General features: G+C 25.4%; 1 protein-coding gene across 1 annotated transcript; it reads right to left on the reverse strand.

Annotated features, from left to right (window-relative positions):
- Positions 1-257: 257 nt before the first annotated feature.
- LOC132924257 (long-chain fatty acid transport protein 4-like) lies at positions 258-48,709 on the reverse strand. Its single transcript, XM_060988454.1, has 12 exons — positions 48,425-48,709; positions 22,120-22,523; positions 12,986-13,139; positions 9,847-10,084; positions 6,741-6,966; positions 6,089-6,290; positions 5,217-5,409; positions 3,518-3,661; positions 2,543-2,747; positions 1,161-1,251; positions 933-1,086; positions 258-864 (listed from the first exon to the last, which is right to left on the reverse strand). Exons 1-12 carry the CDS (start codon positions 48,449-48,451, stop codon positions 710-712), a joined length of 2,193 nt encoding a protein of 730 aa, XP_060844437.1. The 5' UTR covers positions 48,452-48,709; the 3' UTR covers positions 258-709.
- Positions 48,710-64,910: the final 16,201 nt, after the last annotated feature.

Below are 64,910 nucleotides of genomic sequence, written 5' to 3' on the forward strand. Positions count from 1 at the left end.
TGATTAGTTACTATTACATTTTATTTTAATTATGTGATCTTTTGTATTATCAACATTTATTAGGTATCCATTTTGTAATATTTAAATACGATTTACAACATTTTAACACTAAGGTACTCTTGGTAATCGATATTTATACATTTCTAATTAGTATTAGTATTAGTATTAACGTAGTAATATACTCAACAAAACCATTGATCTTTTATTTAAGAACTTTATGCCTCCAAAAAAATGTAAATAATAGGTATATTAAAATGTATGGTAATCGCATAGATTTTATTCTGTTTAAGGCAATCAATTAATTCACGTAAATGAGTATTGTGACATATAGATAATAAATGTACTCTTATAATATAGTAAAATTGTATGAATTAAAAGGCACCTACACAAAATAAAATATAATAATAATAACAAATGATAAATAATAAATAGTTATGTTATACTTAAAAATAATAATACAAAGTTAAAAACATAAATAATATTTTAAGTAACGACATTTTGAGCAAAACTAAATTGCAAAATTAAATTAATATATCTGTCTAAAACATAAAATATTGCGATAGTTTACATTATGTATAAACAATTGTATAAGCTATTTGTGTAATTATAACATAGTTTAATTGGCAAGACAATAACATATAATAAAATGATAAATATGTTTTTTTTTTTTTAAAACAACCTATATTTATCTACTAATCTTACAATTTTATTACAACCTAATTTTTCCTGATAAAATATCTGAATAAGTTTCACTAGTCAATTCTTGGTAAATACCCTTGTTGTTACAGTAGTAAAGTTGATCCTTAATCCGTCCAATATCATATCCATCTCTTTGTAAGTCTATTTTTTTCAATTTATATGTACCTGAAACAGAAATATATAAATTTAGTAATTTTTTTGGTCAATTGATGTTGGAAAAAACAATAATTTACCGGTCATTTCAACTTCATTGAGTTTTCTTATGAACAACGGTCGTGCATAGCTTGGCAGAGCTTTCTGTAATCCAGTTGACAACGTGGATACATCTAAAGTATTATCCTTGTCTACAATAGCGGCCATACCAGCACGTCCTTCAGAATTCGGCACCTGGATAAAAAATAAAATTAAAATAACAATTTCATAATGGTTAGTAATTAGTATTAAACATGTAAAATGCCTACCTCTACTCCATAGACAACACAATCACGATAACCAGCAATATTACTAACAACTCCTTCGACTTCAGCTGTAGAAACATTTTCACCTTTCCATCTGCAACAATCAACAAATAAAATGTTTTATTTCATTTTTTTTTCTCAACGAATCACCTTAGATTAGTTAGTTAGGTATAAAATTATAACTATTATAAGTTATTCAATTTTAGTTAAATGAAAAAAAACTGCCAAAAATGTTGAATGCTTTTAATGGCACTTCAAATAACTGCAATAGTTTAAGAAAATTGATGCGGATAGTTATTTTTATTATTATTATCTACGAGTATCATTTTCTCAAACTTTAATACTACAATTTTTTCAGCACTAACATATAGCACCTATATCAGTTACCCAATTATTCGTTCTAAATCTGATGCATATAGATCTTTAGATACTAATACATTTTAGTGCATTATAACAACAAAAAAACAGTCATGATTATAAATTATAATAATTGTCTATTTATATTAATACTATCAGGGCGATTACACGTTGGAAGTCGGAAAGATCCTATTTGAGCTAGTTTTATCAAAACATATAACGTCTTATATTATAAATAAAATATATTGCGACCCATTTAACTGGGTTGGAATGGTAAAAAATACTATTAAAAATATTTATGTTCATATTATATTAATTATTTACATATTTTTACTATATATTATTTCACATTGTTAAATTTTGATTTCATAATATTAACAAAATCATTTTTGTTTTTACTTATTATGTATTATGATACAACAATTATTGTACTAGTAATTGTATTTTATGTTTTTTTGACAATTGATAAAGTTTAATTTAGTAATATTTCTCTCATTAGTCATTTTTAATTTTTATATTTTTCAATGCCATATAGTCTTCACAAAAACTGAATCTAGATATTTGTTGAGTTAGATATATTTTTATATTGTCCTCAGTTAATTTACATTTTTTTTTTTGTTGATCGATACATTTTTTTATTTTATTTTTTAATATTTCTAAGAAAATATATAGTATGTTTAAATGAGTTGTATATAAACACGAATACATTTTAAATGGAAGCTCTCGCACGCATTTGTGGTTGGTCCATTACTACTGCTCATTTCTGCCCATGTATAATGACTGGGAAGGGAAGTACGACTATTAATATTATGGGTATCATTATAGTAGGTATATTATCAGAAATAACATTACTGCAGGCGCGCTTGGATATACCAAAATTATTAGCGGTACTATCGCAGACATACTTGGCCATTAAAAGGGTACGATATATATAACCGGACGCACTCGAGCGACACTTGTCCATCCTCATATTTTATACTTCCTTGTGAAAATGATTATCTATGCCTGTATCGGATGTACGTGTTTACCTGAATGTGTCTCCGGTTCTGTCTTTGAAGTAAAGGTAGCCCCATTCGTCAGCTACGAGTAAATCGCCGGACAGGAAGGCGGCGTCTCCCTTGTCAAACACGTCACGCACAACTTTCTTCTCCGATTCTTCGTTGTTAACGTAACCCAAGAACTGTCTGGACGGGTTGGTTGAGATGATTTTGCCAACAATCACACCCGGTTCACCTGAAAGAATTTCGATGCTATCAACGATGATCTTACATTATACATAACAGTGTAATTTTTTGGACAAATCATTTTTTCATTCGTATTTGGTCAATTAATGTGTTTTCAAATAACACGGCCAGAGCCATTATTATACAACTGTAGGTAAATTTTTGAAATAAAAACATTTATTATCACAATGGTGATTATAGGTGATTGTTTTGTAATAAAATGTTAGCCCTTATTTGTAATTCCATAATATGAATGAAACGAATACGTATTAGGTTAAAGTATCGAATTTTTAACATATTTATTTATTCTAAGTATATAAGTATTTTAGGTTTGGATAAGCGTAGACACGTACTACTGAACTAAAAAATAAAAATACCATTGAGTATTCCTCCAATCTAAACATTTAGGGCTTATTCATGATGATAAAAATGTCATTCAACATTTATATACATCGGCGTTTTTAAAAACGTATTATGTATTTTTGTTATAGATTATGCTGCGGAATAAAAAATTATAGGATTTCGGGAAGTATATGGGTATCTACCTATTTTAAAGTCCGAACTTTGTGAAAATATATTTTTGAAAAACATCACACTTCACTGAGACTAAGAGTGATTTTCTAACGTCCACATATTTTGTAAATATATAGTAAGTAGTTTAATGTGGTTTAGTATTTAATACTGGTATGTTATAAAAACATAAATTAAAATACATGAGTAGTGAGTACGATAGCGGATGAGCTGGTACTCGAGCTCGAGTTGCTGCTAATTCGTTCATACCTGGGTTGCATCTTGTGCAAAGTCCTTCAGCGTTTCTAATGGGTTCGCACGTCTCTGGGTTTACCCGTATAATCGATATCGGGTATATGCTGGGTATCAGTCTAGACACGAAGCCAATGGCTCCGAATGTGTTATCCGTATTTGCTGCAAAGAAAGAAAATAATAAACATTATAATATAATTAATATACATAAATACAACTGTAACATTGGTAGTGGTGTTATTATGATGGGAAGGGAGGTTGAAGTGAAAGGTTCAAATAAATGGTTTGAAACTACTAACGTGACTGGTTTAAAATTAAACAAAACTTAAAATAAATATGTTATGTTCATTATGCATACATACTCGTACAGCCTCTGAGGCTGTGTATATGAATAATGCTGAGCCTCATATGATAATAAACTAATACCTAATCTATATATACAATCGACTATAGAGTAGAGGTATTCGTACCAGTTGATAATTTCGTGAATTTTGAAAATTAATATAATATATTAATCTATTTTTAGTCAATATTTTAAAAGTAAAATCGGCAATCACTGTAGTTTCAATTCAGATAGAAGACGAGTATTCAGGCTGCAGAGTATTGTTAAGCTCAAGGGTGTAGAGCTTATAGTCAAATTTGTTTTAATAATTGAAAAAGTTAAAATGTGAATCGTTGCTAGTTTCAAATGTTCATATGAGCACTTACATAGAGAAAGGATATTACGTACATTAAATATTTATCTTAAAATTAAACTTTATTTTACAAAACCAAAAAGTTGTAATTAATTAATGTGTATAAACCTCAAGACCACCATTTTAAAAGTCAAATTATAATAATGATCATCGTGGTAGTTACCAAATGTTTCCAATTTTATGGACAAACCAATTATTTAACAACCAATGACCTTTTTAAGGTTTTTATTAATTTATTATACATAGCATGTAATGAGAACATTTCATTTTAATGTAAATATAATCAATTATAATTTTTCATAGTGAAACAAGGAATGTAGTGATTTTATATCGACGTATATGTGTGTGTGTGTGTGTGTGTGTTTTTTTGTATACGATTTGATTCAATATTCAAAATTGAGGTTTTTATTAGCACATTTTCAACAAAATACATTTTGTTTTTATTTTAATTCAGGAAGGAACTACTGTAGAGACTTGAAATGTTGAAATGTTCATCAAATGTTTTTATTAGCATTTTGTAGATATTAAATAATATAAAAAATATTTTGGTTATTTCTTTTTTTTGCTATTTACTCATAATCATTAAACATTTTAAGTTTATTTTTAATTAATGTCGATACAACTTATTGTACTAGTAAAAAGCTTTACAGTTGTGTACAAAACTTCTTAAAATTGTTTTCAAAGCAGAAAAAATATCGAAAAAATCTAGTCAATATTTCTATTTATGTTTTTAAAGTTTAGACTTTAAACATTAAAATTAAACTTTTGATAAAATTGGATATATTTAAATTTATATTTCAACAATATTTAGTTGCGATTCAATAAATAATAATCGTAGAGACTTCAGCATTCTATCCATCTATTATCATTTTATATAATATTAGAGTGCAATTTTCAAAGTATGTTTGATAAGTTACTTATTATTTTATTTTTTAGTACCCAATAAATTTTTTTGTGATACATAGTAAAAGTTTTCACAAAGTTTGTTTTCGTGGAGGATAAAATTTATTGAACGAGCTTACCTATGTTTGCGTTTCCCTCCGTTGATCCATAAAACTCAGCGACCCGTGGTACGTTGAATCTGGACACGAATTCTTTCCAAATCTGAGGTTTCAGTCCGTTTCCAAATATGATTCTCAATTTATGGTTGGTGTCGTCAGCTTTGGGTGGAGTGGCTAAAATGTAACGACACATTTCACCGATGTACTGACCCGCCTGTAGTATACGGACATAGTTAAAATAAATGCATCGATTATACAAATCTGACATAATAAGATAGCGATATTGGTTCAGAACCGTTGTCAAAACATATTTGTAAGGGGTCGTGAATAATGACATTTTAGACTTAAATTTCAACTAAAAATTTGATATCGCTGCGCTCGAAATTTATAATTTAATTTACAAAAATTCTATATTAAATGTATGTAAAAATGTGTTTCATTTTGTAAAGAGCCGTTTAGACCCTTCTTCCGGCCCTCAGTGTGGATAAAACTTTAGCATTACATATCCACCTTTAAGAATTATCTTCCTATTCATAATAAACAACGACAAATTAGAAATTAAACTTTTAAAATATTTACATAATATAATTAGCACATATTATATACAATAATAATTATATATATTATATACAATATATAATATTATATATAATTAGCACTTAGTGTTTCAGGTTTTTAGAATACCTACATATATTTTTGTTTCGAAATTAAATATTATAAACCAACAAAAGTTATATGAGTTATAAAAATTGTTGCAGTAAGAAGATAATAATTTAAAAAAATGTAATTTAAAACATATACATTAATCGGAAAAAAAATAATTAGCAAGGATAAACATGGCGTTACCTTATATATAATAATTTATTTATATACAATAGAAAACAATAACTTACGGTACAGTTGTATTTGGAAATATCTTGGAAGTATCCGGAAGCGGAAAACTTTTTCCGTATGACTGTGGTACAGCCATAAAGTAGCGATTGGCCGATACACATTATGCCAGCGGCTGTGTGGTACAATGGCAATGGCGTGTAGAACCGATCGCTGTATTTGAGGCCCACTTGATACGCATAAGCACCAGCGATGAAAATATACCTAAAACAACGAGTACAAAAATGATTGATTTAAAATACCATTGTGTATTTGATTTTCAATCGATTTAATGGAGGTATTACACCATTACATATAACTTCGTGAAAAATTCACGTGGCGTGTGCGAGGATAGTTCTACGAGTCTTGAAACTTAGCTTTTTTTTTTTTTTTTAGATGGGTGGATTTTAGATAGGATGAGCTACTGACTAAGTATACTTAAGGTAGATGTGTTGACTTAAGCTTAAATATTTGTAAAAACTAGCTTTGTTTAATTAAAAAAATGTAATATATAAAAAATATGTATGAAAAAGGGAATTTTTATTAATAAATTGGTGGATTGGTGGCTCAAATAATTGTTTGTTGTCTTGTACAACAAATTCGCGTCGCCACTGAGTGAATTCATACAGACACTGCCTGTCAAAATCATCGCAAAAATGTCAATTTTCGTTATACCTGACGTTGGTAATGATGGCTGCTTTCGGATAACCCGTAGTACCGGATGTGTAAATGTAAAGCAATTTGTCGTTGTAACCGGGTTTTTCTGGCGGGTTGGGAGCGGACGGCGATGATTTGTCCAGAATGTGGTTCAAGTAAGTACCGTCGTTAGTGGGCGGCGGAGTACTCGACCATCTAAACAGTTTTATATCTTTATCCAGATCATTTTTGATATCTTCGATGTCTGAAAAAAGTTTTTATTCCATTTATCTTAATTAGTATTAAAAAAAAAAAAAAATACTTGTTAAGAAGTTATTATATGATGACTATATCACAGAGGCAATTATAATAAATATTGTGTAATATAATTTAATTAAGGCTAAGATTTATATACTCAATAAAATAATAAAATACTAAAATATACATTTAATTTTGTTAAAATATGTAATAAAATATACAAACAATTTTCTAATATTTTTCAAGACCCTAATTTAACGAAAGATAAGATTCTTGTAATTAAAAATAAATTGAAAAAGTTTCTTTTTATAAAATCTAAGGTTTATTTTTGTAAGTTTTACTTTACATAAATTCAAAACATTTTTAATAAATGTTAGATTTTGAACAGAACGATGAATATATTCATTTCAAAATAATAATTTTTTTTTATGTCTGTATACACAATAAGAAGTCGTAAAAATGGTTAGATTTTCAAATTTAAAGGTGGTATTGGATAGTAAATTGGATCTAATCTGTACTCTAAAGAGGTCAAAATAAAAAAATTTCCAATATTTTATAAATTAATTGAGAAAAACAAGAAAAAACAGGAATTTTTACGCAGTTTTATCAATCTTCGATAAAATTTATTTCTTTATTTTATTATAATTCAAAAGCAAATAACCGTAGAAACTTAAAATTTTTACTAACTATTTATATGATAATTTTGTATGCATGAAATATTTTTGAAAACATCTATGAATCGGTAAAAATTTAATATAAGGTTCGTATTAAAATGTTAATTTTCTAATTAAAAACTTCTACAATTTAATTACTATTTTATAAGTATTTAAAGTAAAAATTTTAATAATATTATTTGTCAAAATCTTGAAAATTATTACAAATTATTTTGTAGTTAGAAATTCATAATAACCTTTCTGTTCATAACTAAGATGTGAAAATTTAATACAAGGTTCTTACTTTATAAGTTTTTCAACCCGTATTAAAAATGTCTATCAGAAAGTTAATAATTTTTTTATGACCGTTTATAGTTAAAATGTTTACGACATTATTTACGATACTTACCTATATGATAACTACAAGTATTCTCTACGAAAGATTTTTATTTTTTGTTGTAATTCAAAAACGAATAATCGTAGATACTTTTAAAAGTTACATAGAATACTACACATATACCTACTTTATATAGTTTTTAATTTTATACTTTATACATGCAAAAATATAGACATGATACATTTTTGATTTTACTTAGTATTTTTTCTATAGAAGTCAATAAAAAACTATTAGCTTGGGTCAAAATTATTGAAAATTAAATACAAGACTCCACAATAGTTATTCTTATATTTAAATAAAATTATTAAAATACATAAACCACTTTTGTTTAATATTCATTTAAAATTTAAATTTTTACACAATCTCTGTGTATCTATTATTATAAGTTTCGATCTGAAATCGGTATATAACATATAAAAAGTTATAAGAATCGTGAATAATCAGGTTTGTTATTATTTTTAAATAAGGTTTTTTTCATTTAATATTTAAAATTAAGAATTCAATGAAAATTATTAACCTGCAGTATTATTTGCAACTACTGTTTCATTTAATACGTTTACGTCGTAACGTCAGGGCTTAAAGTTACACGAACTGGTAAAAGGTAGTAAGCATATTATTGTAATATTATACTATATTGAGCGTTCCACACGTGTAAACTTAAATAATTCTTATTACAGAAGTTGAACTAAATATCCAATATAATAAAATGTTTATCAAATTGAAAATATTTTGTAAACAACTTTGTACGACTAAAATGATTACATTTCGAAAATAAGTAAATAACTAGATATTTTTAACGAAGAAAATTATTTTTATTTTTATTAAAAGTTGAAGATAATCTTTAGAAGAAAATGTTAAAGAGAATGGGTTTAAATGCATTCAAGAATAGGATTTTAATACCGGAAGTGATGTTAAAACGGTTTTATATCCACGGGTGCTTTCCGCTTCCCTACTTAAGGGTTAAATTTCATTTTTATACCAGTAAAATACGGCTACAACTCGTTTGCGTACATTTACCTTTTTTACAACTCGTTTGCGCAAAAATACACAACTCGATTGCGCACATATATTTTGGTTACCTGTGACAAAAATCACTATTGTCAGAACTCGTTTGCGCACACATTTCCTTCTCACTTTAACAAGCTTAGGACTGTCTGTTTCAAACTTAAATTTATTTGTTATTAATTTGTTTGGTTTTATATACAAATCGTTTTCTGCACATGTTTAACAGTACTTCTGATTATTTCTCTCGTGATTGTTCGATTATTATACTCTTCATGATTACGGGAGTTAGTAACTTTTATTATTTTATTTAATTTATTAACAATAACACTCGCAGAACATTTTTTATTAGTACATCTAAAATTAAAATTTCCATTCATTAAAAATTTAAAACACGATACTCACTAAATTTATAATTGTCAATATTAAAACATCGTTTTCCTCGCCGAGTTTCAAAAATATTAGAAATTTCTACGTCCATATTAAATAGTTTACGTCGTCCAACATACTAGCCACAAATGTACTGAAACTGAACCATACCTACTAAAACTATCCTAAAAGTAGTTTAGAAAATCCAAAATGATATGATCTACACAATCACAATGATATAATCTACACTTATAATATAATATTGCTATAAAATATTTGATAATTTGTACTGCAGCACATGTGTGTGAATGTGTTGTAGTTGTGCGCAAACGAGTCATCGATTTTCAGGTAAAAAATTTTGAATGTGCGCAAACGAGTTGCAGCGGTAAAATACAATTATCTGTATATTTAAAACCGTTTTAACGTCACCATGTAAACTTATGATAACTATAGCCTATATTCTTACCCGTTGTCAATTCGGATCCGTAAATCAAACCCATACAGTTGGCCACTTTGATGGAATGGACCAACGACACCAGCCTCTGGTTGTAATTGATTAGCGCGCTTACAATGCCCACTTTGGACATGCCTAACCAGGTGGCTACAAACTCAGGTCGGTTTTCCATCAGTAGCCCGACCACGTCGCCCTTCTTGAAACCTTTCTCCAACATGGCATTAGCCACTTTGTTACTGTATTCTTCAACCTGTTAGAACATGTTTCAATAATGTTAACACAACGTAAATATATGAACAATACTACAACTAGACGAAAAAAGTTGCAGAAACGCAATCTTTTAAGGTTTCAAAGTATGGGTCTCAATTAAAAATGTCGTATATATTAGGCAATACATTTAGATCATAAATAAAAATAAAACATTCTTAAGTGTTCTAATTCGTACGGTATAATTTAATTATATATATATATTATATATACCTATATATTATTTACAGTGGTAACTAGATAAAAAAAAATGTTTTGTATATATACATATGTATTATTAAAATGTATAACACAAACAAATCGTAAAAAAATATTACGACAATACTTACATTTGTGGATTTTTTTAAGACATTTAACTTTTCTGTAAAATTTGATAAAATGTAATTCTTAAACATTTCAGTGGCACCCATATAAATCATTATGTGATTAAAGAGAATGATAAGTAATGAGCAAAAGTTTAATTGTTAAAACGTGTAACCGTAGCTCATCGATGTACCTATACGATTTGTAAGTTGTAAGATAATACATTTATTTGTATTAAAAAGAGTTGCCGTATATCTATTATCTATATATGTTTTTTAGACCACTTTTCGTTTATTTATTTAAAGTTATAATTGTTATACATATACCTACAGATAATGTTTTATATATTATGTCATTATGTATATGATATATTATACAGGCTGTTCTTTTATTTTCATGTTAAACATATAAAAAACTTCAAGTATAGTAAGTATCATCTTATATATTCGATGAGTCATGGATATAATTAGATATAATATAAGAAAACATGTTATACAAAATCGATTTAACTAGGTCCTGTTAAAGCTCCAAAGAGGCTAAACCGGGTTTGAATTATCGAGTAACCATGAAAAATAAAACCAAGGTTCAGTACTAAACCTACCACTAAATATAAAAACGGGTTTTTATTCTTAAGCAGCAGCCTTTAAATCGTTATTATTTTATTTGTATTTGAATAACATAATAATATGATTAATGTATTTCTGATACTCAATCATAAGTATTAATTTTGAAAATTACACCACAAACAAGTTTTTTTTTTAATTTAATTGTTTTACTTCCTTTAATATATCATAACAGCCATCAACATACTGACATTTATTAAACGACTTAATTTTTAAGGACATTCAATTTTAAGATCGAAACTATTTTTCTGTAAAAATGAATACCTCCCTCCTACCTATTATATTAATAATTGATTTTTAAAATAGTAAAAGGTATACATAATTATTAGTCAATTTTAATTGTCAAATTAATATTAGGATAATGTGAGTAAATAAAATAAAATAAAATAAAATAAATTTTAATTAGTATAGTACAATTTAATAAACACTACCTTCACATCTATATAATAATAATAACTCAATAAATTTGTATACAAAAATAAAAGTTGAACTTTATCACATTAAAAATCTGTTAATCTTGTAATTGTATTCATTCTATATGTTTAAACAATTCAAATAGAAATTCAATTTATTTTTACTTTTATTTTATTTAAAGCTTACTAATCCCAATAAAAAAGTTTTGATTAAAAAATTAAAGTAAAAAATAAACTTTTAAATCATAAATAATACTGCTTTTAATGTTATAATTTTTAATATCAATAATAAAAGCCAGCAAAAATGCAAAATACAATATTATAGAACCTTGATTTTTATAGATTAATAACTTGACCTACGGGCGTCGAGTTTTATAGTTTTGTGGGATGTCTGAGTTTCAAGTATTACAAAACCCGGCGCCCATGATTTGATCAACAAACTTAGCGTGATAATTCAAACATAAACGAACACAGTTTTCATTCAAACCTGCGCCGAATACAAGTTGTAACTTGTTTAATAGATATATACGAATTCAAGTGATTTAATAAATTTTTACTTTTATAATACGTTTTTAATAAGATTTATGATTAAATTATTAAATGTTAAGAATTGGGTAATAGCGTTGATAAAAAACAAATTTATAGCAGTTAAACACGAATCTACTTATTCGTCTGTACTCTGTAGTTAGTTCTTTGATCTTTTAATTTTACCATCATCCACAACGATAAACTACAAATTATTAGAATAACATAAAACTACATAAGACTCCTTTTGAGGATTTTATTGATTTGAAAAAAATTTAAACTTTTACATTTCACAGATAGCTTTTGATTAGCTTTTATTTGATAATATATACATTTATTTATTTTGTGTTTGAATCTTTGAATATTATACAAGTTAAATAGTTGGTACAAATGTATAATATCAAAATAATAAAATAAATGCATTGATCTAACCAGCCACATTAAAATTGCATGGAGACTCATAAGAAAAGTGTGAATTATTTATCAGGCCCTTATGCATCAATGATCACTATTTTTAAATGGGTGGTGTAACATTAATATTAATTATCTAATTCGAAGAAAAATCGAACCAAAAGGGCTAAATGATGTTAACCAATCGCATCTTATTAATTATTTTGCTCTTAAAATCTGCAGGACTATAATAACTAAATAATATATAACATATGTCACTAAATTAATTTTCATTTTTATATTGTTTTGCATGTTCTATAAAATTGGTATTAATTAAAACTGTCTGTGATGTACTGATGTATATATTATTGAAAAACGGAACAACGTAATTATAATTAAATTAAAATATTCAATCAATTATAATGGAATAAATTGCAATATTTTTTATAGTGTATAAACTTAGAAAACCTTTTTTTTAATGTAATATTATATGCTTGACAAGTGTTTTATTCTATGATAGTCGGAGTCTTTTTACAATTTATCGGAGACGATACTTTCAGAGCCTATAAAATTACTGCCTCTTTTCAGGGACGTATTATATCTATATAGAAGGCGATATTTTTCACAAACCTGCAGCGCAGTCCATTCTTTGTCTTCGAATACGAACAACACTTTGTGCGGAGTATTCTTTACAACTTTGTGTTTGAATACATCTGCAACCGTCCAATTTTTCTTGCCCAATTTCTTCGCAGTGTACAAAAAGTAATAAAAACGACATAGCGCTCTGAAAAAAAAAATTATTATAATAATACAAACTTTATCACTAAAATATATAGGTACTGTACAATCACAATGCTAAAAAGTCTTCGTTTTATACCAAAATAAAACGTTTGGCATGACTAAAATATTATTTTACGGGTGTATATATTATTATATAATATGATAATGTGATACTGTATTTTTGAGTTCCCACTATTTTTGAAACTTCCGAAAAGCATATAGTATTTTGCAATTTTATTGGCATAATTATCAATTGATATTTCAAGATCAATTAGTTTTTAAACTTTTTAATATAATAGCTGGTGTGTAAATTTTATCTATAATCTTGATCGAGTTATAATTGATCATAATTATACCTGGTTATGTAAATATTATATATTACATTTAAAAATCAATAATTGAAAAAAATTTTTCCGGATGTAGACAGGCATGTCTCTTAGTGGTTAAACGCTCTGGTTACGGCACTAAGATTAGGGCAGAAACCAATCAAAAAAAGGTAGGCAAGTGGATACCGCTCTGCGGTGCATTAGATGTCGAGTCGGTTATTGTTATGGATGTGTTAAATTTGAATGCAATGATAGGTATCATTGTATACGAAAACCGATTCGTTCAGATGATTTATCAGTCTAAGATATATTATATATTACTTATATATTTAAATTGTAATATATATTTTTTTCATACATGTAATTTATTTTTCAAGTAGGATTTAGGATAGGTTTTGTATACTTCCATATGGCAAGATTAAAACAAATATTTCAAACGCCTATAACTAGCATAAAACTTAGTGAAATACTTTAAAAAGAAAATTACGAGAAGAAAATGCCAATCTCAACTGCTGGTGAAAGTTTCAAGTTTCTACGACATACTTTTTGAATAACAATAAATATCTTAAATCATTTTAGGATATATCGTTATTTTATGCTATTTTGTAAAAATTTAAACTTCATACGCTCATAAAATTTTTACTATATTGACGCTGGAGATTTTTACAGCAATTTGAAGAAAAACTTATGTAGAACTTTGTATTGGGTTAAACCTTAGGTATAAATCACCAACATTTTATGAATTTTTAACTTTAAAATGCCATGCAAATTTTCGCGATTTTGATATATTTCGTAAACGATAAGTATCTAAAGCTTATAATAAACTTTGTATTAAATTTTTAAGATTTTTTGGAATACCAAATCGGCATTTCAAAAAAAAAATACTTAGAAAAATCGAAAATTTAAATTGTCTAAAAATAGCTTTAAAAAAGTCATAATATTTTAAAAATTTAATTGTAAATAGAAAACGCTAATATAAACATTTGGTGAAAATTTCAAGTATGTACAATGATTCATTTTTGAATTACAGCAAAATAAAAAAATCGATTTTGTCAAAAACTGGTTATGCGTAAGAATTCCCGTTTTTTCGTTACTTTTTTAGTGTTTTTCCTGACGCTTTTGAAAACTATTGGAAATTTTTACATTTGACCCCACAAATTTATCAACTAGATTCCATTTTCTTTTAGAAACGGTGCTGGAGTGAAAAATCAAAGTACTATTACTACTCCAAAACGTGATGACAGACATAAAAATAATAAAATAAAAAAACACACATCATTGTAAAATCAATACATTGACTCCGTTCAGTTTGTAGACAAAATGTGATTTATTACCATAAACGTTACAAAAACATATTTAGTATACTTTTATATGATAAGCATTAAGTATACTGTATACCTAATATTATATTGGTATCGATAAATATTAAGTGTTTTATTATATTTTTTTATTCTATTAATTTTATACCATAGATTTTGCTCATTTAAAACCACATAATATTTTGATGTATTTTATAGAACGATATAAATAATAATGACTTATAATATGATTTATAATATGTTAGAATCGAACAGTCAAAGATTCCCTTCAACTTAAAACGAAAGATGTAGTTAGTGTATAAACGCATAGTATGTATTATTATTTTAGGTTTATTCAAAATGATTTATCTGTTGCTTAGCACTCGGCAGTCTAGGTCAACTGATTTTACAACGTGTGACTTCTCCTTTTGTGGTTATGTTAAATATAATGTCTACCCACGTGATACCATCATTACCATCAACCATACAGGAACAACAAAAATCGATAAAGTCAATTACAATAGACATGCTGGAACAAGTAGGTATAGTATGAATTTAACTATCCATTATTAGATGTTGTTCATATGACGAAAGTAAGTCATATAGAACTTATAAATATAAATTCCATACACAAAATTTTAAACATTATTATATATTATTGAGAGGGTCTCGTGTACAAATGTGTTGTCTCCGTCTTACAAATGTAAAACATAGCAAATTTACGTCCAGCTGAATCAATTTTATGCTATTAACTTTAATATTAGACTATTAAAGTTAATGTTAATTTACCGATTATCAAACTTAAAGGTATTAATATCGCATAGGTATTTATTGATATTTTAATTATTAAGTGAGTTATAGTTATGTAAAATATTAAAACTTTAAAACGCTTGTAACTCACTTAAGAATTAAAATGTCAATAAAAGTCTATGTGATGTCATAGATAATGTTATTATCTTTAAGTTTGATAATAGGTAAATTGGCTCTAATATTAAAGATAATAGTATACAATTGATTCCGCTGAACGAAAATTTGCTATGCTTTACGTTATCATAATAAGACGGAGACAACATAATATACGGATATAACATCCTTTTAGTTAATGAATCAATTATCATTCTAAACCTAAAAACTTGAAATGTATAAGCATTTGAAACTGGATGAATCATTTTGAATAATTCTATACTTTTATACTACACAAAAGTGCAATCTAAATGCATTTTTAACAGTCATATAAATCATAAGTTTGGCTTACAAAAATTATGTTAAATTAAAACTTTCCCGCACCGAACATGATTAGCGTTAGGTACACTCCTTTATTGAATACCACGAATTCAAGAACTAAAATAAGAGTAAACATTAATTTTTTCATTCATTATAATTTTGAATCATAGATGTCTTTATACAATAATCTCAATTTTATGTGGAACTTAGACACTTGAATGACAAAAAACAAGTGGTTTTTTCATAAGTGTATAGATATTGGACAGATCGTTTTTCGATGATGTTTTAACTCTTTATAACTTTATTTATTGTTCTATATAGCATTATACGTTATGTTCAAGTATTTAAAATATAACTTCAAGTACAAGATTTCTCTACCTGTGAAAGCAGAAATATAATGTCAAACTTTACCCAATAATAATTAATATTTATACTTGTAATTGTATACAATTATTGTTACTGTGCATTATGGCATAAAGATTTCAAAGTGCTGTTGTTAGTTACAGCAGGTAATAAAAAAAACTTATTTTGTACAAAGTTTAATTAATTTAAAATAATTAAATTTATTAAATTTACAACTTGATCAATTAAAATGGAAAATAAATATGTACTTAACATTTATAAATAATCAACACTTCAATCAAATTCTAAAATTTCAATTAATTTCAAAAACAATACTAATAATAAGCAATTTGGTTTCAACACTTGAGATATATTTAATAAAATGTTAAGATATACTTTTAACAGTAGTAATGAGTGAATAAATTAACAGCAACAAATTAAAATAAATATAAATTAGTAGGTGTATTTGCATACACATTTGTTTGAATAACTATTTCATTGCTTTAAATAACCGATAGGTATAAATTATTTTATTCTAAACGTGAAATGATTTTAGGGATAAACTAAAATAAAACATATCAAAGTCTGAAAATAAGTATGTAAGTATTGAATTCCAAGTATAAAATAAATGATTTACTAAAAAAATAGAAAAACGAACAACTAATATTTAAATGGCAATGTTTACGAATTAGATTTATCAAAATACAATAATGTAATCGACGCGAAAAACGTACAAAAATCACGTACAGGATGAGCTTTTTGGAGAAATTAAATTACTGAAAGCTGTATGAACAATAAATTCACTTGGAATACAAATTAGTTTATAAATGAGATTGGAGATTCAGATAGTTTAGGTTCATAGTATTGACGACAATGTTCGATGAGTTATTACATTTTTTTATTCAAGAAACTATGTGTAATAAAAGCGATAAGACATGTCACATGTAGTAAATAACTAAATAATAATTTAAAAAAAGTTAAAACTGTAGCTTAATGAGCTGTAACTTAAATTTCATAGTTTTGGTTATTTTATTTAATTATTGAAGAAATTATTTATTTCTATGTAAGAAACCATATTCTTGTCTTGAAAAGGTATTACATCATCATTGAAATAACATTTTGATCAATATATAGGTACTAATTTCACGATTCAGACATTTGACAACAGTTCAAAACATTTTTTTTTATTTATTTATTACAATAGCGATTTTAAAAACTCAAATTTTATCTTCTTACAGTTTTGTAAATTAAATTTAAATTTAATATGTTGAATAATGTTTTTGTTTAGGTATATATTCTGATGATCTATTTCACCTGTTATCCATTATAGGTTTATTAAAATCAAATAATTTTTATGAAATTCTACTCATTCTTAGTTACACCTGAATAGAAATATAGAAATATCTCGTATATGCATTCCAGCAGTATATAAGAGTACATTTTCGAAACATAATATTTCTAGCGAATCAAATTAAGAGGTATATTAATTAAATAATAAATTATGTATATATGAATTAAATTAGCATAATACATACATTTTGTTCACAAGTGCGTGTGTAAAAAAAAGGCCATATCAAAAAATGTTTAAAAATAAAATCAATAGAACATTAGGGATGCGACACACGGTAAATATTTATACCTAACATTTTTATGAACAAACATATGATGCGGATCGACAAATATGGCTTATTGAAATACATTTATTAAGCGTATTGACCGTTGTATTTAAAGGTTGAGTTTACACGCTCAAATTGTATGAATATGAAATCATGTTACGGTTGAATTAATTTAATAGTTAAAAGGTTTTGGTTTATAGGAAATCGTATAAAAGCTTTATACAATTCAGTAATTTATTAAAAAGTTTTATTGGTCAACGATAAAACAATATATTAATACATCTAGTTTATATATATATATATAGTATATGTACTTAGTACAGATAGTGCGCACAACAAGTTTATTATTCAAATGATAATTTCGAGTTAATTTTTTCCGGCGTCGGTTCAACTGATTTCATTTGTATATACATTATACAAGTAGAAATATGACAGTAATTTATCGTATGAATATCGGAGTTCATAAATGATGTGTAATGCTCATAATATGTTAATAATACATATTATTATACTCTGCTCGTTTTATGTATAAAACTAGCAGTTGTGATTTCACGCATAGGCGATTTTTATAGTTAACACGTAATCTCCAAAATTCTGATTAAACGTGCCCGAATTATATGATATGGATTTTAAAAACTTACTAGGTATACAGGCCAATACATTTTATTCAATTCTGAAATTTAAAAAACTGTAATCGGAACTGCAGTGATGTAAAATAAGGAAACAAATAAAACAGTTTAATATCTTCATATATTATACGTATATTATTATTTATTATTATAACGCTTCTTACTATATTTCACTCGTGACCGACTTAACAATATTATCTTGTAATACTAGATAAACCAGTTTCAATAAAAAAAGCGTGTATCGAGAGTCGTTCTGTAGGCTAACTAGTACATCAGGAAGGACTTAGGTCGATGAAAATCGCGGTAAATACGTTTCGTTATTATTTTTTAGTTTCACAGCCACACAAAATACATTTCGAGTCAGTAATTATTATTAATGTTTATTGTAGAAGATATCATTCGTCAAACCTCGTAATGAGAAAATTATTCCTATACCTAAAACGTTTTAAATCTAAAATGTTAGTTTGATGTTATAATACACTTTTATTGCGTTTAATATAATATTTCCATTACTTCAGCTTTGCAGTTCAACGAACTATTATGCATTATTTATTACGTATTTACAAAAATAATTGTTGTATGATCTTATTGTTATTTTATTTTTGTTGACAAATTATTTAAGCTAACTTGCCGTTTATTCTACTATGTGAATAGGAAATATGATTTTTTCATAATACAAAATTTTCAATAATGAACGCTAATGTATTCAACTATGTAGTAGAATAGTCGTTCTGAAAAGTTCAGTAAATATGATAAGTTTTTTTAAATCGTCTGCTTAATGTTGACGAATTTATTTAAAGTTTAAATGTTATAAAAAATGAGGTGTAATCAATTAAAAACGAATTTGCAATCAACATTGATTTTATGATATGAATAAAATATTAACAACAGCGAAAACAAAAATATAGGATTTTCATTATAATTTTTTCCATTATAATCACTTATACCTACTGTTATTTAGAATAAAAACACAGTACATAATTAAAAGTTTACTTTATATATACTTTTTATATATAATCAATATATAACTTAAGCTTACAAACAAAACTATACTGACTGTATAGTAGTTATAAATACAACAAAACGATTAATACTCGTGTATAGTTAGGTATCAGTTATCTTAAAAAAATAATACTTTTAGATGTGTTATATATAACTTAATGTAATAAGGTTAGGAAGCATACACCCGCGAAATATAGTTTTAGGCCGACAACCGGTATATTTGGATATGTGACTTCGAGTGAAACCAAGTTAACCTTAGTCAACAGTTGTATAGTCGTAATAAAACTTGTTTGATTTGTTTGAAATCCAACGTGTATTTGTACATGGCCATAAGTATACAGTGTATCATGTACAATCCAACATATAGGTGTATTCGTTTTTATATAAGCATACAATATCAATTAAACTCTAGGACGAATGTGTCATAAGAGTAGAAACTTGGAAACTCACAACCCAAAAGAGAAAATGTCGTGTTTACTAAAAATATCAAACTCGAATTAATTATACCAATATGACCAATATGGGTTACTTACACTAACGCATCGAAGGTTTGGTACTATACAATGTAATACATACACACTTAATTGAATTGCGACTAGACGAAATATTATATCAATATGAGTTTACTATACTGCACTACATATTATACATATTGACGAATAACCAAGTGTGTTACTATTTGTGTTACCTAATAGGAAAACGTAAGAGGATTATTTTGAAAAACTATATTGTATTGATTCTAGGAGAATTCCATTGCGTATTTACTCTATGACGATGACTGTAAATCTAATATGAAATGTGCATTCAATAAACAGAAAAAGAAAGGCGAGAACTTGGTCAGGCTGATCTTATAGTTACGCGGATTAAAAACGTGGCATAGAAAAAAAACTGACATGTGAAAAATTGTTTAACTTATATAAATTATAATATACTACTCTACGATAAAAAAGAAATACGTTGATGAAGTACGTTTAAGATACAAGGACGTCATATTATTATACTACAGGTGTACTACAGGTAGTAATGACACGATTGCTTGGAAATCCACTTAATAAATACCTCATTAGCCTGCACAATCCATTACCCACGTGTATATTTTTATATTGCCATCAACACATTAAAAACTAACGTACTAACACTAATAAATTATGGTTTTCAAATAATTTCAAGACTTCATGGATTTCGATTGAGAAATGGGTGCTACAATACATCACGAACGACATTTGAACTACGTACACGTATATAGTTATTACAAAAACATACTATATACGTGTAAAAAATACAGTCGTCGTTTGTTAGTAAATTGTTATCTTACAGGAAAGTCGGTTATTATTGCAGTAACTGCAGTGTTATTCGATATAATATTAATTATCATATTACATCGTATTATTATCAGAGGCATCCCGAGAAGGGTGGACTTCGGGTCCGGGTCCAGGCCTAGGAACGGGTCAATTGTAAAATTAATCAAAAATCGACATTTTAAATTACTTTTTTTTTTAATTGAAAAGATAGTTGTAAAGTTAGTGCGATAATTTGCGTATAGCTAACTATCGGTTGTTAGTAGGTATTTATCTGATTTTGGTGGACTCTATGATTGGTTTTTCCACTATAATAGCACATACAAATTTTCTACACGAATAAATAATATGATGTTATTTACGTTTTATTATTATTTATTACTATTACACGCTATCGGCGGGCTTCACGCGAATGCGTTAGATACGCCGGTGCGAATTCCGAACAAAAACATTTTAGGAAAACTACTTGTCGCGAAAACACGACAGTAGTCGTCAGGAATGTATTGAAATGACACACGTCCCGCGATATACGACTCCGGTCTCCGACGATAATAAATAATAAATAACAATAAATCTAATCGTCTTGAATGCGCGCCATAATTATTATTATAATCGTAATAACAATCTACTCGCGGCGGCGGCGTTTTCGGTCGCGATAATATTATTGTTCCGTGTGCCCTCATTAATGCACTGTGATGCTGTTATGTATAATATATTATGTTTATTATACTAACGCGTTTGTTTTAATACCATAGGCGTAACTCGAGGGGGAACTTAAAAACTGTTTGAAGCCAACTGAGAATTTTTTGGTAAGCGTGTCTACGCGTAACATTGTGATCATTATACTTTTCTCGTTCGATTTAATTAAAAATATACCTGTTATACATTTGCACGTTGCAAAAAAAAAGAAAAAATATATTTAAATTGAGTTTTAAGTACGCGAGGCTGACAATCTGACACAATGTCGTATTTTTTTGTTTTTTAAAAAAAAAAAGTCAGGACCTCAGTCTCATCCGCTCTCCGTCGTCACGACCGATAAATTAAAGCCCTATACGTCATATAGTTACGCCTATGGCCGGTAACAATAATACAATTAATCATCATGATAATATATACATACGATATAATAGATATATATATATATAATATAGAAAAATAGTAAATATATATTGTAATAACTATGTATTATATAACATTATCGTCGTTGTGTACCACGCGCAGATGTCGCGGACGACGTTTTAGAACTGACCTGAGGTCTCTGGGAGCGGTGCGGTACACCAGGTAGACGAGTTTGTAGCCGCCACTGGCGACGAACGCGATGATCGCGACCGCGACGACTTGCAACAGGAACGGCAGGCCCATAGTGTACCATACGAACGCGCACGTCACAGTGAACGCCGCTGCGGCGACGATGACTTTTACCGCGACGCACACCGCCCCGCGTGCCCTGCCGCCACCGCCGCCACCACCGGTACTTTTACTGTTGCCGCCGCCGTCGAGTCGCTGCTTGCCGTGAACGCCGTCGTCGTCGGTGCTGTCGCAACAATTGTTGTTTTGGGCGTTCGGGCTGCCGCTGCTGCTGCTACCGCCGTGGCCGTCGTCGCCGAGACCTGCAGCGACTCCTCTCGGCAAACCTTTTTCAACGTCCCACTCCTGTCGAACAACACGATAATGATAATAATAATATTATGACATTATAATTTCTACAACACGTACACTTAATGACGCGAAATTATGTACGCATAGGAATAGAATATTATTTTATTCAATACAGAACTTTTCTACGAAAACCCAAAGATTAAATTCATTTTAAAAATTGTTCGCGCTCAGTGGTTATGTTAGGCAGGGTGTTAGGTAAAAATTAAATCGATGAAAAAATTTCAAACTTTAATTTTCCATATTTCTATGGAATTACAAGTACAATTTTTTTGAAATAAAAGATTTCGAATTTTATACCGTATAAAATGTGTATAATATAACAATTAATTATACTAAAGTATATATATATAATTCGACAATTTTAAATTTTAAATACATATTTTGTATTATTTTACTAAGTATAAAATGGTATATAAAAAAAAATATACTGTATTTTTATATTACTACGTACCTACACTAATGGCCCGATTATATTATTATCGGTAAATATAAGTGTCTCAAATATTATTTCTAATTTTTTTTCTTAAACGACAACATAATATATTATAAAATGTATAATATAATATTTCGAAGCGGAATGTTTTTCTAACGATTTCTTTGATGTTCAAAAATCGAATATCGACTCAGTATTAAAGCCATTAAAGGAGGTACATGCATATATTAGGTTTATATACCTATAAATACATAAAATAACAAGTGTTTAAAAAATTAGAAATATTATGGAAATATGCAAGGGAAAACTATTCAAAATATGTAGTACATTAAATATTTCAGACTTCATAATAAACTTGATAAAAAATGTTATTTTAACAACATAAAACTTTTTAATATTTACAAGAAAAACTCAAATAATTAAATTTAAAAACATATTTTTAATAGATTCAAACTTCAAACACCAAAATACTTAACACTGTCATTTCCACTAATAATCACAATAACAATGTCAACTGATTTTTTCTCCAATAAAATAGATTTATCATAAGAAGGATGTCAACACACTTTCTGGCCCGCACGTTACTTAAAGTTAACAATATTTCTGTACTAGTAAATTGGTTTTTTTACATTGTAATATTCTACATACTTAATATAACTTGAATAAACATTATTTAAATACCGTAAAATATCCAACATGCAAATATGTTGCAATACTATTCATTTTAAGTTTAGTTATAACTCAAATAGTTAATACATTCTAATATTAAAGATATCATCACACGATTGGTTCTGCTGAATGCAAATTCGCTATGTTGCGCGTGTGTCAAAAAAAAGAAAACAAATGATGCGAAAATATCCTTTTAAATTGAACTATAGTTGATTTATTACACGTTAAATATACATATTACCTATAATATGTATTTATGAACCAATAGGCTAATAATAATAATAATAATAATAATCGTCAAAATATGTAAAACAAAATTTAGATTGATATAAAACATTCGATATTTTGAATCGCGTGCATACAGTACTATAACTCAACATGCAAATACGTATAATTCCGAGAGTACCTATCCAGTAAACTGTTAGTGCATTAGCATTGCTCTATCCAATTAAGTAATATAAGTTATTACAAAGGTTATTAGTTTATTACTAATAATAACTATTTATAAAACATTAGATTATATACTATGATAGTAGATAAATTATGTAATAGATTAAAATCATAAATTATAATATACTTGATCAATTTTATCGCAATTATAATTTTCAAACTTAGAAAATTGAAAAATAAATAAATAATACTCGTGATATTTTTGATAATACAAATAGATTTTACAAAGTTTAATATAATATAATTAAGTCAACGTCATTTACAATTACTAATTTCATTCATTTTAGATTAAAGCGGTCCTTGTTTGAGCGGTACTCTAAATTATTTATAAGATTCATCAGTCATCTTAAAGTTAACATTTATTAACCAATTAGGAAACATTTATAAAAATTAATTATATACAACAGTACCTAAGTATTATTTTTTTACATAGATGACGTTCATGTTTGTGCTATAATTTATATATACGTATCACTTAAATTTTAAAGTTTTTTATATTCATTACATTAATTAAGGTGCTAAAAACTATCGACTTAGTAATTATTAGTTAGTACCAATTAGACATTAATAATAGCTATATTATATTATGTAACGTTAATTAACACTTATTGAAATCAAATTCAATGTAAAAATATCAATATTCTTAAAAACAACCAATTAATTAAAATAAAATGGAAACGCTTAAGAAAAAATGACTTTGATTTAATTTTATATACACATTATTTGTCAGTTATGTGTTGTGTAAGTTAAAAATACATGAAAATATTTTTTGTGTGCGAATGTTTCAAAAATATCGTGAACCAATTTTTTTAGATTGGAAATGTTTAAAAGTAGTTATTTAAGAGTGATAATTTTCATAAGCAATGCAGTTTTCCTAAATAGCTAAATATAGAGAAAAACATTAAAAAAAATAGTAAGAATTTTATAATACACCAGTTTTAACAAAATCAATTTTATTTATTTTGTTGTAATATAATTGTACCTTGAATAGATCTATTGATAGAAGAAGAACTTATAGAGAACCTTGTATTACAATTTCAAGATTTTCGAAAAAAAAATATTCAAGAACATTAATGTGTAAAAAAATATTTAAATATATATGCCCCCTCAGGCCTCAAGTAAAGAGTCACTAGTGGGTGACATCTTAATCACGCATACCATGTTTTTTCTATCTTCTCTGTTCACATATACTTATTATAATAAGTGGTGTAGATTGTATATTTATTATAAAAATAATAATAATAATAATAATACAAAATTTATTTATATATATATATATATACAACTATACAGTGTACTTTAAAAAATAGTGAATAATTTCTACGAGTTATTTTTTTTTTTTTAATTACAAAAAATTTTAAACTGTTATCGTACGTTTGAATTTTGTCAACATTTAAATTTCAAACTTTATAAAAAAAACAAATGTGTCATAAATGCTACTAATAATAAAATACAAGTGATGAACTGATGAAGAACTTTCTATTACATTTTTAAGTCTTCGATATTATAATTGAAACTTAATATCATTTATAACAACAGAATAAATTTGAAAATTGTCGTGACTTGCCGAATATTTTTAAAAATCGAACTTTATAAACTTTATGAAAATAAATCATGATGTTATATTTTAAATGTGTTTTAATAACTAACAGGATATAAATTATGAAGAACCTCATTTTAAATTCCTAAGTTTTTATATATTTATAGGTACTTACATAAAAAGTGCCAAAATATCTTTAAAATTATATGGAATGATGATTTCAAGGTTATCTACTTATTTCAATTAATGGTAATTTATTTTAGTATTTTAAAATATTACAACAAAAAATAAAATCGATATGTAGTCAAAAACTGGTGTTGCGTACATAATTTCATTTATTTTTTAGTTTTTCTCAATTATTTTAAAAAGCATTGTGAATTTTTTACTTTTAATTAAATTTTCTACCAAAACCCACTCTCATAGTTAAAGATTGAAAGTTTATTCTGCTTCTAAATGTTACATATAAACACATAAAAAAAAAAACACATCGTTGTAAAAAAAATAGGTACGTACCACGGTATATTATAATCAGGGCAGGGACTTAAAATCATTAAAATAAGCGCTTAAAAACATCATTATAAGCAGTCAAATAAGCATTTAAAAAACTTAAATTTGAGCAAAAATATTTAATAAAAAAAAAAACTTTTAACTGTGCTAAATATAATATAACTAAATATTACAGAAAATATTAAAACAAAATGATTAGAAAAGTTTCTAACTAAAAATTAAAAAAAAAAAAATCTTTATATTATAAAAAAATTTAAACTTCACTTTCGAGACATTTTGCCTTACTGTTTATAGATTTTCCGAGGGATTTTCTGAAAAAACTAAAAAAAGTAGAAAAACTGGTAAAAAAGCAAAAATAATCAAAAAAACTGGAAATAAGCATCTTTTTAAATAATCGTTGAAAAAAGCTAAATAAAGCACTTTCAAATTTCATAATTGAACGTGTTGTATCATGACATACACTTCCATAGGTAGCACTCTACTTCATTTTAAGTCAATCCATAAAAATAAATAAATGCTTTAAGTCCCGAGTCCTGATTATAATATACCGTGGTAAGTACATTCATCGATCCGCGGTCCGTCTAGAAGTAATATATATGTATGTATAACACCTATATCGCTAATACCTAATACCTTATTGTTTTTTTTTTAATTTTAAAAGATGTCAATTATACAGTAAAATTTTTAGTCAGTTTATCAAATATAAGCAAGAAGATTTGAAAGGTTTTATACGTGCAATTTAAATTCTTATAACTATATTGTTAACCGACCTTCACTCGAAACTCGATGACTTATTATATTGTTTCAAAATGGAGGTATTCTAGATACAGGTAATACAGCACCAAGGTGAGACATGAATAGAATAGAGAACCTAACATCCGTGGTCATTATATTATGAATAGTTTGCAATCCCATTTTAAAATCATCAAAATTGAATTGCTAATTAAAAAAAATTAATGAAAAACTACATTAAACATATTTTTGAAAATTCGATTCTCTATAATAGAATAATGATATTGCTTATGGAATTATTCGATTATCTTGTTAAAACACGATAAAATAAATCAAAATCCATTAAGTTAAAAACGGAGATTCACGGTTTTTAGAAAACTAAAGCGGCCAAGTCCAAAAATGTACTTTATAACAGTGTTAAGCATCGTAACGATGACGATTGCATTGTTTATATTTTAAAAATTGTATTTTTTACTATAATATGTGAATTGAGTGTGGCTCATCCACATGCATATTATCGATAATAGATATAGTGACACGATACACGAATCGTTTAAATATTGTTGAAACGAAATGTAATAATATAGTGTGTAATAAAATATATACAATGCAATAACGGTATGTCGGTATCTGTCTACACCTTATATCTATATTGTACCTACTTATATTTTCACAGTTGCATAGTATATAGGACATAAGGTCCGGCTTCGATATAATAATATTAATATCATCGACAGTGGATATATATAAAAATATAAGTTAGCACTGTGAAACATAATAATATATTAGTAATATATAAAAATACATTTTTAGGCGTACACACACGCAAACATACACTCCAAAGTGACTGTTGGTTTGCGGGTGTACGTTACGCGCGGCGCCATTATAATACTGCCGCAGGTCGTTCGTCGTTGCTCTTTTTGTTAATTACTAATTACTAATTTGGTTTAATTATTGGTGTACTTCTTAATACATATCACATTAATGATCCCCCCGGTACTACTCATAGACCAACGTTACCAGCTAGTGAATTTGGATGTTTTACTCGTTTGTATAGACACTCTGCGGGTATTCTAAATGATATAACCGAATTATTACCAATACAGAAAAATAAGTAAAAAGCATTTATTCCCATTCACCGCTACCACTACCACAAATACTTGAGTAAACCACAGCCGAAGTGTATTGCATCGACGAAAAGAGCTTTTTGGAGTGTATGATATTTGCATATTATTCGACTTTAGTCTTTACGAAAGTAAACAATGGCAAACATCAATCTAAAAAAACAGCCACCATGTATGATGTATCTATGGTGTAAATTGTGCATAAACGGGGACTGTATTTTCTCGAGACTCCGTTAGATTATAATTATTTGTATGGAACTTGAGCGAGAAAAAAATTAAAATATCTCTGAGAAATAATAATCGAGAATTTAAACATTTCAAACATAAATGATTAGACTAATTTTTTAAGTATGTAGTTCTTTTTGAAAAAAATATATTTTTCAGAGTTTTAATACCTATTTATATCAAATCACAATCGTTATCAATAATATAGATTTTATTATTGGAACACATTTACAAATGTGACTTAAAATTTGAAGCTAAATATTTCGAATAATGTTAGCTAATGGCCGGTATAAATAATTTTAGCTGATAGTAGGTACTTATGGTTATATAACAGCGTTTTCTAAATAAACAATAATATAAGGATGCAATTGTATAAAAAAATAGCATATTATGTGTACTATTTAGGTATAGAAATAACGTTTGAGCATAAGGTATATTGAACAGTTTTTAGTCACGAAAATCGTATTTTAAATTCGTAATCGTATTAGTATAGATTACCGCAATCGTATAACTGTGTTAATTGACAGACGTGTTTTACTCCACTTTTACCTTAATACAATGCGTTTCGTTTTTACAATCGTTATACTGTTATACTTAAAAAGTTTTTCGTTGCCGCGTTTCTTTTGTTTACCTAAATTGCTTTTATCTCGTCAGCTCATAATGCTCATACAATCGATAACATAAAGCATGCATGCCGAAGGGATTTTTATATTGAAACCCGAACAGAGATGGGTACAGTATTCAATACGCCTCGGGATATTCTATAAAGGACATTATTTTATAGACAACTCCTTAGCCTTTATGCATTCGGCCGTTTAGTAGCAAATAATCATTAGCAGCAATATTATAGCGAGAGAATGTATGCCATAGGATTCCTATAAAAGACCTGACCTGGACATTAATTAATAATTGAAAGTTGAATGAATTTTATTTTTTATTTATTCATTTTAAATTACCTTTTTTTTTACTAGGAAAAACCTCCTTTTTTTGTAATTTTTTTTTAAAAAATAATAATTTTAATTACCTTTTGTAGAATTAATGTTAGCAGTGAATTGTGGATGTCTACCTTATTTATATTTTATATAGTCAAAATAAAAATGTATGTTTATTGTAAATTATCAATTTTGATAGTTCACTGTCTTTTTGATCTATTTCAGTAGTTTCAATTTTCACATAAAGTACTTTTGTAATCCCGGATAAATTATTTTGCACCTAACCTACTTGAAGATAATTTCGTTATTTGCTCTACTAAGCAACTGTCAATAAAAACATCCTTTCAACATTTGCGTTATGACCACGATGGCACATAAATAGTATAATATATTTTATTTCCAATACATTAGTTTCAATAAGTCCTAATGGTCCTTATTCAGAAAAAATCGATAAAGAATATTCTATACAATAATAATTGTGTCAATTGTGGAATTGAATATGTTTGAATAAAAAATAATTTAGAACTTTGATCCATATACTATTCAACTTAAACTTTAATGAGACTGATAATAATAATTGTTGAATAGATGGCTAAGTAGGTATATACTATAAATGTACTAAGGAAATGTAATTTTATTTTAAACACTCGCACGCACATGATAATAATCTATTCTGCAGCGACCAAGTAAAAAAATTATATTTTTCAATCAAATGAACTATATCTAATTCTAATTACTATTGGTAAGTCACAACTCACAATCAATTTTTAAATCTAAAAACATTTTAGAAACGTCGGGAATACTATTAAAAAATTATGTCTAGTTGATTAAATATTTTAGTTTTACATTTTTAAATCACATGTCACTAGCACAATTCTGCTAAAACATAAACTAGGTATATATCAGGGGTAACCAAACTGCGGCTCGTATCTTATTTTAAGGTAAGTACAACACATTTTTACAAAAAAAAAAATAATATGAATTTGTGTATTTAAAAAAGTAAAACATTTTATTAAATTACAATTTATAGAAAAAATTTATGTAATATAATATTTAAATGTGTATTTATTTTTATTTTTAATTATTAATGAATATCATATTTGTTGCGTGTTAATTTTTTTTGTAAGGTTTTTGAAGTAAGGATTATACGTTGTTAGAGCAATCCTTAACAATTCCCTTACATAATCCGTTAAAATTGAGCGATGTTTAGATTTAATCATTTTCATTGACGAGTATAAAGACTCGTAAAAATATATTGTTCCCAGATTATACTAACTTAACGTAATATTAACATATAATGTAAATAATGTTAACAAACGAAAAAATTATACTTAATGTATGGCGTTCTATGATACAACTTCTATCATTGAATAGGGCTTGTTTAAACTACCTGAATGCAGTATAAATAGTATATTATCTTAAAATTGATAATGTTTAAGTTGTGTGAATTTTATAAAGTACCCACTACTCAAAGCAAAATGAAAAATACGTCTAGGTCGTTCTCTATTAGGTAGGTACTAATATAAACATATTATGTACTAGTTTAAATTATTTTCTGAATAAAAATAGAAATATAATATCTTGGTTATACCTAGTCTTAATTATTTTAAAGCATATTTATTATTCATGTAGTACGGGGATATATAATATTACATATTTACAATGATACATTGATATAGATTAAATACGTTATATCAATATTATACCATCATAAACAAAAAGGTAATTATTATAGTTAAATAATTTAGAAGGTAACTGACACATTTATCAGTATGAATTTTGACGTCAAGGAAAAAACTAATTAATTTTGCATTGTAAAGATAATTAAAGATTGAGAAATTCATTGTAGATGTGTTTAAATGCAACATAGACAAAATATGAAGGTTAACCATTAAATAAAAAAGAAATGAACTCTTTGATGTTATAGACCTTTTAGGAACATGCAAAATGTAGATATAATCTTCTTCTTATAATGCATGAACACACTTATACTTCAGAATGTTCTATAATCGAACTTGCAAAATAAATGACAGCACTATTTTAAAATAGTTGAGTGTTTGAAATATAAATCTCATTTATGTTATAGATGTGATATAATTGTTGACTAAAACTGTAGGTATTTAAAGAGTACATTAAAATATATATTTATACAACAAGGTGTAGTTTGATACTATCAATAAATTTATTTAAATTACTTCCAATAAAGTAGATATGTTCAGGTTTTTAGATTTTTTTTTTTTAATTTTAATAAAAGAATGTTTATAAATATAACAATTTTTCAAGTATCTTAAATATTGTAGATAATTATTCAGTGATTTAGTTGTAAATAAAAAGTTGAAATTTAAGTTTCTATAGTTAATTTTTTTTTTAATTAAACATAACCATGAAAGACCTTGAAGGTGCCGTTTAGTGGTGTATTATTACAATAATAGTTTTAATATAATAATGAGTTATTGTTTGAAAATGATTTTGAGCGGAGGTCAATTTACTAAATTATGAGTACCTATTTTCATTAGGAATTTTGATACGATATTCTTACATATTAAGTTAATCTTAAAAGAATACATGATAAACGATTTTTAAAGTTTTTCAACTGTATAGTTATGAGCTATTATATTAAATAAATAATAAAACGTAAAAGCCTGATACATGAATCTAAAATTCAATTAAAAAAAAAAAACATTAGATTTAAAATTTTTATCTTAAGACTAAGTTAGGATTTTAAAATATTACAAAAACAATATTGACAACAACTTTAATATATTTCATGGTTATAACATAACGATAAAACCATATAATAAATGGTTAATCTTGTTTTGAAGTAGGCAATACCAAATTGCAAATTATTCAAAACAATACAACTGGAAGAAAACGAAATTTATACACGAATATTTAGTTCAGAAATAGTAAATATTTATTTATTTACAATGATTTTACGTCACCAATGAATTAGGTCTCGAAAGTTGATGACCGTAACAACGCATAGATGGTATAGTACTAACTAAAGGTTAAGCCTGACATAAAGTACAAAATGTAAACTAAAAAAATATTTAATATCCAAACAAAAGAATAAACGTTCAAAAGCTTAGTTCACGAGTTTCTTCGCACAAGAAAAATAATAACAAACATTAAAATATTCTATTAAAATCGATGTATTACAACAGTCAACAACCATCTGTTATGACTGCGGACCCAATTTGAGTACCTATCTACATAATATTAACAAATTACTACGTGGACCCAAGCCGAGTTTTCCCGATTTCTCAAATATTGCAAATCACTGATTACAATTTAATAATAATATATAAATAATATTAACTAGCTATTATATAAGTTATTATTATTAGTCAATCCACATAATAATACAATAATAATAATTATTATTATACCTAGCCACCTAATATTACATAATGCACTAGCTACTACCACTATTTCATATTTTGATTTATACTTTGAAATCAAATTTGTTTTTAAACACACAGTTACTACTTCAGTATAATAGCTTAAATAGCTATATAATTATTGTTATTTTGATACACAAAAAGTTTAGTCTTTAAAATCAAATCTATATGAAGCCACCGCACCGAGTACAAAAATAGTATTTTTACAATATGAACACCGCATGAGTACGCGGTGTATCAATATATAGGAACCCATAATTTATCATCAGACAATACAAAAATACATGTATACGCAACCACTGACCTTGACTTCGGTCGAAAATTATACACTGGAGGAGGTGTTTCCTTCTCATGTAGCTATAGAAATTGCATAAACTGTATGTATATATAATACTATATATGTAAAGGTGGATTCAAGTACTACCACCACCATACTATAATCTAAATTCCTACAAAAACCGGAATTTCCTGAGTATTTTTTTTTTAAATTTTTTTTTCTGCAATGTTGATTGTAAGTATCCTAGTTATTATTACGTAACTCGATTTCTTGCACAGGTCAAACGTAGAATTTAATATAAAGAACTGCGTCACTGCAGATCATGCCAAAATAGTATACAGCACTATACTTATACACAAACACTCATCAGAAAATACGTAAATTGAAAAAAAGATTTTTCACGTGTAATAGGAATTACAATATAATATCTATAGTTTCTGGGGTTAATATTTAATTTACAATAATTATAGTTGTAAACCAAAATACGAGCAAAAACATTTTGAGTTATTTGATTTAAAAAATACTAAAATAAGCAATAACGTAAAAATCATACATTCGTAGATGTGTGTAATTCAATGTTAAAATTAGGTATATTCACGACAGTCAAAATTTTTTTTTCTCCTAGTACTTTGCAAAAAAAAATACTTCGATTCATATTACGAGTATAATATATGCTGTATATCAAACGGTTAGAAATATCTGCTGCAGTAAATACAAGTCTCTCAAATAATGGTATGTAAATAATAAAATTATATAATAATTCGTGGTAAAAATGTGTAATAATAATCGGTGGCGGATTTACGGGAGGTCCAGGGGGGTCTGGACTTCTCCTAGACACTGATATAGACATATATAATTACATACATAAAAAGACTAGATTTTATTTTGTAAATTTTGAATTTTAGGTCCACTTACAATATAGTATACTATTTAGGCCCCCCCCCCCCAGAAAAATGTTGAAAATCCGCCACTGCAGATAATAAGGACGGATTGTATATAATAAAGAGAAACCGCTGATTCTTCATAACGATGTTTCTCTATTTTAAAATACATTTTAACGACATATAGACTCAATCATAGGCAATATATGATACAATAAAACAACAGACTAAAGTTACAATTTAGAAATACAAGAGCATTTTAACGTCGATAAATAAAATTGAATAATTTTCATAGGATTTTGGGGGGTGCTGTTAATAAAATTATAGCAAAAAATAAAAAAATAAATTGAAAACCAAACAGATTTTAAAACATTAACAATTACCATTTTTGTATGCTAAGGCAAGGGAAATATCATAATTTTATTTATCGTTTATAAATTATAGATTTCTTGACTATGACTGTGGTCTGTACTACAGACTCTGTAGTAATTCGTCTTCGTGCAAAACGGTTTTTACAAACAATCTGTGTGTGTGTATCTACGACCTACGTCATCCACAGTCACGTCAAAAACGTAGATCCGAGTATAGGCGCTAAATTTGTTTTGTTCTGCATACAATGAAAATTCCGATGGTGCTCAAAAACACGAATATTACTTGATTTTTTAAATGATTTAAAAGAAACTGATTTGCACTTTTGTACCTTATTATTAACAAACAATGGGATAAGATCAAGATATTATTTGCAAATGTATTATCTGGTACAATTATAAAACCCATTAATTATAACTGATCTTTAAAGTATTATAAATTAATATGTATTTAATAGACGAAAAGTGTGACCAAAATATTATTCGTATAAAATGTACACTATAAACTAATTTTATTGTTGGTATTAATTATTCAACTTTATATGGATAACACGTTTAAAATTAAGAACTGCAGTTGATTTTTATGTAATACGTTTTAATAATTCTATTCAATATATAAACACAACTTAAATTGTTTAGCTATAAATTATTATTACTTTCAAGAAGACTATTATCAATAATATATTGTATTTACCTAATTTTTTTTATTACGATTTTGAACCCAATTGTTGAAATAAAACGATTAAACATATTTTGTAAGTAATCATTTATTTTCGCACATATTATAAATTATTAAAAAGATAATTTTTCTGCCCATTTGAGTTCGTTTGGATATTTTTTCGCTTATGGGCGACAGCAGAAAATTCCGTTTGTATAACAATATCGATATCGAAAACACATTGAACGAGATATTTTTTATTTATTCTATTTTCACTCCAAATAGGCATTTCAAGAAACTCGATTTGATTTTATTGTGATTTTTAACTTGCAAACGAAATACTGAATACGCACGGAAACACATATAAGCGTACAATTTATTGATCATAACTCGCTTGAGCAAAAATGCAATGTCCGCGTATTACGTGTATACATACATTAAATATGTTTTGTTTGTCTTAAAGAAAAATAATGCAAGGCGTGCTTTATTTTTTTAATATTTATGTAACACACCTATATATTAGCTATATATTAACAGCCACCTGTAGAGTGCAGATATACCTGTATGGCTGCGTATATCGATATAAGCTTAATGTCTCCGCGCAGGCATAGCCAAATGCGTAAAAATAATGGTATTCCAAAATCGCAAACAAACAAAACAATAATAATTATTAAAACTACGATATTGACACACAACAATACAATAATATACATGCCTTGTTTATACAGGATATCTTGTTAGAATTTTCCCATTGCAAATAATGAAGATATCATAATTTTTTTTTTTAACTCACAGGAACAAGGACTACAAGTAAATCATATTTTAATTTAATTTAATGGTTTAGTAAAAAAGTAAAAAAATTTTTTTATTTATTTAAAAAAACTAATCAAAGATAACCATTTTTTAGAGTTTATTTTTCTGAAAATGTTGATGTTTCAACATTTTATCATTATTAGCGTCGTGATTTTTAATATTATTTTTAGTTTTGAAAATATTTTAGTATTATTATATGGGCATGAGCCACGGGCCACATGCTTGATAAAATGATAACACTGACACTATTATGGTATTAAATAATTCACGATTTTTCTCGAAACTAAAAAAAATATTAAAAATCATGAGATTAATGAAAATAAAATGTTGAAACGTTAACATTTTTGAAATTATAAACTCTACAAAATGGACTATCTTCGATTTTTTTTTTAAATAAAACTTATAGTTCTTGTCTCTGTGAGTCTCATATAAAAAACAAAATTATGATATCTTCATTATTTTAGATTTAGAAGATATCGTAATGGGTAAATCCTCACGGGATTACGGGACACCCTGTATAACTCTTAATTACATATTAACCAGTCTTGTAAAATATGTGAGTACTGACGTAACGGTATAATATTTTATTGTACCTATTTAAATACATATTTTAAATACATTTAAAACGTAATATTCAAATATGTTATCTAAATATTTATTTATTTTGCGTATTTGTTGTTCATGTGAACGAGAGGTTATGATACGAAGGAACCTGTGAAATTTAAAAATAATGAAATTGGTTATTAAACACATCAAATTCTTATTTATTGTAACATCATTCGTTTTTATTTTTCGACGCATTTAGTAAAAAAGGATCCTTCAAACTTTTAAAATAGGTATTAAATATTAATTATAATATTACCGATAAAATATGTATATATACCATATTACTTAACCTATCTGTTCTACCTAAATGTATAATATCATTAGCATCATAAATTAATTTTAAATATACGAGTATACCCTTTATTATATAAGTCTTTACGGTAAATATTTTTTAAATAACATCAAAATAACTAAAATTGTTCATACATTGTAATAGTGGGTATTAAAATTAAAAATTTTACAAATTTTACAAATTTTTAAATACAAAACAAAACACAAATTTTTATAAATTTCATAACCGCAAAACTATTGTAACTTACCTACAATTTCCCGTTTACCCACTATTTATTTTTTTTGTTAATTTTTCTCATTTGTAAAGAAAATTTCTGCAAATTTCGTACTTTTTCCTTTCAAAGTACTACATCAATTGTTCGACTAGAAAACCACCTCAATGACAAAGATTGTTATTTTGGGACAATTTTGATAATAGCGCGTTTTAGATTTTTGCCCCTCAATTATATAGTTCAGTATTTACTAGTTTAATCAAACGTTTCGACGACTCGTCTAAACTATTTCTTAATTCAAAGATTCTACATAAAACGACGATTGACATTCGAATTCCTAACATACGTGTATTATTGACCTTTACTAACCATTTAGTAAAGTAAAATAAGAAGTGGGAAATTCATCGTGATCTGAAATTTCTGCAGCTTGAAAAATGTTAATTGATTTACCGAAATGTAGATAAGAAACCTACTTATACTTTAATTATTATTTATACCTACAATCGAACTTTATAAAATTTAAATGTACAAAACACAATTGATATTTGTTATTATTATTGAAAAATAATCATGATTATTCTTATTTAAAATGTCCGATTTTATGTGATTTATTTAGAAATTTTTAAACATATAGAATACGGGCAAATCGTAGATAAATTAAAAGTTCCATAGATAGATGACTAAATATTTCTCTGAAACTTGGAATACATTATGTATATAATGTTTGAGCTTTCGATGTCTATTGGTAAAAAATACTTATATTTCAAAGCATAACAAAAAATGTAGGTAACAATAATTCCAAATTTATCCACACTGTATTACATAATTTAAAAATAACTGTTTATAAAATGTATATAGTAGTACCTACTTATTTAATACTTTTATAAATTATAGGCGAATAGCAATAGAGCATAATAATAATATACATACTTATTATGTTTTCCGCCGTCATGTGTTTAGATTTTATTTTAGACTATACGAACACTTGCAACCGTTATATTATTATAACTACTTTCTCTGAAATGAATTAACTGTATAATGACTCGTACAAAACACATCGACACTGTTTGTAAGCTTCTATGATTGAGGATCGAGTGCGCGCGCAATATTATTAAATTGTGTGTGTTAGAATCAAGACAATGATGGTATACCTAAAATAACGGTCTACCGAGTATACTATTATTATTTATACGTAATGTAATATTATTTTCTATAATTTTCGTTATGTTATTTGTCTTCATAAATTTAGTATAGAGTCCTGCACTGCGGTTTCACTGCAGCGCAGTCAAAGATGCAATACACCACTAGCTATTGATTGCCGGTTCTAGTAATTTTTTTTTGGAACGCGGGTTAAATGACGCATAGAATAGTTTTCCGTGTGATTAACATAGATTGGAAATTATTTTAATTATTTTGAACCTTTCAAAAACATATTTAAAATAATGATATTATGCAATTTTTAAATGTAATTAATGTACATAGAAATTTAAAATGCTAAGAACTCGCTTCACATAAACACATATCAAAACAAGCCTATACGCAAGGCCTCCTTCACCTATAAATTGCATGATAGGTTGACCCATTTACTAATATTAAAAATAATTAATGTAAAATTTAAATTGATTATTCTAAATCTAAAACTTGCAATATTATACGGTACATAACTAAACATAAGTACTGTACCAAGATTTATTATATATTCTTTGAATCTTTGGTATACAATAATTGAAAAAAAATTATCCGAGGAACCATTTGAATGTGTTTCATTATATTATCAAGGATGAGATTATATATTTATATATTTAATTTATAAAAATTACCTTGATTTAAGATTTTTTAGTTACCTATACAAAGAAAAATGAGCAGAAACAATAATTCGTCATAAAAATATCGATTGAAAATAAACTAGTTTCATACACGTTGGCAAAATAAATACAAAACATATTTTTCGAGTAAAATACATTTAATGTTCCTGTTATTAATTTGTTTAATAACACAGTTCTACTTTGCCAGTTAATTATTAAAAACATTTTTAAAACTATTATTAAAAAGGACCAAACAATTAAAATCTAGTTTCAAATCAATAAATATTCCTGAGATATTCATTTCAACACGCTGAACATAATTCTTAATATTATGTAGACATACTAAATCTTCGTCTGATAACTTTTGCCATTCAGTAATTGAACACTTAAAAATACTTAAAATAATATTACTATAATTTTTATAGTATAATTATATAATGACCTACTACATCTATATTAATATTATATATTATCATCGTTTCTACAGGTATAGCAATTATGATAAATAAAAACTATATATTTATACTTTATAATTATTTTGAATATAATATTATCCTTATTAAGAATATACAATTTAAATTAAACTAATTAAATGTGAAGCCTGATTAGTGATTAGTGATTACCAATTATTATATTATGAAATTTCTAAATTATTATTTTTTATTATTATTAAAAGTATAATAATTGCAATTAGATTTTATGTATAATACATTTAGTAAAAAAATATTTTGCTCAATACCTGTATTTTAGGAATTATGTTCTAAACAAAAACGATTATTAAAAAAAATGTGGTACGAATAAAATGTAGATTGTTTACTAAATTAAATTGGAATAAGTGTATTATATTTATCGCGATGATAATGCAATAACAATACGAGATATGGTCGTCGATAAACATAAGAGAAACATATGAATATTTTTCATATTCTTAACAAAATAAGAAAAAAGTGTTTCCATTTGTCTTTTAATTTTAAAATCAAAATCATCCAATAAATGCAAAACAGATAGAATGATTTTGATAAATGATGTCAAATTTTAAAAATAGTCAAGTAGTCAGTTATAGTCATATAAAAAATATTTCCTCAAGTATAAAAAAAAATGTTAATTTTTATCTGTTTATTTTTTAACATAATGCTATATGAGAATTGGTCTATAAATTAAAAAATATTATTACACACAATTTATGATTTTTATCTTTTTATTATCCCTATTTCATACATATAGGTAGGTACTGATGATTTTTAATCCACTATAACACATGCAAAGGATTAATAATCATATATACTCGATAATAAAAAAAAGCTAGAACTATATAGTTCATATGTATTCAAATATTTTTATGTTATTTGATTTTGATAAAATTTGTTTATAATTTGTTAATAATAAACTTATTTCAGACTCATCCATTAAAGGCCTATGCATAGGCGTGCGCAGACTTTAATTTCCGGTCGAGCCTGGAAGAATTAGCGCCCCAATACTTGAATAGTGCCACTAATTTTTTTTTACACATTAACATACTAGGTGCATACATTCTGATTGTAATAATTGTAAATTTAAAACTGTATAATATGTATATACCTATGCAAATATAGAATCAAGTTGTATGTGCAATGTGCATACGACATTAATGTGCTAGGCATATGTACTTGTATATTTTTTAAGTTAAAAATAAAATTACATAATATATTAATACATACCTAAACCTAATGCATGTTTTTATACCTAATTATACATATAAACTTAGTAAGTAATTTATAAATGTGTAATTACTAATTATGTAATAATTGATAAATGAATTTTCTTATTTTTCATAGGCGATAGGTAAAAAATACTATAGAGTATAGACTCTTTAGTACTTCTTTAGTCATACTATAGGTAATACATATTTTGGCATGTTTAAGTCAGATAAATAAATCAATAAAAACTATTAAGTAATATTTTATTTCACTATCACGACAAATACAATTTTCATGATCTCCGCGAACATAATGATAGAGTTAAATATAATATACATAAATTTGAAATTTTACTATGCCCCTAAAAAGATTCCGGTCGATTCCCGTACGCACCGCCTATGGGCCTATGTATACCTAACCCTAACACATAACTAACATTTTCAGGAACATATGGAGAGCATAGTAAAAAAATCTCTCCGTATGTTAGTCTTAAATGTAACTCATCTGATTTTAAGGATTTGGAATCATTTAAATTGTTCTATTGTGCTTTAATTAAATAATTCCTAGAATATGGACTATACCTATTTGGAGTCCTTATACTAAATTCAACTTTGATTTAATTGAAGGTGTTCAAACCGATTTTTAAAGTTTGTAAATTCAACTTAACTATTAATTAACACGATTATACGTAAATAAGATACCTTCTAAACCTTCCCACTCTAGCCTCGAGATATTAGCTGACATTTATTTTCTGTATAAATTAATCAATACTACATCGATGCCCTTTATTTATTACAAAATATTCCATTTAAAATTCTAGCCTATCGAACCACTCCCATGTTTTTCTTGCCGGAAAACATCACAAATTACTTAAAGAAATTTATTCTATGGCTTTGCGCAATAAAATTGCTCCTAATGTTTATTTTTTTCTCCGTTAATCACAATTTATAAAATATAATATTTAAATAAGAATATGCAATATTTGACTTTATTATCTATTTGGTTTATATTTCTAGCTAATAAATATTAAGAAATGTTATGTTATAAATCTTTATTAATTTAGTGTAATAACTTATCTATTACCTGTACTATTGAGAAATTTGCCCGTTTTATTCATTTATGAATAAACAATTATTATTATTTTTTTTTTCCAATTAAATTGTGGCATTGTGCACTAACTATGATTATTCTCTTTTCTGAAAGTTTTCCAGTCAAGTCATGGCTCCATTCACAAATAATCGATTCATATTATACAATAGGTATACCGTATACCCAACACATAAAATATACAAGAATCTATTTATTGTATACTGTGTTTATAAGAATAAATGAACGCGTGCATAATAGTATTGATTGAATTAAATTCAATATTTTATAATAATTAATTTTGATAACTGATTTTATAATTAATATTTATGGCAGATTCACAAAATTCTATTTCATAGTAGTTGAAGCAGTTATACAATAGTCAATAAATGTGTAAGTACTAATAAGTAGCAATAGCATTTTATTTACACGAAAAGTACGAAAAATTTGTATACAACTATATGAAAAATGTAATTCCATGTTTGAAAAAACGTAAAATATTTTATAATATAAGTTTTAAATTTAACGTTGTTTAATAAATAAATAAATAACGAGAAGTTATACCGAAAATATTTGTATAGTAAACTCTGGTGAAATGTGTGCATATAATACGGTCATTATCTACCATACATTTTCTTTTATGTTTAATACACAATTGCGCTTAACAGTACGGCTTGCGTTAATTTTATTTAACTTAATTAAATAAATATTATCTTTAAATTGGCTTGAACAAGCCTACAACTCAGACTTATATATGGTCATTAATTAAAAGCATATTATACAAGATATTATGCGTAATATCGATCGAAATTGTCTACGCACTAAGTCTACTGGGTATTGTCTACATTGTCTACAAAATGTAGGTACATGAAACATGTTTTCGTAAATGTTACACTAACACTATCGTTTATCCTTTCGACTATTGGATTCGCGCAGCTAAACATGTAAATATGCTGCTTTGTTATTGGTTATTTTCTGCACAATAAATCATGTTGCATCATTACGCCATATTACATGGTATTTGTAATAGGTACTATTCCTTAATAGTACGATGTAGATTTTGCTGCATCATCCTATAGACAGAGCTATAATATATTTTATGTACTCTTTTTCTCCATCTTTCAAATGACACAGATGCTTAATTTATCACACTTGTAAGGAAATTTGTTTTTGAGATTTAACAACATTTACTTGAATGTTATAAAAACCGTTATATTATACTTGACAATACACACAAAAAAGTTAAATGCGTGTAATTAAAAAAAAAATAGTAAGATATTACATATAAACGCAATACTATAAACTAGTATAAAGTATAAAGATAAAATATACATTGTACACTACTACGCAGACGTGTAACAACGAGTCTAATTAAAATGTCCACTACAGAAAATATTAGATTAAATCTAATAATAATTATCTAATCAATTATTAAATTATAATTCTATATATTGTATTATTTATTGATGAATTATAAGTTTTTAGATGTCACTACCATTTTAAAATCAGTATAATGTATATTTCAAACTTAGGAAAACAACATTTTTATAATCTTCAGTGACTCTCTATATTCATCTCCTATAGTCTCCTAGTAAAAAAACTCGTTTGAACTTCAGAGACATATCCTAAAAATGTTGGCCATACAAAGCTACACATTTTTAATTCAAAATAAATAATACATAAATCGAATACAAAATTAAAACTACATAAAATCCCAAGGCAACAAACAAAATGATAGAATTTTTAAAACAAACAGACTATAATTTAATCTAAATTGTTGTTGAAGCAAGTATAATCAATAATAGTAAATACAAAAACTTTCAGATGCATACATTGTATTGTAATGTATATTACAATTATTACGTCAAGTTTTCCGTAAAACGATTTAGAGGACTTATATATTTTGTCATACTTATATATAATTTATCATTTTAATGCGTCGACTACTGTTAATGTTGCTTTATGAATTATCTCAGCTGTCTTCAATTATATCCTTTACTATAATAATAATATTTTTAAAAAATCATTAAAAGAACATATATCGTATACAATAATATGATTTGATTAGCTATCTGCAGCGTTCATATTTTCGTGAGTAAAATAAAAATTTTAAACTAACCTTCAGCTTTGATATTTTTATGAGGATTTTTCTTTCTTATCAACTGTAATCAAGACATAAGTACTCGTACATTACATTAAAGAGATAGATACATATATTAGGTAGGTAAACTTGAAATCAGGGCCTTGAATTTTGATGGAACATATTTTACCATATTATTATTATTACCTTATAACCTGTATAACCAGAATCAGTTCAAGTAATCGCCAAACCCAGCAGCATAGCACAATAAGTAACCAAAAACCATATTATGCTTTTATTCTTTATTTCCGTCACTGCCCTCGTCGACTGACATTTTAAAAAGGAGAAAATATCGAATCTTTATTAAATATATTTTCATAACGCACATGAAAACCGACGAAAATAGTTTTTACAGCCGTTGCACCTTTTATTTCAAACGCAATTTATATACTTATACACATTACTCGCTACTCTCAACATTTCTATACTATCATGTATATAGATATTCACAATGACGCGGCAATTTACCCACCAAGCATAGTACTTGCAGTTATAACTACCTATACCTACGCGGCATAATTTAGACACATTAATGTCACGAATTCATCATATAAATACTAATTTATTACGCGTTGCTTAACTAAAATAGTGAAATTACTCGTCGTATTTAAAGAACGCTTGTGTAACTATGTAATATAAATTTAGTCAATAGTCATCTATTTACCGAAGGAACGGTGTAAAATCGTAAAGGTACGATAATGGTGGTGTTCGCAACGTCGCGGCTATCTATAAATACACTCGTATTATATACGTATTATTATATGTGTAGGATTATTGACGTAAAGTATTGACAGGTGCTTTTAGGAAATAATAAAAAAGAGAATAACGGACAATCTGTTGAGTCAATATTTTTTAAAGGAGAAAGCGTCTTCTTTGTAAACAATATTTAAACGTAGACGTGTGCAACTTTATAAAAGTACACACACACATATTATTATTGTGCTGGTCGATGCTTCAACAATTCTAACATAGTCTTCGTTGTCCTGATTCCCGATATTTCAATATAATATTATAATACGCACATTTAATTTCATAATCTTTCACACTGCGCTGTAATATCAGCGCCCGGCGGCATACCTACCCCTAAAATGATAGGCCTTAGAAGTGCAAGGTGCGACGACAAGTAGGTATTGTCTCGTTGGAAAATTTTAACTAGGTATTGTGTAATGTTTAGAATAATAATATTCCTGAAATCAGAGTGTGAAACTGAGTTTCAATGAAAAATACCTAATACATAAATGTGTTTATATAGGTACATATAGTAGATGGAATTATATGAAAAAAACTTCACGCATATATTATTTATATAATAAGATATATCGTTCTGTGTACCTTCTATAATATATTTAAAAGAAGTTTTCTAAGACTAAAATTTAGACTGGCAGACTTTAGAACAACCTAATACCAAATATATTTTTTAAGAAAACTTCTTTTAAATATATTATAAAAGAAGCATTATATATCGTTGTGTCTTAATATATGCGTTGAGTTTTTTTTTATTTTTTTATAACTCCATACTCAAAAATATATATAAAAAAGTGTGGGTAAAACTTTAATAAGAGTAAATGAAAATATAATTAAAATTAACATAGTTTATATACGTTAATTGTTACGAAATAACAACGATGGTATTGATTAATTATAATTCACTGTAGTTGTACTTGCGTCTTACACCAGTACATTATATATTTGTGTATACATACTGCTAACAACTTTATTGCGATTTGTGATCACGCAGAATTATATTGAAAAAAATGTGTATTTCGTCAATCGACACATCAAAACATTAGTTAATCTGATTTGATTTAAATTATTATCATAATATTAAAAAATGTCAATTTTTTTTTTAAACAATCAAACATCATAATATTTACAACTGTATGCAAACTTAAAATTATAATTTTTTTAATTATGTTAAATTATTTTTAATCATTACTATCTACCTAATTTTAAACCTAATTGCAATACAGAAAGAATACATAATAAACGTGTCACTAAAATCATCAGCAATATCATATAAATATATAATAGACAATAGTAAATAAATATAATAATAAAATAAATACCAATTATTATTTTATAATACCTAATTATATTATACTATGAAATATTTTGTCTGAATTTTTAAAGCATACCTATATTTATTTAAAGAAACACCTATTAAAAAAATTATTTTTGTCATTCAAATATAATTAGCGATTTTACCTCTATTTACAAATCACAAATGAGTTTCAAACAACCATAGGTAATCTATGATTTATTATTACACTATAGTCTATAAGTAAATACCTAATATAACTCTAATAGATATTCCAACCCGAAAAACATCATTAACAAAATTACTTTTCTCATTACCACTTTTCAATCCTACCAAATATTTTTATCATTATAAACTGCGTTTTTCTTGATTTTATTAATTTATTAATAGGTACTTATATTTAAATGTTTTATTGACGCATTCATAATTTAGTAAACAGCCAAGCTTATGGAAAAACATATTTTAAAAATTTTTCATTGCCATCGATTTATTTAGCCCAACTAGGCACCTATATACTTAAAGTATTGTTAGTTAAGCATAAACTATACATATATCTAACAAAGGAATTTTATTTGAATAGTTTAAACTAATTATTAATTAATTATGGTCGTACAGATCACATCCAATGGCCACAATATAAAATACTGTGAAAGGGCGTGGATGGTAATGTAGCGGGCGATGATAAACCGTAGGACTATAGGTATAAACTATATAGATATTTGGATACAAGTACCTACATATTTTGAGGTGTTATTAGTGAACAATCTCCTTCAAAAATTAATCATGTGCTGAAAATTATATATATACTTGTAACATACTAACTTATTGTTTTAAAAATAACTGCAGTTAGTAATAAATATCTTTCAATAAAAAAAAAGTACATGAAATTTGTTCTGTATTTTAGTGTAACGTAACAAATTCACTGTTAACTGATATACCGCCTACATCAGAATTTATTTTTGAGCAATTCCTTTTGAAACTGACATCAGCGTCACTATAATTACATCAATGACCAATCTATAAATTATTCAGTCATATATCTATGGCTCAAACATAGATACATTTAAACATTTATTTAGCGCTGTTATTCAAATTTGGTTCTAAGTAAACTATAAATGCATATGAATATATGATTGGTTGAGCGAATTCGATAAATAATAATATAGTAACATTTGTGTTTGTATAAGCAATAGCCCAATCAGCCAATAAAGTGTTTAATTATTTTCTATTACTATATGGTTTAATATATAATCTATATTCCTATTCACTACGGGTTTGATTGATTGTTAAATCATATATAGAATTCAAATAATGTAAACATTTCTAAGGTTATTATACTATATACTTTTATACAATTTTATATTTGTATAAATAATTTTATTGTAATAAGTTTTCAGCATATTAATATATTATGTGTGTATATATTATACATGTATAATAAAGAATAAACTACCTAAAATTAATAATTATGTACAAATACAAAAATATTTTTAATTTCTTTTAAATTAAAATGATCTATATTTATATATTTTGCACACGTTAAATTTTGTACCTATGAATATTGTTGATAACTATCTATAATCTATAAACCTGAAGTGGATAGTGGTACAATGACTACAATGCATCAATAACGTGTCATTTTTGACAAAACAGAAAACTTTGTATTATGACAAGGTTGTCTGAGTTCAATATCTATCAAACCTGGAGATAATATTTTTGAATTTACGTACGGTACGTAAACAAACAATATGTATTCAAACAATTAATTTTAATAATATACATTTTTATCTCGTATAGATATAGATTAGACGTTTGTCCTTACAGTCATCAGATGTAAATTATGTGGATACACATGACAATTTTTTAAGACCTTAACAATTAAACAGCATACAAATACAGTTATTAAGCACGCGATGTATACCCATATAAACGCATCTGTAGGAACGACGAATACCTAGAATAATAAAGTATACAATACGTTACCACAAAATATAATGCAAGAATGACTACACGCAAATATAATAACCTCGTGCTGAACATAACATTATGATGTTATACCTAAATAAATAAATTATAATAATATAATTATTAATAATCATATAGTTTAAGAATTGATACGAAAACTTTATTTTTACCTATTTAAAATGCAATAGTTCACATACAAATACTTCTCAAAACATAATCCTAAGTTTTAATACACATACGTGTAACATTTAAACAAAAACTTTTCTGGTTTTTTTCCTAATAATATAATAATATAATAATATTATACATGAATACATGATATGCATCTGGACGTGCTTTTATTTATTTATTAAGATTATAAAATGGGCACAAGGCCCAACATTTTTTCTTAAGAAAAAATATTATAAATCATAATAATGTATAAAAATAAAAAATAATAAATCAATGACGTTTAGCTGGTAAAACCGACAGAATGCATTTTAATAAACCAAAGACGAGGAGAGGGTTGCTGATTATAATATGTAAATAATATGAACTTATATAAGTAAATCCATTTTTATAATACGAATATAATCTGAGATCAACAAAAATAATCATGGTATCAATAATTTTTCTATCTATATTAGTAAATGTGATTTACTTATTACAAAAAGCCAAAGGCCATTATATTAACTCACAATAAATTTTGCCCTCGCGCGTCGATTACTCGAATTAATACAATAAAATATTTTCAATGACATTTCTAACATTAAATCGATAATTATTATATAGGTACAGTATTTTATGATATTATATTTTTTAATAAATTTATCTAATAGGTACATATTTCTAAAATACATATTTCAAACGAAAATATTATTGTAAGATTTTTGACGTATCAACAAATTGATTCGACGACGAAAATGTTTAGAACTTATAGTTGTTATATTTAAAAAATATTATTTGTATTCTATAACTTGAAATAAAGTGTATAAATCAATTTTTAATAGTATAAATATAAAATATACATAAGCCTACATCGTAGAAAATTCATAATATAGTTATAAGTTGTTGGTATTGTTCTTACCTGATCGTTAATATCATTAGTTTTCATACTTATTTCTCGTTCAATTAAAACAAAGTTACTCAGAATCAAATAACTACTAGTTAATGCTGATCGGGATTCATTTTTCTCCGATTACTTTGGTGCACACCATAAATAAAACTCAACATTAAATATTAATTACATTCTTTGTTTACACTATCAACATTTAAAGAGATTAAAAAATTAAAACATATTATTTAGGCCAAACAGAATAACACGGACGCCATAAGAAAAAATACGAGATCCTGATAGAGCCGGTCTCTTTTTACTGGCATGATGACTGTCACTATAGTTCACCATGTGTTCTACTCGATCTAATAAGAGGGGAACATAACCAGTAACGGATTTGAAGGAATACAATTCAAGGAGGGGATTATGTACGTCTATTAGCACGTTGTATTTGAAATCACCTTCGAGAATAAATAATAATAACAAAATGGAACTTGTAACATCATCTTCAACCATTGAACAATCACAAATATTACAGAAATTGAAAAAAAATTAGTACCTACCTATTCAATATACTTGCATAGTTAATATTGTGATGTTTAAGTGTTAGAAGTTAAAATATAGAAAATTGTATATAGATTGACACAATTTTAAGCTTCTATCACATTTTAGATTTCAAATAGCATAACTTTACACGCCTTTCTCATATATCTCTGTTGTGCCCGTCTGTTTAACGATCGATACATTGCGCTGTTACCGATAATATTCAAAATTTATTTATTTAAAAAAAAAAAAAAAAAATATAGTATTTTTAACTAACGATAAAACTTTTAATCAATTTAAAATAAATTAGATAAAGAAAATTTACAGTAATTGTATTCGAAGAAAACTCAATATAATGCTATCTAATATGAAAACCAAAAATTTAATAAAAGTGAACATATAGGTACGCTGTTATATACGTATTATGTATATCCAGTGTATATCTAGTCAATGAGTAGTTCACCGTAATAAATGTGTAATCAATTTAAACTTAGTGATGTATTCATTGTTTGGGAAAAACGATTCTGAAGCGGAGACGTTGGTCAACAAATATTACTTAAAATATTTTATATTTTACTTTAAAATTATACTTTAACTTTAAAATCATTATTTTTTGTTTAAATATCCAATTTTGTCGAGATTTAAACTATAAACCTAAAAAAAAATTATGCACATGTATTTTCAAATTAAAAGCAGTATTATAAATAGCTTAAAATAAATCTAAATAAATTGAATATTTAATTTTATTATAGGTAGTAGTAGTATGTGTTATATTTCTACGTCTAATATTTTTTTAATTTCAAGACAAAATAATAAAAAATCGTTAATTTACGTTAAAATATCTAGTTTTAATAGGACAATTCACTCTTATACATAAGCCAACGAACCAACAAAATTCAACGTGAACTGTTGAGCGTAGATTATTTGCTATGTAACATACATTTAAGACAGAGGCAATAAATTCTCTTATAATATATATTTATAAAAAAAAAATATAAAATATTTATTCCTAAACAGCTCAAAAAAGCCAACATTTATTGAAAATTATACTATGGTTAGAAAATATTTAAACATGAAAATTTAAAATTACAAGAATGAACTGTTATTTGTTTTTTATGTTTTAAGTTTATTTTGTCAAAAATTAATAAGAGGAGTAGTAAAAATACTTCAATGTCCAACTTCGAAAGTGGTTTCTGGAAGTGAATTTTATCTAGTTGGCACATTAAGGAAAAGTCAAACAAATAAAATTCTCAGCACTTTTCAAAATTACATAGAAAAACAAAAAAAAAATTATGGGTAAAAAGGAAAATTTATTTACACAATACCTTTTTTTTACAAAATAATTTTCTCATTTTACTATAGTTTAAAAAATACATAAATACCTGACATTTTCAGCAAATAAATAATTATGTTACAATTTATTTAGACAGAATTAAACTTTTATAATGTATTGGTATTTTTTAGGTATTATAGACATTTTAAATCATAGACCTCTTAGGTTTTTATTTAGGAGTACAATTTGAAAATGTAATCTAAAATCCCTCAGAATTTTTCTTATAGATTCTAATAAAATAGATGGTACATTTATTTTTTATAAGCGTTTGAATTTCGAATTTTGACAAAATTCATAAAAATAGTTAAAATTGCATTAATTTTGAAAACTATTATATATTAATTTGAGTTTGAAAACTAAATACAAGTTTCACATACTTAATCATTTCATACATTTTAAAAAACATTAGCGTCAAGCCACGTTAATTGTTTATGACACTGAATTTCAAGTTTTGACATAAATCTTCAAATTATTTTTAGACATCTGCTTAGAATTGTTTTTCATTGTACACAATGATTTATTATTGAATTCAAATGAACACATTCATTACAGTGACTTATACTCAATGACGAAATACATTCCACCAATTTTATACAGTAGTGACATCCTCAGTTTTTTCGATTCATGTTGATAAGATTATTCATAAGTTATTCTTACAGCATTCTAAAAATATAAAAAAAATTCAATTTCTTTTTATAACTATGTTTAAATGCTTATAAAAATTGAAGATTTAAACAAAAATTAATTATTTGTCCTCTAACAATTTTAGTAGTATCATAATTCAAAAACATATTAATTTTAGTGACATGACTAATTTTACCATTACATACATAATAATGTAATATTTTCTATACATAGTACAATTCTCATCATTATTAGACACATTTTAAACTATTTATATCATAAACTTATTCAAACAATAATGCAATATACGTCTGCATTGACTTATAAATTATAATTATTATATTACAATTTATTTATCTAATTAATATTAGATAATATTATAATTAATATTATATAATATTTAATTTATCTATATAATATAAGTAGAATTGTTATGTTTTTGAAAAAATTAGATTAACCTACAGCATTACTACTATTAATAATAGAAAAATTATTAATGCTAATTAAATAAGAAGTGTTCATTTTCTCTTGGAATTATTTTTTTAATTTAATGTTAAATATTCTAATTAACACATATTTTATAGTGACCTACTGAATAGCAAGGAACACTTGCTACCTACTAATATTATTGAACTGCTAACAGAATTCCCAAGATTTTTCAATTATGTATTGATAACAATTTAAGTATAATAATTACCTTTACTTAACACAATAATTTAATGGAATAGTTTCTAAATGATACTAAATTATTTGATTTAATTTTAGAATAACAGATATCAGCAATAACAGCAAATTACCTTATAAGTAATTTAATTTAAAAACCTGTTGAATAAAATAATATATATTATTTCAAACATTTCATAAAAATAATTTTAAATACCTATTTAAATTCCAATATTTATGTTTAATAGTTTAATATTTTGTATTCATTTAATATTTTAACTTAAAAATATATGTTATTCTTGTGAAATGATTATATAAGAAATAATTTATAAAAAAAATATTAAATCCAGTCATAATACTTTTTTTTTATAATTGAGAATTTTAAAAGTGCGTAATATATTTTGTTATCGGTTATAGCAAACCATATAGTTGATTAGCTGAATGATAAAAATATGATAATATTATTTTTATTGTGTTAACTACGTATTCTGTATACACTATAACTATACATTAACTCCACTGAATATTATATCCAAAAAAAAATATCTTAAACAAAGTAAAAATATTAACAATGAGTCTTAGTAGTTGTAAATAGTAAATATTAAATGTAATTAGTATTTACTAGGTAATTGTTTTATTATACATAATTTAATAAATAAATCAAAACTAAAAAAATAATATTTCTTTAATGATACATTGAACACATTTTATAATTAATTAAATGTTGGATACTTGAAATTCAACATACACAGTTTAACTGTATTTTAACAACTAAAATAAAATATTACTTGTTAGCAGAGTTGGTAAAAATAAAAAAAACTGTTTACCAAATCATTTAAAACATGTTTTTTGTTTTAAAACGTGTTTTTTCCAATTGTTTATTTTTATAATGTTTAAAACATGCTTATTATACAATTAAATCATATTTTAAACAAAATAAAAATATTGGTCAGTGCATAATACGTATAGGTATAGGTTCCAAAAATAAATATAGATATATATAAACTCTTAAGTCTTAATAAGACAAACTTAAAGACAAATAATTAAATATAATATATCTAATAGTTAAAAATAATTACTATAACTAATATAAATATATAGTTGAAGTATGTTTGAAATTTTTTAAATAAAAATTATAATTCATAAATCATAAGTATTGGTAACTGATGCCGGTATACATTGAAATTACCTACTGCAGAAATGCATACTTGATCTTTCCAGATAATAATTTAATACTTAAATATTAAATAGAAACTTTAGTTTACCAGTAAAAATTAATAAATATTAATCTCATCAATAATTATCTTTTCTCTTGAAATAATATAATTTAATATTTTAAGAAATAAGTGTATCTCACAATATCAAAAACATATGTTGATTATTGTACAAATAGTGAAGCTACACATATTTGATTATATTTTAAAACTTTTTTTGAAGTCGAATTATGTAGTTCAAAAAAGTTGACATTTTTACAGATCATTTTGAAATAATAATAAGTGAACATTATTATTTGGTCTATATTTTTAATTTCTCCATAAATTGGCATAAGATTAACCAAGGAACAATTAGATAACACTGAATATTGTTCATTAACATCATCTAGAAACTATGACTGTAATTATTACTTTCTAAGCTCAAGAATTTCTTTTCAAATCTTACATATTCAAAAGTTAAACCATTCTCATACTGGATAGTTTTTAAAAAAAATTAACTAATTAAATAAAATAAATAGTTATACAACTATTCACATCATATGCTTCATCAAAAGATTTTTTTCATTTTATGACCTTACTCATACAAATTAAGTAATTGGCTTAAGTTAAGAAGAATCCTTTAAATAAGTCTCCTCGTAAGTCTCTGAATTTAAAAGTCTAAATAAAGTTTATAAGAATAATTAATAATCATTATTATTTATTATTAATCATTATTTGTTAAATGTTATTCAACTTTTTTTATTTGTATTTAAATATTTTATAAATGTACCTATCATATAATTTAAAAATATTAAACCAAAATTGTTTGGACTTTTATATTCTCTAATAGTACAAAATATTTACTGAATATCATATTGTTTTTTATAAATTAAAAAAAGATATATCTAGTTTTTTTTTTTTACTTACTATATTTTAAATTATAATATTATTATTATGATTTATAAACTATAAAATAGATAATATTATTATTCTATACTTCAAGAATAAAGATGTGATATTATTTTGCATTATAACTTAATAGTTGTTATTAAGCAAACATAACTATAGTTAATTGATTATTATTTAATTATTTAACAGAATAAAAATAAATATGTAATATTAACTTATATACACTAATAAAAATACTAAATTCTATTTTACGTTGTATTCAATTTAAAACAAGATATATCTATACTTGCAAAGTGTATTGAAATTAGTAACTTAGTTCTTAGTTTTAGTTTTGTATTCTTATCTTTATTTTATAATAATAATTACTTGTAGTTGTTTTGTTATTACTGGAAAATATGAAACTTATTAAACATTAATTATTCAACAATGTATCAATTGAACTACTAAAATCATAATTTACTTATAGAAATAAAGTGTATCTTCAAAGTTAAAATTTAGTATACTGGATCCTTAATTAATTATTAAACAATAATAATTTAAATTAAAAATTGAAGTAGATAAAAAATGTAATATTTAAATGTATTCAGCAATTGTTTTTTTTACAACGTTTAAATAATTTGTTTCAACTTTTTAAACCTATTAACATTACATAATTTTAAAAATAATTTAATTCAATTAAGAATTATCATTAAAAAAAAAATGTTGAGCTAAGGTTATTTATTAAAGACAAAGGTATAGGTACAACTGATGTAACAAGGTTTAAGTGAACTGAACTTTCTTTTTAATAAATTATGAACAATTTACAATTTAATTGTTAATATTATAATAGTACAATTCTAGAACAGAAAAACTTAAGTTTCTGATTACAAGCCAACCAATTTGAATTAAGGAGTAATATTTTGTGTTGAGTGATTTATAGTGGTTGTGCACAAATCACTAATTCTACAGTATTTGCAACCGATCGGTTAAACTTAATACATAATAATATTAAATAAAATGTTAAAACTATTATAATATCTAAATTGTTCTGTTTGAAATAATATTTTAATTTTAAAACTAGTTTCTGTATAAATATTCAAAATCTATATAATACAAAAATTAATGAAAGTTTATAACACAGTCAAATTTAGGTGACTACGTAGGTATGTTGAACAAATGAATCATTTTTGTAATAGATAATTAAACTGAATTTCTTGGAATAGTTCAATAGAAAATGTATTAGCATTGTAGTTATTATAATGTTAAGAATATCTGTACTTTGAAGAATGAAATGGAGTTGTAGCTAATAGCATAGTGGTAACTAAAAACAATAATGATGCATTGTTTTGTTTTGTTAGGAATCCCAATAATAAACAAACCTAAGTATTTCTAATTAACACAATGATAATTACGTCTAGATGAAATTATTCAATTATTCAATGTTGTGTCACTTTTGGATATAAGGTTGTCAACAAGACCAGTATTTAGGGGAGGCCAGGATGAACCATTACTAACTTGGGGAGGGGCAGTAAATTTTCATGATCTTTTTTCATCTAATAAGCCAACATAGTTATAGTGGAGGTTATAGCTTTAAAATTATGTTAAATGTTTTTTCCTTATGTATTGTGTTTTGGTGAAGATTTCACGCAAGGTAACAAATTACTAAAGTGAATTTGTTCTTTTATTTAAAATACAAGTAATGTTTTATAATTTTATATAGGTATTTATAATTTTTATTTTAAACATTGGACGTGGATGTTCTTGTCGCCAAAAAGAGGGGAAAAATTTCATAAATGCCCTAGGGCAAATCATTTCTAAATACGGACTAGGTTGTCAATAAACATACATTTTAGTAAAACAATCAATAAAGCTTTGTTAAAGAATTGTTAACTGTCTTATTTAAAATTTAAATTTCAAAAAATGTATACTATCTAATATTTATATTAAGAAAATAATTATGGATAAAATTATTTCATGTATAATTGAACATAAAATAAACTGTGTAATAAAGATTTCTCAAAATGTATGTCATATATAGATGAATGATCACCAAGAGGAGACAGTCTGGTACCAGACATTTGTTTTACATTTTAATCAATGTCAAAATATTGTTGCATTGTAATTCAATAATAAACATTTCTATTTTGGTCCAACAAATCTACTAACCTTTAAATACATTAGTACATTACATTCAAATAATATTATAAAGTTCCTATTACCCTAGCCAACGATACAAAGACCTTCTTTCGTATCAGCTGTGCAATATGAATATATGATTAAATGTTTGTGTAAAAAGTAGAACATGCAAATACATTTTCTTCTGGAAAGTAATAATAATTTAGTGTTTAACGTTTTTAAAAGATTACAGTTTTCCCTCGGTATTAACAACGATACAATATTATTTATTCCAGTAATACTCTCTACTATTTTAATTTGGCAGTTTTTAATAACAGTTTCATTACATGTAAGAGTTAGGAACTGCCATATGAATGAGTTAATTGTCAGAGAATCTACCATGCACAAAGTAATCAGCCAGCAGTAATAAAAAAATTCTCCAACGAAATATAATAATATGTACATATTGTATATAAAAAACCTACTTACCTCTTATTTAGAAAGACTGATGTTAGACAAATTGTTTCGTTGGCATTTGCATAGGATCTGACACGGGCAATATGCACAACCGTGGTCGACGACGCGTTAGTAGGTCACTAGAACGATGTTATTATGTTATTATTTATATCAAACAGCATAAATAAAATTATGGTCAAATCAAACTACGCGACAGACCGCCAGCAGAGAAAAAAAAATGTATAAAAAATTGTTTTATTTTTTTTTCTGTTTATATTTTTATTCGAAAAAAATGATAATGATATTATCTACCGTGTAGTCTTCTATCCGTCGATGATAACGGCGGTTAGCGTTGGTCATATTCAGTTTACGAACGTAATACGTCCTATGAACCCATCGCTACGAAACGTTTGGCGCGTATTAATATTTCAGATGTAGAATTACTAGAATTATCATTAAATTATAGAGGTATATTATTATTTATTATCATATTATTATACGATTCAAAACCTTTATAATTCGGACTTCAGTAAAGTAGTAGAGTCTACTAAGTAGACGGTAGTCGTATAAAAAACCTAATAATTTAACAAAACAACGTCTTGTTAAAAAAAAAACATTCATTTAAATACCTAACAATTATAAAAAAGTTAGGTATAAATTATAAATTTTTTATTTTCACCATTAATAATATAAATTATACCTCCTTAATTTATAAATTATAAATAATAGTATTTAATATTAAAATATAATACATTTTTCCAAAATCTTCAATAAACTCATACTAATATACTATAAATGAAGAATATCATAGGTAAGTACATACCTACTTTATTAATTAGGTACTTTATTTATTTAGCGAGCTTTATTATCAAATTGATAAGATAAATCGATGGATAAAGATAAATAAATATCGCCTAAAGATAATAATTAATAATAATAATTGAATACTTATAAATTAATAGGGTAATAACCTACCTACGAGTACATAATAATATTAAATATATAGATAGCTATTAAAATGTATAAATCATTTACCTAATATGAAAATTTTCCGCAATATTTTCCCCGTTAATTAAGTCTTTTCGTATTCAAATAATATTTATTTATTTATTTGTTCAAAAGTAATTAACGACCCTATATGAATATGGTCAATATGGGAGCCTATCTATAATCTAATGCCAAAACCAGCTACTCCACATTTTATATTTACCTAATAGGTAGATATTTTCATTGTTGTCAAAACTGTTTTGAAATGTATTTAGATAACTCTGTGAGTCTTGTTAACATTTATTGCTATTATTACCATTATATTTAATCTAATAATTTGTATAATTTATCATTTTTGTACCTATAAAAAATAAACAATATTCAATTAAGCTCTTAAAAGGTGGTGATATCAATCAGTTGTTTGTTGTGTAAGTTTGCGGTGTTTAAGTACTACGGTGATAATACCACAAACATATTTGGTATTACCTATTACCTACCTATGTATAATATGTATTATATTCGGATATTCCTAAGGATGACAACGATTTATAATTATGTCCTCTAGCCACTCTGGGCCGCGACCTGCTTATTGACTATTTGATAAGTCATAAAAATCTTGGGCTAATTCGTTTTTATAATTTTGAATTTAGAAATGTAATATTGTAGAATAATAATGTTTTAGATGATACCAACCTAATTTACACTCATTTTTTAAAAAACTTTTACCAAGTTTCTTCTTTGTAAAATGTTTTAACCTACTTACTTAACTGCTAACAATAAAAGTTAAAATTTTTCCCATGATATTATCCATCCAGTAATTGATCAATTTACTTTTTTTTTCTGTTATGAATGAAAACGAACATGAATCCCATAGATTTAAAATTAATTTGTTTTGTTCATATTTGCCATGTTTTGTATACTATTATTATTTATTTTTATATAATATATAAAAAAAATATATTAAATATTAATTATAAATAATATAATTAATACGTATGTATTATAAATATTAAATTATAGACCGTTTAGATTTTTGTTAAAATTTGTTAAATGCACAATTTAAAAAATTAAATCAACTTATCGTAATACCAATAGTAAATATAGATATATAGATATAAAATTACAAAATTATACAGCCAAAGTTATTTTTTTGCCATGATTAAAAATTTGATTTCTTATCTTAGCTTATGTATTACGCATGAAACCGTTTTTTAGTAAAACTTTGTAATTTATTCATAATAGCCAACATGGCACTGATGTGGAACCACTTGTAAAGTACTTTTGAATAGTAGTTAAAATAGTTAAATGTATTTAAGTTTTTAAAACATTTTTTTTAAATGTCATAAAAATTGCCTACACCAAACTCCTTGAAAAAACCAATGAGTGTGTATTTTTTGTATTATAAAATGTTGTTGCTAGTTGCTAATAATATAGTGTTATAGTGTTCTTCAATACTAATGCGTTATGACAGTTTTTAAAACTTAAAATTGTACCTATATTCGTGCAGTATTTTCAAATTTTTCACAAATCCATTCAATGTCTAAATATGATAACCTAATTGTACAGTATTTACTATGCATTGGAGGTTTTACAGGGAGTCCAATAAGGGTCTAACCCCCCCCCCCCCCACTACAGGTACCGAGTTTAGGCTATGACGTATTATTCGCTCGGAACTACGCTTGAGTTTTGACTAGCTGTTACGATTTTTATATGCGGATAGTGGATACACGCTTATACATAAATCTGGTGATTTCAACCGTATATTTGCATTTTTGTTACAGCTATTTAGGTATTTATATTTCCCCCAAATGACAACGTTTACGATATCTATTATTGGTTTTTGCCCTTTGGGAATAATAATAACGTTCGGCAGTTCGGATTTCAAAAAACGTACACATAACAGCATATTATGTTCATTAATATGCATAAACTGACAATCGATACACTATTCAATATTCAGCCGTCGTGCTCGTCGAACGTGTAAATTGTAATCTTGTACGATTTAGTTATCAGTTGGGAATTTATTAAAATATATATAAGATGTATATAAATGTATATAAGATTACTTATACTCAAATAATTTGAATCATACTTGAAAAATATTTAAAAATCAAGTTAAATAAACACAAATCCTTTAAGTTATCTTACAGAGTGTTTATCCCTATTGTTTTACACATATTATAATAATATAGTTAATTTAAAAATTAATCTAAGTAAATGGTTTTGTATTGTGAATGTAATTCTAAATATTTTTGAATATTAATTATTTTAAAATTTCAACATATTCTTTGAAATGTTATTATTAAATTTATGTCAATTATTATAATAATATAAATTCCTTTCATATAACTCACGCTTACGTGTTATTGGTCTAGTTATAAAGTACATTCACAAACATTCAAAATAAATTAACGGCTGACAAGGTTTTGGACGAATTAATAAAAAAAAATAAAACTAGATTTTGTCTTGTACCCAACTTTAAACATTTTTAAAATGCTTTGTTATGGATTTTTATTTTTTTCGTCTTTGTAAGAATTAAATTTTAAGTAATAAATTAATTGTTAACTAAATGGGTTAAACTTTTTTTTGTTTTATTATATTATAAGATATTATCAAAGGATCCCCCCAGCAAAAATCCAAAACCCGCACCTGCGTATCACCGTTATTATGCACTTTATAATAATAGTTTTATAATACTAGTTATCATTTATTGTTATTCATTAGATTATTAAGTTTTGTTAGCATAGCATACGGATGTGTTATTTGTGTTTTTGGTTATTTAAGTATAATATAATATACTAATATAGTATACTTATACAATATAGCACGTCTATAAAAGTTTATAAATAGTAGGTATTTCTTTCTCTTTTTTTTTCTAATAAAAATGGTTGAATTTTGATTTTTGATTAAAATATATATAAAATGCCTAAAGATTAGGTATATTAAAATTGTTTTAAAAATTCTTCCACTTAAATTTTACTTTTACTTTTTATTTTTAATAGTTATATTAACTTTTATATTTTTAAGTAAAAAAAAAAAAACAATAAAATTACAATAGTATATTTTATATATATAGTGTTTGACATTTTAATTTTTAATGTACTATCTCTTATTATCCCAAAAATTAGAGAAAAACAGAGATCGTTTGATTATTATTATGTATTTATGTGTAATGTATACAAATTAATAACTAAAATACAAACAGTTAGCACTAAAAAAAAAATTTCGGGGGTTCAATATTTAATATTTATAGATACTTGCATAATAGTATATTACCCTATGGCCTATATTATACCATATATATTATATTCATCACTTAATTGTTTTTACTTTTAAAAATTTCGGGGGGTTCGGACACCAGGATCCTCTTCCCTGTTACGAACTTAAATACAAGAGTGGATAATAAAATATTTTTACATTTGTTCATATTTTCATGTATATCCTTCTATAGTTCGTTGTTAAATTACGAACAACGGAAAAGATTCAGATAAAATTGTAATTCTAGTAGTAATAATGACCGTGTTATTTGCACGATGAGACAATTTCCCACTTATTTTATTTAGAATATACTTGGCACGATTACGGAGTTATATAGGAAAATATATTAAAATTTAAATTACAATTTTTAACTAAATTAATATAATGCTAAATAGCAGGGGTAGCCAATTGCGACTTTCGTCATAATCAGAAGCAATAACTCACATCTTGTTTAAAAAATCAAAATCTACTTATAATTATAAAATAAAAATTTTTTGGTGTAAATTTAAAAAAAATTTATTAAATTTTATAAAATGTATTTTTAAACATTTTGATATCATTGTATTTATCGATTTATCTATGTGGTTCGCGAACGTATTTTCGTGTTGGCTATCTCTGCTGTATAGCGTGTGTTTTGATATATTTTTTATATTGCTAATATTTAATGAATAATAACGCAAATAAAATTTCTGGTAGATAATTTATTAAATATTAAAAAAACTATTAAGTCCCACATTTATATTATGCAATTATATAATTCTATTGTACATTTTTTTGTACACCTCACTTACAAATATTTGAAAATGCCGAAATTTCATAATAATCCATAGATTCTAAGATTTTTATTTTATTATGCGTTTTATATATTTTTGCATTTTTTAATGAAAGTGCGTATTAATTGTATAAGTGTTGTATATTCTATAATATTCATTAAAATACCAAAAATGTAATTAAAATTACATTTCATTAACGAAAACAATTTAATGAACAAATCATTTAATTTTGTAATGAATGGTCAGTGGCCAAATAAAAACTATGTTTATACGGATACAGTTTATTGTATTATATATTATTAACCTATTATTACATATTATCTAGTATCTACAATCTACGTTATTATTTATTGAATTTTCGATCGGAGAGAAAAATTAACGTACAAGGACGATAGGTATGTCGCTAGTTTTATTATTGGGAAATTACCATCTAAAGAATGTACAAAACCTATTGTTTAATAGTTAAAGTTTAAAGCAAATTTTTCAAACAATTTCCAAATTATTTAACAATTCCATGAACATTTTATGGCCTAACAAAATATTTCTTAAGAAATGTTTATTGTATGTTACTATGTAACAGAAGTACTCCATACATGGTGAAATTTGAAAATTTGGCGAAGCTCTTAAAGTTTATTTTTTTCATGTAAGTACTTGGCTCACGCCACTCACGGAATACAGTTAGAGTAGCTGAAGTCGTATCAGAAAAATATCAAAATGTCAATCGATTAATTTCATATATACAATATTATACTAAGCTTTGTATTAAATTTTCAAATCTTAGCTATACAATTTTTTTTAATATAGATTATAAAACATACCAATAATAATCTTAAATTAAATTTTAAAATCTCAGTTATAAAAAAAAAAATTACTATGAATTCCTAACTATAAAAAATAATATAAAACTTCAAAAATGTCACGAATTTTATCAACATTTTAAATTGTAATAATATTTTTTAATTGATAAATGAATAAAATGTATGAGGAAATTCGAATTAAATTTTCAAGCATTTTTACACTTGACATAATGACATGTACTAAATTTTTTTTTTAAAAATTCAATAATTTTAAATGTATATAATAGCTCAAAAATCCAAAATATTTTGAAAATTATATTATGTAAATAATTTATATAAACATTTGGTGAAAATTTCAAATACCTACAGTTATTTGTTTTTGAGTTATAGGTAAGTACCTAAATCCATTTTGTAAAACTGGATTTACGCAAAAATTTCCTTTTTCTTTAATAATTAACATTAATTTTGTTTTTTTTTTTAAATAATAGAAATTTATAATTTTGACCTCTAAACCTCTTCAATGTACAAATTTAATTAAATTTGATAAAAATATAGATAATTGAAAAATCAATGTATTCATTACTCCGTTCAGAACCTAAAAATAAGCTCGTTGTTATTACACCACACTAAGTATTTTATAGAAATTATAACAAAACTAAATAAATCAAATGTTACACTATAAGATAAACTATTTATTATACAAAATATTAAAAATAAGGTAAAAGATAGATGGTCAGTGATAACAGTGAATAGTGATAAATTTCGCTAGATTTAAACTTGCGAACGTTTTGTCAAAAAATCATGAATATCTTAAATCAATAAAAATTGATAGTTTAATCAACCTAAGATAAGTACAAGGTACATGTGTCGGAGCCTCGAAGGTTAGGTTATCAATTAAAAATGTATCATGTTTTAGATATTCACCAATAATATTGTATAATATGACAACGAAAAAAGTTTTTCCAAGTACAAAAAAAAGGTACTTATTTGAGATAATCATCGTATAGGAGTTTTCAATTTAAAAACTTGAAATCAATTCTTATTATCATGTATAATATAATATAAATGTCATATAAATAATATTATTCTGATTTTTTTAATAAATTTTTTATAAATTTGTTAAGATTGTCTAATATTTGTATGTATACTGCAAAAATTAAACAATCCGTAATAAAAATTTTTATTTTAATATTTATACACAATAAATAAGGGGGGAAATGATTCAATTTTCAATGTTAAGGACGTTGAGGTGTCTTTCTGATAGCAAATTAGATGTAATTTGTACTTTTGAGAAAATTCTTAATATTTCTAAAATAATCGAGAAAAATAAACAAAAGATTAAGGAAATATTTAGGTAAAACGAAAAATTACGTAAGGAGGTATATTGACTTAAAAGCTAATAACAATAATATAATACAATATATAATATGTAAATATAATATACCTACAATACATTATTATAATAATAATTAAATACCTATTAATAATATGTTATTATGTTTTCGGAAAAAATCAAATAAACCTATAACTACCGTAGTACGATTCGTAAAATACATTTTTTTTAATAGGTATATCAAAAAATATATCATGAAATGTACTTAAAATAATAATAATATAGGTTGACTGTCTCTGCCCAGAATCATTTTTCGTGTACAATGATATATAATTGTATTCAAATATTTAATACATATATTACGACTCATTCGATGATACCTTTACTTTATAGCATAGTGGTATTCACTTGTCCTCCACTTTTATATTTAAATCTGAGTAATTTCAATAATTGATTGAAAAAAAAACACATTCAGTTTAAAAAATCTAATGAGAACTCTTAATTTTCTTTTAGTCTAAGTATTGATAATAATACATATTAATATAATAATATATTATACTTACTATTGTTGTATTTGCTCAGAAATAAAAACAATAAAAATATAGGATGTAAGTGAATATATTGAAAGTTATAGTTATTGCATAATTCCTCTAGGTTGTTGAATTAGCGCAACTACATTTCTGCAAGTGCATTGTACATTGCTGCAGAAACGTAACAAATTGTGAGAACCCAATTGAAATTATCACTACAAAAAATATTAGATCAATATATGATATTTTTATAATGTCTTTTGTTACGTGGCTATTACACATATTTACACATGTCTAAGTGTTATTTTGTCAATAATTATTTTCTGCAATTTAAATCTTGTTGCAATTCATATTCCACTTGCTAACTATTCCATAGTACCATAATTGTACCTACGAGTTGGTTATTGTTGGATCATAATTAACAGATAAAACCATAACATAACATTCTATTTATTTTTTTTCATTCTCTCGAATTTCAAGAATATATTTTAATTCATCATACTTAAAAGGAGTTTATTATTGAGATTAATATACAATGAATAGGTCGAAAAAAAATCAACTCATTACTAAATACTACACACTATTTTTAAACTACATATCAGGTATTCTGAATGCATAGAAAACTTTACCAAAATGTTTGATAAAAGCATTAGAAGCACTAAATTATATTTTAAATTGTATTATCTTTACCACCCAATATGATAGAAAGACTTATGTTTTAATAATTTAATGTTTACCAACAATATGAAATTGTTATTATTGTTATTATAGCGTGTAAAAAAATATAGAATTTTTATGTGATTATTGTAACGAGTAACATTTTTTTTACATATTATTTATATTTAAATAAATTTATAAATAATTAATAATAATGTATATTTTACATTTAAAAATATACACATTTTTAATTAATTTTACAATTTTCGGTTTTTAAAAACAACAATCTTATACAAGTGTGAGATTTTATCCTCTACATTTTTATCTAAGGTGTTCAATTTTTACATTTAATGAATGAAAAGATTAAAC

The sequence above is a fragment of the Rhopalosiphum padi genome, chromosome 3 (assembly GCF_020882245.1).
Source record: "Rhopalosiphum padi isolate XX-2018 chromosome 3, ASM2088224v1, whole genome shotgun sequence".
Taxonomy (NCBI): Eukaryota; Metazoa; Arthropoda; class Insecta; order Hemiptera; family Aphididae; genus Rhopalosiphum; species Rhopalosiphum padi.

What these genes read in the sequence shown, in the direction of transcription:
- LOC132924257 (XM_060988454.1), bottom strand. Translation starts at nt 48,451, where the DNA reads ATGAAAACTAATGATATTAACGATCAG. An exon ending in TTTCCAAATACAACTGTACC is followed by an intron (nt 5,410 to 6,088) that starts GTAAGTTATTGT and finishes CGTATACTACAG; the next exon opens with GCGGGTCAGTACATCGGTGA. An exon ending in GTGTTGTCTATGGAGTAGAG is followed by an intron (nt 1,087 to 1,160) that starts GTAGGCATTTTA and finishes TTTTTTATCCAG; the next exon opens with GTGCCGAATTCTGAAGGACG.